We start from the raw sequence: 72,089 nt of genomic DNA, 5'->3' as shown, positions 1-72,089 counted from the left end.
AATACACATATTGATTTGAATCAGATTAAATCTTTACAAACCATGTATATATTGTTAGTCCACTTGACCCAGCAAGAGAAAATGAAAATTAATAAAAAACGTCCTGTTACCTGTTGTTGCCTGTTGTTGCCTTTGTATGGGGACTGAGAGAGAAAGAGAGGGAAAATGAGCTGGGAGAGAGAGGCAGAGCAGACAGTCACTGAGAGAAGGAGCTGTGAGTCAGTCTGGAGTATATTTGGGGCCGAAACTGAGGGCCCAATTCATAGAATTAAATATCGCTGAAAAACGGGCACAAGTGCGCAAATCGCGTGCAAGCGCCGGTTTGTTCATTCATGGAACACATAGAGCGTGGCTTAACGGAGACTTGCGCTGAATCCGTGCAGGTCGAACACATCAATGCGACACCACGAACGCCTTGCGCGTGACGGCCAGCGAAGGCACATACTGTCTAGCGCAGTCACCTAAAAGGGGGCAGAACACGTGGAATGGGGAACAACAAGTGTAAATGTGGGTGTTACGTGGGAAGTACCACAGTAAAATACTTGCAATGCCCACACGCACGCAACAACACATATTCGATGGAATTGACCAGGGCTCTCCTGCACGTTAATCGGGAAACAGGTCCGCCAAGCGAAAGCAGACGTGAGTGTCACCGTGCATCAAAAACATTGCATAAAAAGAGCATGCAAACACAAACGTGCGTATACAGCTACAATGAATGTCCCATTTTTCACAGCTGTGATCGCGGGACACCGCAGGAGGACGAGGGAAGCCAGGGCACGCATTGTTCTACCCAGGTCCAGCCTTTTTGGGATGCCTCATGAGCAAGTCTATGGGCCTCATTACGACCCAGGCGGTAAGTTACCGCCTGGGTCGTACCTTTACGACCATGGCGTAAACTATGTTTACGCCATGGTGGTTGGCGGACTTACCGCCCCATTCCGAGGTTGGTGGGGCGGTAAGTCCCCAATCCCCATTTACCCTTCCCCATTCCCATTTTTGCCCCATAGGGCATAATGGGAGTGGGGAAGGCGTTAATTACGCCACCGTAAATTACGGTGGCGTAATTAACAACAAGGTCCCTTAGCGCCATGGATTTTAACACCTGCTAAAAGCAGGTGTTAAATCCTCCATGGCGCTAAGGGACCTCGGAATCAGGCGGTAAGGGTCGGCGCTGTTTACGCCGCCGTAACCCCTTACCGCCTGGGTCGTAATGAGGCCCTATGGCAGGTATAGGTTCCCCCCATATCATATTAGACCTGGTCACGGAGTGGGAAGATGACCTCACATCACCCACCCTGTGCTCCCAAGCGCTGAGCCCCTTGGAAAAAGTGCTCAATGTACTGCATTTGTTGGCCACTGGGTCATTTCAGTGGACAACTGCCATTGTCGGGGGCATTTCACAGGCCACGCAGTCACGCTGCCTACACCAGGTGTTGCAATCATGACTGCATGCCCCTCAGTCTGCAGGCACATATACATGCCCAAAAGACTCACAGGAAGGCAGGCTGTGGTCCAGGACCTTTACGGGGTGGCACACTTCTCGAAAGTGCTTGGGGCCATCGATTGCACCCATGTGGCCCTATGTCCACCTAGGGCCACAGAGCACATCTAATGCAATCTCAAGCACTGGCATTCCATCAACGTGCAGGTTGTATGTAATGCCAAGGGAATCATCACCTCTGTATATGCCAACTAACTGGGGTCCAACCATGATAGTTTCATATTCAGAATGTCACCCCTACAGCGGACCCTGGAAGCTGAGAGGCATGGCAACACATGGCTCATTGTTACAAATGGCCCTGCAAATGCATGCATGTCTCACACAGACAAAACCACACCACTACTGACAACCCATCTCATCTCTACAGGGGACATTGCCTACCCTCTGAGCACCTACATGATGACGCCAATACGGAACCCCACCACACCCCCCCCAGGTAAGATACAACGCAGCCCATATTGCAACTACGGCATAGTGGAGCACACATTCCGAATGCTAAAGTCACACTTCCGCTCCCTTGACCACTCAGGTTGTGAGCTACTATATGTGCCACCAGTAGTGTGCAGGATCATTGTGGCATCATGCGTCCTGCACAACGCTGCAACACAGCGTGATGTACCGGTGGACATGGTGGTGCCACCACATCCCCAACCACATGCACAGCGGCTGCGCATGGGAGGGGAAAGGTCATGTGGCAAGGCTGCCCGTACCCAGCTTGTGGCACAATTTTTCACCTAAAATCCAACCCCTACGGAGTGCACACAGGCCTGGCACATTCCAGGTGACAATCGATGATGACAAAGGGACAGTCATCTGTCCCAACCTTAACACCCTGCGAATCTGTCCTCGGAAGGGCTACATTGTGTGCATCCCTTATTACTGAAAGTATCTCAATCTGGTATGCACAAAGGGAACACATGGAAGATGAAGAATGCCAGAAACGGCATGACAAAGTGCACATCTAAATGCCGGTATGTCACTTAAACCCTCCCACACTTCATGTCACTTGCTTGACACACCATGCCATGGCATGCAATGTCTAAACAGAGAAATAAATGGCCAACACACAACACTACTGTCACAAAACGTTCAACACTCAACCTTAAAACTCCACAAATAACTCACACATCAATATAATAATGTACACATGAACATCAATTGGCCAGTACAACAAAATAGAAACACAGGACCCAAGAGTTAACCTGCCTGACTGTGACCATACCCGAATGCACATGTGCATCAATGTGTCGTGACTTGCACATGCCACCCTTCTAAATCCCACCCTACCAGATGTGTGTGGCACCGCTAACCAAAGGGGGCCAGGGACGGGCATACAGTATGAAGGCTAACAACAATGGAGACAGTCAAGGCAATACAAGAAGATGGAAAATGAACAAAGGATGCATCACAATGTACAAACATAAAATGAGATGTGTATGTGCCATGATGCGCGTGAGGTCCACAATTTGGATGTGCTGGCAGTGCCTTGTCCAAGGCTGTTAATGTCTGGTGTGAATGACAGACATGATGGTGTATGTGTGTGAATGGCACTACACTGTGTGTAGTGCACGGTGATGATGGTTGTGACCTTTGAGAGTGGCAGTAATGTACTTTTGCATTGTGACAAACACACATATGTCCAGTATCCTGATGTATGTGTTCTATCTTTCCCTATCCACAGCGATGATGGAAGAAGAGGGCGGAGAAGGTGCTGCGGAGCCCGCCAGCAGGGATGCCTCCACTGGGCGTAGATGCAAGACCCAGTCATCCTCCCAGGCACTGTCATCTTCTGGAAGTGAGGCTACTAGTGCCACATCTGAGTCAAAGGCCGCAGCTGCTGAGGGTAGGTCCAAGTGGGTGAAGGTGGTGGAGGACTCCTCAGCAGTGGGAGGGACAGATGAGCCCGCACATGGGCAAGACACTGTGGAACAAAGTGGGGAGGCATCCAGGTTGACAGGGGAGCGAGGGGAGCATGAGGCCATATCAGCCCAGCCCATGGGGCACAGCGGGGTGTTGACATAGATGTGACTGCTGCAGTCCTGGGTCAGGGGCCGGAGGCCGGAGGCAGTGCAGGTTGCCCTGGAGGGGCCTGTGCCTAATCCTGTCCCTTGTACTGCGACTGCAGCAGTATGAACCTGCGGGCATGCCCCATGCTGTACCCGTCCACAGGTGGCGGTCACTTCCACCCAGATGGAAAGACCAATGCCTGTTGATGTTGCCATTCGTTACAGGGTGGAGTCTGTGCTAGCCAGTATCATGGGGCAGGTAGGCTCTGTTCATCATGATGTGCAGGCTTCCAATCGGGTGCTTGCATGTCATCACGAGGAGGTCTGCCGTCTCGTGAACTGGCTGGCACAGTTCCTGGTATCATAATGGGTGCGTGGGCTGGCCTCTTATCTGACCCACTCCTCGTCTGCCTCCTCTGTACGCCAGTCCTCCTCCCTGCCGTCTTCCGGCCAAGATACCACCAGGGCCCCCTGTGCACCTGTACTAATCCCGGTAGCCAGCCTGGTGGAGACCACATCCCTGCCAGGATCTTGAGTCGATGGAGGATCAGCAGAGGTAGTCACCACGGACATGTGGCAATGGTGGAGGAGCAGGCAACATGGAGTAGGGCACATGCACAACAAGTTGTCTCCATCCGGAGGCTGTGCCAGAGGCACAGGCACCAGACTTTTCAGCGGCTGCATGCTCAGCGTAGGAGGCGACAGGACTTGGGGCACTCACCATCAGATGAGCAGGTATCCGCCATCAGGCAGGAGGGAAACATGGACCTTACGACAAGGATGTCTTCCGTGTTGGGAGCGAATTGGCCAGCAGATCGGAACAGAGCGGCAGCGGGCACAGGGGGCACGACTCACCATCGCCAGGGCGGAGAACACCCTGCATCATGTGCAGAGGCGGGCCAAGTTCCTCAAGGAGTATCACAGGGAGTTTGAGAGGAGCACGTTGGAGTCCCTGCAGGACCTCGAGGGGACAGCACAGGCCCACCTAGGGGATATTGACGCAGAATTCGATGATGCCCTGGCCGAAACTCTTGGGGGAAATGGTGAGTCGAAGGACTAGCCCGCTTCCTTTGTATTCAGTTATTTAGGAGTAGGTTTCATTTGTTTATTCCATTTTTTTGGAGTTCATGGACTTTCCTCCACAGTTATTTCTTCATGTAGTTCTTGAGGATGTTCATGAATGTTTTGGGATCATGGACCCTGGATCTTTGTATGTGGTTGGATATTTCTTTTTTGGGAATTTTCTTTTCACCATGTAGGAATGGTTTTGTAATGATTTGTGTTTTCATTTTGAGATGCATCAATGCATATGGACCACATTTTTTGAGTTTGTCATTTTTTACATCCCATTGTGTTTTTGTTTTCACTTTCATTTTTATTTGGATTTGATTCATGATGATTACACTGGTTGTATTTTTCAGAGTGTGACTTTTATACATATTCTTTAATATATTTTTATACTGGTGGGTGTGGGAACATTGAGTCGGGGCCTGCCTGCAGGTTGCCGTCACTGGTGGGGGTGAGGAGACATGAGTCGGGGACTGCCTGTAAGTTGCCGTCACTGGTAGGGGTGGGGGACAGGAGTCGGGGCCTGCATGTGAGGTATGGTCACAGGTGATGTGGGGGTCCCATGTGGTGTGGGCTGCCTGTGGGGTATGGTCACAGGTGATGTGGGGGTCCGATGTGGTGTGGGCTGCCTGCGGGGTATGGTCACAGGTGATGTGGGGGGTCCCATGTGGTGTGGGTTGCCTGCAGGGTATGGTCACAGGTGATGGGGGGTCCCATGTGATGTGGGCTGCTTGTGGGGTATGGTCCCATGGGGGCTGCCTGTGGGGTAAGGTCCCAGTGGGCTGGCTGTGGGGTATGGTCCCATGACGGCTGGCTGTGGGGTATGGTGATGGGTGAGGGGGGTCCCATGTGGTGTGGGCTCCCTGCGGGGTATGGTGATGGGTGATGGGGGTACCATGTGGTGTGGGCTGCCTGTGGGAAATGATAACAGGTGATGTGGGGGGTCCCAAGTGGTGTGGGCTGCCTGCGGGGTATGGTCATAGGAGATGGGGGTCCCATATGGTGTGGGCTGCCTGCAGGGTATGGTCCCATGTGGACTGCCTCCAGGGTAAGGTCCAATGTGGGTTGCCTGCAGGGTATGGTCCCATGTGGGCTGCCTGCGGGGTATGTTGACAGGTGAGGGGCGTCCCATGTGGTGTGGACTGCCTGTGGGGTATGGTGACAGGTAATGGGGGGATCCCATGTGGTGTGGGCTGCCAGTGGGGTATGGTCACAGGTGATGTGGGGGGTCCCATGTGGTGTAGGCTGCCTATGGGGTATGATCACAGGTGATGGGGGATCCCATGTGGTGTGGGCTGCCTGCGGGGTATGGTCCCATGTGGGCTGCCTGCGGGTTATGGTCCACTGCTGTGGTCTGGCTGTCCCATGAGGAGGCATCTGCTTCCAGCGGAGTTGTGCGTGTATTGCGGGGTATGCGCGGGCCTTACCACGCGATTTGGCTGTTGTAAGCGGGGTACGTGATTTTTCTGGGTTGCGGACATGGTACGCACAGGCCTTTCCACGTGATTTGGCTGTTGCGTGCGGGGTACGCAGTTTCGCTGCAGTGCAGATGAGGTACACGCGGGTCTTTCCACACGATTTGGCTGTTGCGAGCAGTGTATGTAATTTCGAAAGGGTGTGGACGGGGTTTGCGTGGCCCTTCCCATGTGATATGGCTGTTGCGAATGGGGTACATGATTTCGATGGTGTGTGGACAGGGTACGCGTGGGCCTTTCCACACGATTTGGCCGTTGCAAGCAGGTGTACGTGATTTTGATGGGGTGCGGACGGGGTACACACGGCCCTTTCCACGTGATTTGTCTGTTGCAAGCAGGGTACGTGATTTTGATGGGTGCTGACGGGGTATTCGTGGCCCTTTCCACACGATTTGGCTGTTGCGAGAGGGTTATGCAATTTGGCTCAGGTTCGGACAGGGAAAGCGCAGGCCTTTCATCGCAATTTGGCTGTTGTGAGCAGGGTACGCGATTTTGCTGGGGTGCAGATGGGTTACGCGTGGACCTTTCCACGCAATTCGGATTTTGTGAGTGAGGTACGCGATTTCAATGGGGTGCTTATGGGGTATGCGCAGGCCTTTCCATGCCATTTGGCTGTTGCGAGAGGGTTACGCGATTTTGAAGAGGTGCGGACGAGGAAAGTGCGGGCCTTTCGATGCGATTTGGCTGTTGTGAGCAGGGTACGCGATTTCACTGGGGTGCAGATGGGCTACGCGCAGGCCTTTCCACATGATTTGGTTGTTGCAAGCGGGTACGCAATGATTTTTCCCACAATTATATTGGGGGGGCAGTGTGCTGTCCCACGATTGGCACGGGGCCTTGCGCCATAGTACCCATTTCAATGGCTGTTTACTGCACACGGGGGAGTGTTGGGGGTGTTACTGGCACTTTATGTGCATTGCGCCACGGCTACTGATGCCTCAGAAAATCCATGAATATGCGTGCCGCGCAATTGCTGGTGTGCGCCACGGCTGGCACACATGTGGTGCACGCTCCTTCTTGCCGTGAGGCGCTTGCACTACTTCTGTGCTGCTTTCTATGTATTGAGCCATGAATGTTAATGTCTCTGAGGGCGCCTCAGGAACAGTCACACCTAGCACGTCCACCCACATAAGGAGAAACCAGCAGGAGTTGAAGCAGAACTCACTGAGGGACTTAGGGGTAGCCACATTTTTTCACAGGTCTGCTGTATTTTCCATGAAGTAGTGCCAAAGCCTAAAGTGAGAGAGAGGGTATGTTCCTAAGTGGCATGCCTTAAAAAATGTCATGCTGTCACATGGGAGACCGATCTGAGCTGTGTCAGTAATTCCTTTTTTAATGTTGTCCCAGTTTTGAACCATCCCCTGCAAATAAACAAAACATTTTTGAAAAAAACACACAATTAATAAAATCCCAAAAGAAATTCCAGTTTATAGAGCACTTTATGCAGGATTTCTCCTACCTGTAAGCAACGGTACAATGGTTGTTATTATTAGTGTCTCCCATTTTAAAGATAACCATCTTCTGTTTGCTTTTGAGGGGAACAGAAACTCCTGCCACTACCTTTTTCTGTGGGCCAGTAGGAACCCCACGGTTTGGCACATTTGTATATTTATGGTTACATAGAGATATTAGGTAGAAGCTGGGTTCATCCCTTGTATTGTAGCTGTGCCATGAAAAATTGCTAATTGTTATCCTCTCTACAATAGTTGTTCCTTGAAAATACAAGGATCCTACCTGGCAGCAAAGCTGCACCCTAAATAATTGTTAATGGTCATGCCTTGTAGCAAAACAACCACCTGAAAATGTGATTTTGTTTCATCCCTTTTAGGAATGCATTTCCTTTTTTATAAGGGCCATCCCTTCTGTGACAAAATGTCTACTGCTCTGCAGAAGTGCAGGGATGAGTATAGGTGAAACTGCCTACTGTGAACCACACTTCTACTAATCAGGAGTTATGCTATGTTATGCTATGTTAAAGCACACACAGTCCAACGTTTATAACTCCTTTGATTTTTGTGGTAATGTGGGGCGAGTCAAGGATATACTCTCAGGCATAGTGTGAGGTGATAACAGAAGCAACACAAATGACAATAGTACAACAATTCCAAACTAAAGGAATGTGCTACTTGGTGCTTAAGCTGCAGTCAAGGCTATGTCGAGATGGTTTAAGGTGTTGGAATCCCACTGGCAGCTGGCATTGAGAAAAATCGAGTAGGCATTCAAGATGCCAAATTCCTGAATTCTAATGAATTCTAATGATTAGAGGACTAGTTAATTCGGCGGTGAGATGATGGCTTCTGCTGGGTTGAGTCAGAATTCTTGACAGGGAGTTCAATATCTTTCCGCAGACCTGATTGCTTCCTCGAAGGTCAAGCCAGCGGTTTGGGTTGGTCAAGACAGTCCTCAGCAATGGGTTGAGCAGGCATATTTGTGGTTAGAGATGAAGCAAGAGGTTCAAAGTTGTTTTAGATTGCCAAAAGAGTGGTCAAAGCTGCTTGAAGTTGGTTTGAAGTGACAAAACAGGAGTCCAGCTGCTTATGTTCTTCTTGCTTGGGTGCTTCAGTCCCAATCCTGTTACACTCTCAATCCAGGTAGCATGGCTGGCACCTACAGGTGTTCCTTCACCTCCAATGACATGGTCCTGGTTCCAGTGCAGCAATCAGTTGAGGCCTTTGTTCAGAGCAGCTAACAGCTAATATGCCATAGGACTGGTTAGGGAGCACAGCTTTCCTATGCCTTAGTTGCCTTCTGTCATCACCTCTATAGCAGATGATTCTGAAGCATACTGCGCTCCCAACAGTGGTCGAAAGGTGTATCTTTTTCTTCCTGGTGTCAAAAGAAGAAACAAGGAAAGGGTAGGAGGTGCCTTCCATATAAATGCAAATTGACACCAAGGATTGGTCCAAGCCTGCTGCAATGGGTCCAATTCCTGTTGTGGTATGACGTGACACTTCCTTCTGACATTATACCCAGAATGCCTGATATTGCAGTATATGGAGTGAACTGGAAGGTAGAGAGCCATGACAGAAAACCAACTTGGTGGGACCCATTCTTCCCTCCCTGGCTACCCTAACTCCAACTCTTGCCCATGACTGAATTCAAAGTCCCATGGATGTACAGCCCCCTAGTGTGACGATATCTTTTGTTATTTTCAGTACTGTCTTTGACACACTGTCTCCCAGGAGTTCTCCTACTGAGATGTCCTGGGCCTCGAATGGAGGTGTTACGCTTTATCCATGAAAATCAATAGAGGCATTATCCTGGCTGTTTTCTCACCGACAAACAGTGGAGACCACCAGCAAAACCATGAATTCACAATGCCCTGACATCACTGGGCCTAGACTCACAGGGTGGACACTTGCATGATACCAAATTGCTATGGCTTAGATAATTGTGTACTCTTATTGTGTACTCTTATTGTGTACTCTTATCAGTCACCATACCATAACCAGGTATGGCTACATTTAGTGAATTCCCTGCCACCAAGGAAGACAATTATTACATTTTAGATCAGAGCTACAGGACATTGTGCCTAGCAGCTGTCTGGAATAAATCTGTGACATTTGAACTTCCCCTATGATACAGAAGGGAAGGACCTCTAGATGTTGGATCTGGTGCAAGAGAGTTGCATGGATTGACTATGGCTTTGGCATGGAGCTTTAACAGGGGGTCTGGTTAGCAGGCCTCCCTTTCTGAAACAAAATTAGCCACCTCATTTTCTTTACTAATGAAAATAACACATCGAGGGATTTCACACCTGCACCAGATTATATTGTCCCACACCTTTTATGAAAGCTGCTTCATGAAAAAAAATGATCATCCCGTGTAGAGAAGTTGGACCTTGAAAAATTAAGTGTCAATCCATTTAGCAAAGCCGCTCAGTGAATATGAAGGGTCATATATGCTTCTTTTCATTCCAGTACCTGGCTGGATCAGTGTTAAATGGTGTGACATCTTACCTAAGAAAGCTGTCAACAGTGTACTGTATAGGGTGCTCTCTTGACACAATCCAAGTGTCATCGCTCGGGACTGAATAGATCAAAGTTACTGTTTGTTGAGTTCATTGTGGGCTACTTTTTAACAGGTATGTGTAGCTGAACTGGTAATCCTACCTTTGTCTGGTTATGGTGACTGGAAGTGTTGGGTTGGCTACTGGCGGGCTGGTGGGAATGATGTAACAATTGGAGACTCTATTGCGACAAGTGATTACCAATAGTCCTGATGATGTGAGGCCTACCCCTACCTCTGCTACAAAGCTGTCTCTTTTTGAACTTATGAGTGGTAGGAAAAATGATCTTGAAACGAATTGAGGAATTAGTGTGTCCTCCCAATGAGATGACCTCTGAATAAGAAGGAGTCTGCATGAAATGGTAGTGACACATGTTTAGATTAAAGGAAGACTATTTGTGTAATGTTCAAAATTGAATTAAAATGACACATCTGGTTATATTTGTAACATCTGATGTGAAGAATAGGTTAGAAAAGGGATAGGAAGCCTAAGGGAATATATATATATTAGAAAAATAGCATGATGTGATACTAAACCAGACTTTCTACCCCTCTAATCTATTAACTAGCAACTCAAACCTCCTGGACAAGTGTAGACATTTCAAACCATAAGGTAAGAAAGGAGGTGGGCATCCACGTATCCTTATCCAAATAATTGGAGACTGAATTGAAACCACAGCATTGGTGAGTCCAGGACAGCCGAGGCTGAGGACAATTAATCCACAGAAGGAGGTTTATCCTCTTTAAGGGAATGATGTAGACCCACAGTCAGGAGAATAATACATGTCAACTTTCAGGAAGCTGTAGCCCCTAGACAAATGTCCTTCCCCTCGAGATATTAGTATCGGGGAGTCAGGCGGTGGACTCTGTCACAATAAATGGAACCCAAAAGCAATCAACTAACGCAAGAGGTGCTGAAAAATTGCCTTGCTTCTTCAAGGGTGACATATATGATTCAACTATATGGAGAACTATTGGACAGACATAACAAGTGTTATAACAAGTGAATAGGTGCCATCTTATTTAATGGACTGCACCTAACACAATACATGGAGATGGCCTCAATTTAAAGTCAGGGGCACCAAATGAATGCAGGGTTTTATTCATTAACATTTGCACAGGTTACTTGCTTCTATCAGTGACAACACATGAGAAATGGCAAACAGTTTGCCGAACATCAAGAACATTTGAAACAAATTACTAAACCTACGAGCCTATGTGTAGAAAATAGTTAAAAAGTAAAATGCTCTGCAAACATTTAAAGTGGTGCCTTATCAAATTGGAACAGTGTACTGAAAGCTAAAAAAAAGCCTGCACCAATTTCAAATTATGAAAATATTTAATGTGGAAGAAATGAATAGCCTATGTATTCATGTGTCGTTTTACAGACTGAAACTTTGATATGTGATTAAAATGAAGCCTCACAGAGTGACAACTTATCTTTTTTATTGCACTTGTCTAGATTGCACAAGGATTCTTTATTAGGACATGTTGAGCACAAAAGTGTGAACACATTGAAATGTTGCTTAATGAGAATGGCTTGCACTTTGGCATTGCAATAAAAATAAATAAGCCCTTAATGCCTCGAAATATATATGAGATTTCAAGTTGGATATTAATGTTAACGGAACAAACAGATTTGAACATTTATCTGTCTGTCTTCCAATATTCCTGCCCCATGAGAAAAACCCATCATGTTCCTGGTACAAAATGCCCTGTGAACAGGACCTCTAAGTTAATAAGCAGCCTCTACTTTTGCAAGTCCATCTAAGGACCAGCTATTTTTATAAATATATGCTAAAATACCAGTTGAAGTTGAAATATGGTGTGCTGCCTGATAAACCTCGGGTCTGTCAATGTAGGACCAAGCTTAAAACTCATATTGTTTACATAAATGAAGGAATAAAGCATGACCACATAGATAGCCTCCTGCAAGGAGAGCAAAGATCCTGTCACGTGGGACTGCTTCCATTGTTTTCACTATCCCCAGAAATGAAACTAAGTCTTGACCTTTGCATATGAAATAAATGGACCATTTAAATCAAACACTTTTGATTATAACACTATGGCCATACCGATTACAAACAAATGGTGTGTTGTAAAGCTGAAAATCTCTACTTTCAGATGATACCAAATTCGATTTGACTATGCCTTTTTAAATAATTCTTAAAACTATAAATATTCAGAATGCTCTGAATAAATATATTTAGTTATGCTGCATATCCAGGCATGCATCTGATGGGATTACAGACATCTTTGTTTTGTTTATGTGTCATATTGCTGTGATGAGAAATAAAGGATGCCATGATTCAGAATGCAATGTTACTCTTTTTTTAATGTTATAGATGTATATATATATATACATATATATATATATATATATATATATATATATATATATATATATATATATATATATATATATATATATATATATATATATATCTATATATATATATATATATGAATATCCAATGGTGAATGGGGGTGTTATGAATATCCAATGGTGAATGGGGGTGTTAAGGCAGTATTGTTGACTGTCCAATAAGCCAATGGTTGAACTTCACCAATTAAAACGGTGACATAATCATGACAGAAACATGAGGATGTTACACATTAAAAAAAAACAAAAAAACAATAACACTCAGGGAATAGGGGACTCCCTCTCTGGAATTAAAAGCTGCAGGAAAGTGGTCAAGTACTGAATCTGAATATCATCTGGAATATGGGGTCTAGCCCATGAGGGATATTGAACAAACTTAACCAGAAGCAGATCTGCTTTACTCAAAAAGGGAGACTGCTGGCTTTGTGGAGTAAAGAATCAGTACATATGAAAAACTTTCAAAATGTAATAGATAGGTCCCCTAGAAATATTCCCCAACATCTCTGGGGTGCGGGGAATTGAGAGGTTGTTTCCACTAAGGTGTGCTCAATCTCCATTTTATTGTGGGATAGGGAAAACGTGTGTCCCACTATATTTAAAGCATAGTGAGATTTTACAGCATTTAGAAAATACATCATCTCTGCCCACAAGCATGGGTTGACAGATTATTATTCATAGATAAGCGGATATGGTATTTTTTGAGTGTGCATTACAACCTGCTTTCATGCTATGTAGAGCCAACGGAGGTCACTTTTAAATAAATACAAAAATGTTCATTCTGTGTTGTGCCCTTTGTGTAAAACACTGACCACTTCCCAGTGCTGACAGCGTAGCATGTTGTAAGGGAACGTCAAATAATACGAAATGCATTTTCACAGGTATAGGGCCTCATTACGAGTTTGGAGGTAGCCATGGTGCTATTAGCACCATGGTTGCCTCCAAACTGGGCTCCATTACCGGGTTCCTTCAATGAGGAATAACTGGGTCATTCCAACATTGGAGGACCCGATAATTCCTCCTTAATGGAACAATTCCCCATTCCCATTTGAGCCCCCATAGGGTTCAATGGGAATGGGGAGGGAGGTAAAAACGGGCACATTACAAATGGCCTGTTATTGCCTTCCTCTTCCCCTCGCGGGACCCAGAAAAGACGTCTGGTTTTACCAGACGTCTGGTCCGGGTCCCGCAAAGGGAACCTCGTAATCGGCGCTCACGTAATGAAGGGTGCTGGTCCCATACTGGCACCCTTCATTACGTGAGCGCCAGGGTCGTAATGAGGCCCATAGTCAATATTGAGCTATGATTCAAACACATTGGCCCTCATTCCAAGGTTGCTGGTAGTCATGGTGCTATTAGCGCCATGACTACCACCAATAACGGGACCATGGGTCTCATTAGGAGTTTGGAGGTAACCATGGCGATATTAGCACCATGGATGCCTCCAAATCCTTACCGACTCTGCCCTGGTGAATGGAGCTATTGCTGCCCCATTCCAAGGTTGGCGGGGGGGGTAATTACCCATTCACCAGGGCCCTTCCCCATTCCCATTTGAGCCCTATAGGGCTCAATGGGAATGGGGAAGGCGCTAATAACGGTACTGCAAATTGCGGAAGTAGCGTCATTGCACAGGAACGGGAAAGAGCACGGCGGCCATCTTTAAAAACACAATCCATTGCCATCCTCTGTAACTAGGACCCATATCACCCCCACACCTGTTCCAACATATACTTGCAGCATATTACAATGCCCAAGGCACTAAAAAAAGGTGCTGCGTGCTTGCGCAAGGAGCGCTTCTCAGAAGAGGAGCTTAACATGCTGGCAGATACGCTGGTAGAAAATGGGGATGTTGTCTTCTCCAATGACATGAGGCGACCTGCAGTGCAGTGGAAAAAAGAGATATGGGCAAGGTGGCGTGGAAAGTGAGTGACATTGGCACCAACCCGCACGCAGTGAAAGATGTCCGGAAGCGCTGGGACGACCTGCGCTTACGCGTCCGCAACATCATCTCTGCTAACCGTAGCCAGGGGATGGCAACAGGTGGTGGTGTGGCCTCCCCCATAAAGATGCATCGCTGGGAGGAGACCTGTGCGAGCACCATCGGGATGGAGGCAATCGAGGGAGTGGGGGACATGGAGCTTGGAGCCCTGTCAACAGCTGATGCAGGTAGGTGTTCCAATTAAACCACTGTAAAGAATAACACAATGATGTCCCCCTGAACTGACAGTACAATGATGCAAAGCAGGGTCCACCAGACACATATTTGCAAGACTGCCTACAGGCAGTGCACAGCACCATCTTGTCCACATGCATGATGCACCCCACATATGTTACATCCCAGACGCATCCCTGCATGACCCACCCAAGAGGCTAGCAACCCGTATGTCACTACTCCAACGCCAATTGCCTGCCATTCCATAGAAATGCAGCTACCCCAATGCATGCCTGATGCATGTAGACCCATCACGAATGGACTCCCTCTCTTGGCTCCCACAGGCACACAATCTGAGAGTGAAGATCAGGACCCCAGGGAGGATGCTGCGACACCAGCGAATAGGTCCAGGGGCATGGAGCCAGCAAACCGTCCCTCAACATCCAGGGGAAGAGGGCAACCTGGACTACTGCGCAAGCCCAACACAACGCAGGAAACGACAGCACAAATTTGCATTACAGACCCCACCACAGCACCCCCCCAGCCACATCCACACAGGAACCAGTGGCTGAAGGCACGGTATCCACTGCAAGCAGTACCGTTGGGGAGACAGCTGCCACGGCAGCTGTGTCCGATGATGAACAACACACTCCGACACCCACACCACCTACTGCTACAGGCCCCCAGTAGTCACCCCAACACTCCCCACCCAGCAATCAGTATGCCTTCAGCCATGAGCTGTCCACGGTGGAGTTCTGGCCAGGGAGCTTCAGCACCACAGGGAGCATGCATGAGGCCCCAACCATGCCGCATGCACCAACAACATCCACCAGTGTCTGGGACATGCAGGAGGGCATCAGGGCAATACAACAGCGCCAGGAGGAGCTGACAGGGCTGTTGACCCAGCACATCACTGAATGTGGCCAGGCAAGGGAGGAAATAAGGGAATGCGCAGCATCCCTCAAATCTGCAATCCAGTCCACTTCCAGAGACATATGTAGTGAATTGGCGGCTGTGCGGCAGGTCCTCACCCAAAAGGTGGCAGCATTGGAGGCCCTGTGCACCACACAGGTGGATGAACAATCAGGCACCTCCTCAAATGCCAGCTCCAGACAGACCAGCCCCCTTCGTAGGTCTGGCCGGAATTTGCGCAGGTCAGACAGGGGTCCACCCGATGCTGCCAGTGCAAAAGGGGTGTAGGTGCAGCCTGCCATCCCATACTCCTGAAGACTACTGGTGCATGCAAGTGCACACCATGTGTGGGGAAGTTGAGGGGGGAGGAGGAAGAGGGAGAGCGTGTGTGGGGAAGTTGAGGGGTGAGGGGGAGGGAGGAGAGGATGTGTGGGGAAGTTGAGGGGGAGAGTGTGTGTGGGGAAGTTGATGAGGGAGGGGCAGGGGAAGGGGGGAGAGGGTGTGTGGGGAAGTTGAGGGGGAAGGGGAGGGGGGTGCGGGTGTGTGGGGTGGAGGGCTTGTGCACTTGATATGTCATTTTTCTTCAATACACCTGTTGTGAAATCAGAATTCACATGAGCGGACACTCCTTATTGTGTACGTGTGCTTTATTGGTGAACAGTCTACAGTGTCCATGTCCCTGACACACCCAGTGCCCTGAGTCCCACCTCCATGTCACACTCCGCATCCATGTGTGCTAGAAACATTGGTTAATCAAAGTCTGACGCATGGCATGTCCCTCCTGTGCATCGCTGCCTCCCTGAAGTGCAGCCCCATCTCCACCCTCCTCATCCTCATCGTCAGGTGGTTACAGATCAGCATCAGGGGGCAGAGGCACATTCCGTCTGATGCACATATTTTGTAGCATGACACAAATGTCTGCTCAATCACCACACGAGTACGTGTATGCGCACAATTGTAGTCCTCTTCGTGCCTGTTCTGCGGGTTCCGGACTGGGATAAGGAGCCACCTCTTCAAGGGATAGCCTGCATCACCTGAACGTGTGCAACAATGGTTATGTGTAAGTGATCACATCATATGGGACCTGTATCAATGACACCATAGCATGCATTTATTCCCTGTGTGCACCCACATATCCATGCATGAATAGAACCTCATGATGTAACTGCAATGTGTGAATTAATCTGATTGACAGGTGTGCGTGGCATCGTCTAGTGGGCGCAGGGGTGTCCTATTCCTTGTGAGTGCTCATGCACTGTGGTAGTCCACGCCGGTTGTTCCCATGATCTGGGTGATGTGTAGTAAATTATATGCTTTCATCCTGTCACCGTTGATGGCAGACTCATGATAATCTCACTTTGCACAACAGATGTTGACATGCTGTTTTGGTGGACCTCTGTGTTGGTGTAGGGGTGTGTTCATGTATTTTGCCCTCATGTGACTCCTTTGTACGCAGTAATGGACAAATGTCCTTTTTGATGATGGTATTTAGTGCTGTGCATTTGCCATACTAATTGCTTGCCGCTGCATTGTGTTGCGGGGGCTATGGTCTGATTATGTGCAGTGTTCATGTTGATGGCTATGGAATGGTTGTACCACTGCATCATTATCATGATAGGGCAGCTTACATCTTGCATTTTGGGGTCAGGTGTCAGGTCCAGTCTGGCTTGCTTTGGGGTATGAGCATGTCCATCCTCTCAGGTACTCTCAGCCGGGTGAAGTATGCATCTCCCCCCCCCATCTCAGCCAGGTGAAGTATGCATCTCCCCCCCATCTAAGCCAGGTGAAGTATGCATCTCTCCCCCTCATCTCAGCAAGGTGAAGTATGCATCTCCCCCCCATCTCAGCCAGCTGAAGTATGCATCTCTCCCCCCCATCTCAGCCAGGTGAAGTATGCATCTCACCCCCCAATCACCTACCCACATCGCGATGTCATGAGCCTGACATGCAACTCACCGAGTAGCCAGGATCTGTGCCCTGCGTGTTGCTCCATGTAGCGTGGTATCGTGGAGTTCCGCATGACCATTGAATCATGGGTTGATCCGGGAAATCTGGGACAACAATGTGTGATGCTTTTGTTTGAGTCACATACCATTTGCACGTTGATAGAACTTTCGGTTGCGGTACACTGCCTCCATGGCATGTGGGATCACCAATTCAACATGGGTGCAGTCGATGGCACCAATGCAACCAGGGATGCCGGCCAGTGAATGGAAACCAACTTTGCTGTTGGAGATCTCCTGGGCAGTCCATGGTAGGAATATGTGGTCGCATGTGTGCTTCAGGAGGGCATCGAGCACTTGGTTCAGCGTCCGTTAGAATAATGGTTGTGATATGCCATGCATCTGCCCTACTGTGTGCTGGTAGGTGCCTGTGGCCAGGAAGTGGAGCACAGACACCACCTTCAGTAGAGTGGGGGATGGTGGCACGGATGTCTATGAGGCTGGCAATGTCATATTGTATCATGTCCACGATGGTGGTGATGGTGTCCCGGTCCAGACGGTACAGGGTGTGGATCTGCTCAGGGGTCAGGCTGAATGGATTGGCTCTGATTCGGCGGATTGGGGGCTGCCTGTGTGGTACAACTTCCTGCAATGGTGGTGCAGGCTGTGCCTGCCTCTTCCTCCTTCTCCTCCTGCGTCTCTTCTGTGCTGCCTGTTGTTGTCGTTGCTGGAGTTCCACTGCAATCATGACCTCCATCCCCAGCATTGCTAGTAGTATTGGGATAATTTTTTAGTGTGACTGGGTGTGGGAAGGGGTGGGTGTGCTCCTTTTGTGCTGGCCCAGTCTATATTGCCTCCACCTGTGATGATTGTGTGCACCTGTGGCAGTTGGGAGCACTGCACATGGCCATTTACGGGTGGTCAGCGATGCCGGTATTTGCTCCATGCCGGTAAGGTCTTTTTCTGTCTTCTGTAGGCCGTTATTAGCATGTCCGCATTACTCGTGTTCAGCTCCTGTTTACGCCATGCCGCTATTGCCGGCATGTGAGGTTGCGGGCTCGCGCCCATAGCGCTATTAGAGGCACCGTTATTTACGGTACCGCTAATAGAGGGTTGTTGGGTCATAATGTACTGGAGTGGTAAAGGATGCCGGTAATCCTTTACCGGCATCGTTTTTCCCTTACCTCCAAACTTGTAATGAGGCCCATTGTATCACAAAATCTGTCAAGGCATGCCCGGTCATTTCTTTTGCATATCCTATTAACAAATGATTGTTTTTCTTACTTTATTTATGTACTGGATACAAGCCCCTTAAAGAGGGAATCATGGATGAATCCTGTTAGCTCCTAAATAGTTTGCCTTGCAACCATATTAAGCATACCACATTAATCTACATGCAACTACCTATGTATAATAATACTCCCTGCATAGATTCTGCGTATTTTTGTTCTTGTAAATGGGCCTTCTACTATAAAATTGCTTTCTTTTTTTGTGGGCTAATGATTTCTAGAGTTTTAAATGTCCCATCTCGTTGCAGAAAATGATAGAACACTATAGGCCATAAATGCTAAAGTTTTCTACTATCGTTCTGCTTTCCCTCTCTCCTCTCCCCCTTTACTGTTCTCCTTGTGAGGCTATAATTACTACAGTTCTAGATCAATGGCGCCTAAAACAATTCTCATACAAGACTCATGTGGATAACTATCATTCATTTTCAGATTGTACCCTGGCTGATTAGATAATCACATGGAAGTTCAAGGGCTTGGACCACCCCACTGAAAGATAAAGGTTTCTTTCACACGTATGGAGATTAGGCATCTCCATAATTCTTTTACAGAAAAGTCATATGTTAGATGTTCAGTGAGCATAATAAAGGGGTTGGTAAAGTAGACTTCTCCCCAGCAAAAGGCAGGTGAGTCAGTGATGCAATTCTAAGTCAGAGTCAGTCGTAGAGACTTTGGCAGACTCGGTTTCCTGTTTGGCAATTCGAGCTGCAAGTTGCTGCCGTCCTCTTTTGCTTCCTTTGGCAGACTTTGGCAGACCAGTATACTAATAACAATCCCTGCCGCTGAGCGGCCGCGGAGTCGGTCGTAGAGTCTTTGGGTCTTCGAGTCCCTGGAGCACTGGAGCCCGGTGGCAACTATAATTTTCAGCAAAGGTTTGCAAAGGTCTGTAGTTTCAGATTCCTACACGGGTGCAGCAAAACATTTCTGGCATGAAGGAATTCTCATTGAGGATCGCAAACTCCAAAAGACCTGAACTGCAAAGGAGGAAGAGAAGGAGGAGGAAGTCGGGTCAAAGAAAGCTGATGGTTAAGGCAGGGAAAGGGGGGTTTCAAAACAGCTGACCGGTACATGATTTTTTTCATATGAAATGAACCCCGAACCCTGGCCTCACAGACTTTTGCAAAAAACACCCTCAACTGCATTCCTTCAAAGGAATAAAGCTCTAGGGGTCGTATTCCAATCAAAACGTAACCTCGATTGGACTCTGGGATTACTAAGGGTATCAATAATAGATTCACTCTAAAGGAGTGATTGTATTTTACTGTTTGGCATCCGCCACCTGAACCTCAAAGCCCCCCTTATTAATATTCATCTAACCTTCGTGTGGACCTCGTGAGGCACTCACAGGCTTTATATTATAAAGTACAAGAGTGACAACCCATCTTCGTCCAAAAAAAGGGGAGGTGTGACACATTGCTGTGTCATTTTCGGGTGCCCGGAAGCTCCAAAAAGCTGCACCCCACATCTCGAGCATTTGAATAAACTGTACTTGCAAAAAGGGGGAGGCGTGACACATTATTGGCGACTTCAGGTGCCTGGAAGCCTCAAAAAAGCTGCTCACTCCTGTTCTGGGCATTCAAATAAACTATCTGGTAATTTCATCGTGGGCGGCGGTATAAAAGAGGCAAAGTAAAATGAAGCTACACAGAATAGCTTCAATAGACTCACTAAGAGCCCCAGAATAGGATGGGTTGTATTCAGAGTCATCAATTATACCTGAAACCGTTCAGAGGCAGACAATCCAGTTTTGGCACCATATAACACCTCTGTAAGAACTGAGGCTCTGGTCCATGCTAAAGAGCCCCCCCTACACCTGGAGGGGGGACTGCTCAAGGAAATACAAGCCGACCTGATCCATTGTTGGAAACGTGGATTAGAGGTCCAATTATCACAAAAGAAATAAAATAAAATCAAAGAGCATTTCAGCAAGAAAAGGAATAAGAGTATGAATGACTTGGAGGGTGAGGGGGTTCAGGATTGGGCTCCATCACAAAGATTACAAGCCTCCCCTGTCAGAATGGAAGATCATCCTGTCTTTAATAGAGAAGACAGTTTTCCTTGCTGGGACCTTTCGCCTGCACATCAAGCGCTTTGCTCAAGTTCACCAGGAAAAAAAGGAGACTGTGAATAGAAGAATGTCACCACTGGCTGCTGAAGATAAGGCTAATTACTCTCAAACCAACGAAGGAACTCTGACGGCGTTATAATTTGTACTGAACTCATTGGTTTCAGTTTTTGAACTCCTCAAAATGGAAGTTCAATTGCAAGCAGGAATACTCTTAGGGCTCACCAAAGAAACAGCAAACTGTGAAGCCGCAATGGTGGGACTTGGTAATGCAGTTAATACAATCATCATTCCAACCATGAAAGATGTTAGACTTGAAGTGGCCAAACAAGGCCTGAATATCTCATTGATCCAAGGACTCCTGCATTTAAAAAAAGAAAGACGATGATGGCTCCTTACAGTTGCTCCAAGATTTTTGCATCACATGAAAGCTCTGCCACTTGCATCTGAAGAAGAGGGGGAGAGGAGAATAGAACCAAACCACCCATTTGATGACACACCACTCTCTGAATCCACATTGGAGGAATTCAGGAGACTGGCCAATGTGGTCGAGGGGGATGGGGAAAATAGCACAGTTTCTTCCCCATCCTCTGGGGAGGTAGTACTACCAGAAGGCAAAGAGACAGGCCCAGCTTGGATCGCAGCCATTCAACAGAACTACAAAGGAAGAAGAAGAACAAAGAAAAATGGAGGAGTGGGAAAAAAGAGATCGAGAACACTCCCCCCAAAAACCAAGAGTGACCTCAAGAAACCAAAAAATCAGCAGAACATAAAAGTTAAGAACTCAGAAGTGAACCAATTTCTGAAAAATATCTCATTGCCTATAAGAGACGAAGGAACATAAGGCAAACAGACATCCACTTCTGGAGACAAGGGCCTATAAGTGAGAATGGAGACTATTTCAAGGCCCTGTAAACCATTGAAAACAGGGATTGAGCAGAAAAGGTTAAGAAAGAAACAAAAAGGATCATTCCAACAAGAGATTGAGATCACAAATGTGAGTGTGGGTCTCCAGACAGACCCGCAGGAACAACCATTGAAGGAGGCAAAAAAGGCTGTGATTAGAAATATCTTGGTGGTGTCTAAAACAAAAGAGGAACTCTGGCAGGTTAAAACTACACTCACAAATCAATTGAGGGCCCCATTAAGAGGGATACCATGGCCCCAATATTTCTAAAGAAAAGTGACCTTGTAAAAAGCCAAAGTTTGACCTCTGGTAAAACACACTGCATCCCGGGTGGGGATAGCATAAAACTGGCCCCATTTTTTTTTAAATCAAGCATGACAACAGTGGCCATAGAGTTCAAAGGATGTAAGAACAGCAGGTGTCCACAAACTTGTGGAACACTTCCGTTCCCTGCACACCCTAATGTTGCAAAAACAACCAAATTCTCATGTACTGTTTTAAAATAGAAATTTCATATATAAAGATGAGCCTGTCATCAGTAAATTCTCTACCCAAAACAAGTTTTTTTTTTAAAAAAAAGAAGAACAGTTCAATTGTATATTTTGATACATTTTTGGCAAAATCATTAAACATAAACCAAATTTGTCATCTGTAATACACAATTCAGATAATGGCTATTAATTCATAGTCTAAGTAAACCAATCCATACACAACAATTCATATGTCAAAAGTAGACAATTTGCACTTTGTGTCGACTCATAGTCCAACTTTCACAGTGGCATGTGTTGTTCTGAGTGTAATTTAAGGTGCCAAATCCTTTAGCGTGCAATGCTCTTTATGGGTTTTGGAGAGAATATAACCCCTTCTTCAGAAGATGTCTACTCGACTTTTCTTTTTCAACATGTCTATATGAAACAATAAATAAATAAAGAGTATTACCGTATTGATAATCATAATGTAAAGTAATCCCTGTCTGTCATGACTGGGTAGTTCCTTATATATAATCACCTGTTTTTGCCTTTGTCTGTTCACAATTTAAGATTCATATGCCATCTTGGTTTGCATTTTCTTGTCAATCCTAAAAAAGGGATGAGAGAGACTATGGGCCTCATTACACGGAAGGCAGTAAGGGTCAACGGTCACCGGTAAGGGTACCGGTGACCATTAACCCTTACCGCCTTACTACGAGGTCCCTTTGCGGGACCCGACCTTAACGCCTGGTGTAGACCCGCAAAGGGATCTTGGTGCTAATTACGGTACCGCAAAAACAAACAACCAACTCGGTGGTCTCAGTTATTCAAGTAGAAAGAAGGTACCAGTAATTACCTGAAACATCAGGTGATCATGGCCGAAAGAGAAGTATAGGATCTAACCAATTAAGCGTGTTCTGTCATCCTGTGCGTAGCCATATCGGCTCATTCAAAAGCATAAACGCTCCTGTAGATGGAAAAAAAGATCCTCTAAGGATACCCTTTTATGATGTGCTTGTCGTTAGAAAGTCACAATGTAATTAGAATATAAATACAGCAACTGTTAATGCCGTTAGTAAAACCATTCTGTTAGTTTAATACTGGTAGCTGGTAGCTTACCTGTATGTGCAACTTGTATCCTTCTGTATTTAATGAAGTAGATAAATGCAAAATTTCGATAGAGCCAGTTTCTTTAAGCGCCGGAAAAATGTCTAACTCTGGCATCAACAACCATTTAGGGGCGTGCCTGCAATAATGTGCAAAAATAAAATCTCATGATTAAATCGGCCAATATGCCATTCTTCATGCTATTCTCTACATTAAGAATGCTGGGGGTCATTATAACTAGGGGCATCTAAAGCTTACCTGGGAAGAGATACTCTTGCTCAAACTCCATACACTGATGCTTGTAAAAATGGTATCGCCAAGATGGCCACCATTATATTCACGTGACGTGATGACGTCATCGCGTCAACGCGCGATGACGTCACACTGTTTATATTTTTCTCGTGACATCACTTTGCTTATTTTCGCCCCCATGTTTATCTCTGCTAGTCATGGCAAAGGGTAAAGACTTGGAAATTTTTAAAGGACTTCAAATTCAAATTTAAATTTAAAATTAATGCTAACTTTAACTTTAAATTTAAATGCCTCCACACACAGATAGTGAATGGACGTAACTATGTCCAGAAATAGTAAATAAATAAAGGAGCTATATTTGCCAATGATATTTGTTAACAGATGGCAACGTCTGTTTCTGGTATTGTGATTATATTGGAGTCCAGCATGCTCACAATCTATATAATGTCACTAAAGATGTACATACTGATTGTTTACAAAATATTACATGTCGTTACATATTTGAATACATAGAGGGTAATTCATAGAATTTAGCGCACAAGTGGCGCACGCGGCTGGCGCACAGTGTGCGCGTGCGAATCACTGCGCCAGCCACGTGCGCTAAAATCCATTTCCGCGCACAGCGTATTCATGGATTTTAGCTACCAAAACCAGCCGTGGCGCACAGTGGTGCAGCGACCCTGCAGCAGCGCCAGTTATGCCCCCAAGAACGCCCTTCGCGCAGGGAAAAGCCATCAAAATCCCCAATCCAGCGCAAAGGGCTGCGCTAACCCTGTACCAGCACGGCAAGCGGGAAATGTGTATTACTGGGGTTCGATGGAAGTTTCATACGCGATTGGCCCTGTGCGGGTGGGGTACATGTATTACTGGGGTTTGCGGGAAGTTTCACAGGCGATTGGCCCCGTGCGAGTAGGGTATGTGTATTACTGGGGTTTGCGGGAAGTTTCACACACAATTGGCCCTGTGCGAGTGGGTTACGTATATTACTGGGGTTCGCAGGAAGTTTCACACGCGATTGGCCCTGTGCGAGTGGGGTACGTGTATTATTGGGGTTCGCGGGAAGTTTCACATGCGATTGGCCCTGTGCGAGTGGGGTACGTGTATTACTGGGGTTTGCAGGAAGTTTCACATGCGATTGGCCCTGTGCGAGTGGGGTACGTGTATTACTGGGATTTGCGGGAAGTTTCACACACGATTGGCCCTGTGGATCCGGGTACATGTATTTCGGGGGTGAGCGGGAAGTTTCACATGCGATTGGCCCTGTGCAAGTGGGGTACGTGTATTACTGGGGTTCGCAGGAAGTATCTCCCTTCCTTGGAGGAGTTTTATTGCTTTCAACTAGAATAACATGTTTTTCTTAGATCTTGCAACTCCAGCCTATGTATTTTAAACTGTTTAATTTCTTATTTTGGGTCTTGAATTAAACAATCCTATGACAGAAGATATCCTATGTGTGTATTATCATCACTAACATAATTCCTTTACATTGCTAAGTAAACAGGCTTTCATTAACAATTTTGTTTTCAACAGGCCATTTTTTTCTCTTCAGTCATCACAGCCCATTTTTCCACATGTGTTAAAAACTGCTAGCATTTCTTTCGTTAATTTGGTTTGCAGCTCCTCAGATTGCCACTGTCTTTGCAGCTGTAGTCACTTTCCTTGCAGCAGGAATCTAAAGTATAGATACATTTATACTTGACCTGGCTCAGAGAATAAAAAAACTCTTTGAACTGCTGCGCCTGGATACATTTTGGCAAGAAATAAACGTGTGTTCCTGTGCGAGTGAAAAGGAAGTTTCTTGTTGATTTCTTTCAAATCTACTTTGACAGTACCTGTCATTCAGGAATTATGCCCGGTTTTTCTGAGGCACAAGGAATTATCCTGGGCCTGGCAGGTCTGTTTCCATCACAGTGGTTTCAGAATGCACAGATAGAAATAGTATAACCCAGGGTTGAAAGGGTGAAAAAAGGTTTCATTTTGAAGGGGAATGTTTGGCTTTTGCAGCAATGCAGTGCGGCCTGTTCACTTGATTCCATATATATGTCTCAGAACACACTGGCATACTTTTTCAGTGTGTCCCGTTGTTCCATCTTGCCTGTAGTGTACTAGGCGATCTTTTGTTGCTGCCAAAACACAGTTTTGAAGTCCTGGTGCGCACAGGAGCCAGCACCGCCAGGTTGCTGTTTCTTGCGCAAATGCAGCTTGGTGATGTGGTACAATGCCTTAGAGTAGGTCAATATATCCCACATTCCTGGGACACATATGACCCAATGAAACCCCATATCCTGGAGGCTAGTGATTTCAATGTCCAGTTTGAGCCCCTTAGAAAGCTGGAGAGTCTACGGGAGGAACAGTATCATGCCTCAGACATTCCGACCTTGTGGGCCGCTCCTCCCAAAAAGGCACACCATCATGCGATTAACACTATCTGCATGACTTATCGAGGGCATAATGCTTCCAATAACATCGATTATTACTATTGTGCTGGCAAAGGAGTGTGGAAGGGTTGCAGTCTTTGAGGTCTTAAAAAGCTCCAACAGTGACCATAGACCACTTGCCATTTCTTTTGTATTCAGCAATGGCAAAGCAACTACCACCATAAGGTATACCCAGGCTCAGTTAGTCGCTGTGCAGGGCATGCCCATAGGTCGATCAGATGTTGAAAAGTTATGGAATAGGATTAGAAGCCGGCTTTATATGAAGCTAAACAAAGGGGGGTCTGGAAGAGTACCATCAGTAACCCCATACACGTGTTTCAGCCTTGTTGGGCATCATCAGTGAGGTGAAACTGTTGCCTCTCTAAGAACAGTGAGCAAGGGGTCCACGTCTGGATCGCCCTGTTAACGTAGGGTGAAACCTAAAGTTAATTTATGCAAAACAAAGGGGGTCTGGGAATCTCTCTACCAGCACGAACACAGCCCAAGGACCTGTTCTTGGGCGAATAACCCCTGGGAGAGACTCTACCAAGTCTTTAGCTCACTGTCCCTTTCACAGAGAAGAAATTTCCCTGCATATCAGCCTTTGTTCTGCCCAGGGGCAGTCCAGCACCAAAATGCTAGGCAATTCTCCTCTGAACAAGAGTACCATCAGTAACCCCATACACGTGTTTCAACCTTGTTGGGCATTATCAGTGAGGTGAAACTGTTGCCTCTCTAAGAACAGTAAGCAGGGGCCCACGTCTGGATCGCCCTGTTAACTTAGGGTGAAACCCAAAGTTAATTTGTGCAAAACAAAGGGGGGTCTGGGAATCTCTCTACCAGCACGAACACAGCCCAATGACCTGTTCTTGGGTGAATAACCCCTGGGAGAGACTCTACTAAGTCTTTAGCTCACTGTCCCTTTCACAGAGACGAAATTTCCCCGCATATCAGCCTTTGTCCTGCCCAGGGGCAGTCCAGCGCCGAAATACACGTGTATGGGGTTAATGATGTACTCTTGTTCAGAGGAGAATTGCCTAGCAGACCCCCCTTTGTTTTGCATAAATTAACTTTAGGTTTCACCCTAAATTAACAGGACGTGGACCCCTTGCTGACTGTTCTTAGAGAGGCAACAGTTTCACCTTACTGATGATGCACAACAAGGCTGAAACACGTGTATGGGGTTACTGATGGTACTCTTGTTCAGAGGAGAATTGCCTAGCATTTTGGTGCTGGACTGCCCCTGGGCAGAACAAAGGCTGATATGCAGGGAAATTTCTTCTCTGTGAAAGGGACAGTGAGCTAAAGACTTGGTAGAGTCTCTCCCAGGGGTTATTCGCCCAAGAACAGGTCCTTGGGCTGTGTTCGTGCTGGTAGAGAGATTCCCAGACCCCCTTTGTTTTGCATAAATTAACTTTAGGTTTCACCCTACGTTAACAGGGCGAATCAGACGTGGACCCCTTGCTCACTGTTCTTAGAGAGGCAACAGTTTCACCTCACTGATGATGCCCAACAAGGCTGAAACACGTGTATGGGGTTACTGATGGTACTCTTGTTCAGAGGAGAATTGCCTAGCATTTCGGCGCTGGACTGCCCCTGGGCAGAACAAAGGCTGGTATGCGGGGAAATTTCTTCTCTGTGAAAGGAACAGTGAGCAAAAGACTTGGTAGAGTCTCTCCCAGGGGTTATTCACCCAAGAACAGGTCATTGGGCTGTGTTCGTGCTGGTAGAGAGATTCCCAGACCCCCCTTTGTTTTGCATAAATTAACTTTAGGTTTCACCCTAAGTTAACAGGGCGATCCAGACGTGGACCCCTTGCTCACTGTTCTTAGAGAAGAAACAGTTTCACCTCACTGATGATGCCCAACAAGGCTGAAACACGTGTATGCGGTTACTGATGGTACTCTTGTTCAGAGGAGAATTGCCTAGCATTTCGGCGCTGGACTGCCCCTGGGCAGAACAAAGGCTGATATGCGGGGAAATTTCTTCTCTGTGAAAGGGACAGTGAGCTAAAGACTTGGTAGAGTCTCTCCCAGGGGTTATTCACCCAAGAACAGGTCATTGGGCTGTGTTCGTGCTGGTAGAGAGATTCCCAGACCCCCCTTTGTTTTTTATATGAAGCTATCCTGGGTAATCTAGAAAAAAATGTGTGCCACCGGGGTTTTGGGTTTTGACATCCTAGGTGAATTCAATGACCCTTCTGTTAATATATTACTCTTTGTCACTACCTCTAAGTCAGTGGTTTCAAAAAAGGCAATTAAGACTATTAGTTGGTATGATGAGGAATGCAGGGACACTAAATGTTAGCTTCTAGCCTGCTTGGATGCAGGTGCCGCTGTTGACAAAAAGCTGCTTCTCACCAGTAGGCGTAATTATAGAATTCTCTCAGAGAAGAAAGATGCATTTGTACGTTCTAAGTGGGATTGTTTAGCACAAGTGCAAGAAGAAGGTGACTACACCTCCATCTGGAAACTAGTTACAGGAGTAGAAGTTTACAGGGATATGTCACTGTAATGTTGCATCCTAGCAAATGCCTGGTTCAACCACTATTCAGTACTTTATGATGGGTGCATGGGTAATGAGATAGATACATTCTATATGGCATCTGGTAGGCTCTAAAAATTAAATGGGGTGAGGGGCTTTGAATTGGGAGCTGGTTCTATTCTGAAAGCATTAGAATCCCAAAAATGTGGCAAGGCCACAGGTCCAAATAGGTTGCCAACTGATCTTTGCAAGGACATATTGGCCTCTGGGCACCCATCTTGGCAAGACTCCTTAATCTGGTAAATTAATCTCAATACTGCCCTTCATCATGGCAGCAGGCCATCATTGTACGCATATATAAAAAAGGGGGCAGAGATTCACCAGGCAACTACAGCTCTATTTACCTTTTAGATAATGCACGGAAGATTTTCGCAAAGGCTATTCTTTTCAACCTGCAAAACTGGGCCGATGATAGTACGATTATTAGTGATCTCCACGTTAGATTTCAAAGAAGAAAATGCACTGTTGTTCAAAGCTTTCCCTTTTTCTTATTGGTCCATAATACACAGTGCTGAGAAAGATGAGGTTGTACACTGTATTTGTGGACCTTAATACAGCTTTTTATGCAGTCTCTGGTGACATTCTCTGACAAAGTTTGTTAAAAAGGCAAGCCCCAGCGCACTTGATTTCTATTATACAAGCCTTTTGTCTGATAACAATGCAGTGTTTAGGTACAGTCTTAATGGAAGCATGACAGCCCCTGTTAAGGTGATCACAGGTGTGAGGCAGAGCTGCATGCTCTCCCAACTTGTGTTCTGTATGTATATATAAAAGATCAATAGCTTACTGCTACAAAGCCTGTACTCTCCGAAAATGGGCTGTGGCAAACAAACCACTTTATTATATGCAGACGACATTTTGTTGGCTGCAACTCCACAGGGGCTTAAGGCAACCCTTGCTGTGTTTCTGAAGAAATGTGAGGATCTCAATTTGAAACTTAACACTGGAAAAACAAAGGTTTTGTTTTTTTTAACCAAAATCAATAAAGTGTAATGTACTGGCTATTAATGTGGCTGACTGTAGATTGCAACAGGTGTCATTTTATGATTACCTAGGAACTAGATCATTTAGATGAGAAGGTAGACACAATTCCCGCCTCCTCACCACCATCATACTGGAACAGCAGGAGAAGAGCTGCATGCCGGGCCCCCTGTGTTATTCCTATACCTCATCGAGTGTATGAGAAACGTTATGCACTTAGACAACCATATCAATTGTACCCACATGTTCAGAGAGTGGGTTTATGTCTGCACACACCATTAGACATAATGGAATTCTGAGTGGCATCTGTCAAGAGCAGAGTGATGTCAGGAAGAAGATATACGAGAATATGTTGAAATGATATGAACATACTTAAGAATAACAATGTGACTGAAGCAATAAGATAAACATGTTCGAAATGATAAAGTATTCATGTATGCAAGTATGAAGATAAAGTAACTGCTAGATCAATAAGTGTAAATACGCAGCAACGCAAGGTAGAAAAGTTACATAGAAGCTTGCTATAGAGGAATATATAAAATGGCAAGGACGTCCATGGTTTGAAAATGGACGCCACCTTGTGAGAAGATCTATTCTAACTACCTCAGAAACAGATCAGGAATGAATAATCAGGAGATAGTGGAAAGTGACTTTGTGCACAAATGAAGAGGAGTCTATATTGGCCTATGATCAAGGATGCTATTTCAAGAAATAACTGCAGGGTGCAAAGGGAGGCAGATGGATAACATTATGAGTGTGAGAAACATTTCTATTAGATTAACGGAGAAGAAAACATATGTGATAGACAAGAATTGGACAATTAACAGTGTATAAGGCTTATACAAGATGGAGTGATCAAGTCTCTAGAGCCCAAGGGAGCAATGACACCCAGATGAATTTAAACAAATAGCAATAAATAGAAAGTTGAAATTGACACATGTGTGGTCTCCTCACACCTGATGAAGAAGACGAAAACAAGGGCTATTCATTAAGCTGCGGTTAAAGATAAATGATGTGCTCACACTCCCTCGAAAGGGGTTCGAATTCCTGACGTGCTGCTAGCGAGCCGAAAGTCAAAGGTTGGGTAGTGTACCAACCAATCGGTGGGTCTATGGTGCAATCTGCTATGCATAGACCAATCCACTGCCATTTTGGCCGCTATAATCAGTATTATACATATTTAGAAGTATTTTGAGGTGTGTTTTACAGATAAGAGACTGCCAATAAAGAACTAACTTGTATACTTTCTTTATGTAAACTTGTTCCCCTAACCAATACCTCCTGCCCGTAGGGTTTACATTTTGCCACATATGAGGACATCATACATGACACATATTGGGGTATAATAACTTGGCGTAATCAAGCCGATGTTTGTCAGTGTACCCTGCTTTATTAAAATAAGAATAAAATAGTACTTTGCCATATTCTTTGATTCTGTCCAGTTATTTGGTATGGGATCATTTATTGGTGATTCCATCTAGCACAAGAGATGCTTCAAGGGCTAGAGCACAATTTGGTAGCAGAGGATGGTTTATGGTCTCATCGACCGATGCCCATACCCATGGCCCGCAGACTGTTTATAGCTCACGCCATTAGCCAGAAGACTATAGAGCTTCCTGTGGAGATTGGTGCACAGAAATCACGTGAAAGAAGATACAGTTGGGAGGTGCCTCTTTGACGAAATTCCTGTCCGGTCCCGCAGGTGCACCATGGACAGAAGTCAAACTGGTCGAGTGAGAGAGAATCGATGCCAAGGGACTCGAGCTGAGATACGGATGTAAGTAGAACATTGAAGGTGGCAAAAATAGGGGAGGACTCTGTTGTAATTATATAAATAATTAACAGGATTTTGGGGATTATAAAGAAGAGAAGTACATACCTTCATTGCCGGTTCCAAAGGGACAGAAGGGGTATTAAGGATACCTGAGGCAAGAACAATAAGAGGACTGCGTATCAGACATTAAAATGGATTATATGTGAGATGAGATACATTTACTAAAGATAGTAAAGGAAGGCATACACAGGGGAAATTATTGAAGTGCACATGTGTGGTGTTATACATATGTCAGTGTGAAGCTTTTATTGGGCCTCATTACAACCCAGGCGGTAAATTCCCTACTTTACCACCATGGTGTAAACTCAGTTTACACCATGGTGGATGGTGGATTTACCGCCCCATTCCAAGGTGAGTGGGGCGGTAAATCCCATTCCCCATTTATCCTTCCCCATTCCCATTTTTGCCCCATAGGACATAATGGGAGTGGGGAAGGCGCTAAATACGGCACCGTAAATTACGGTGCCGTAATTAGCACCAAGGCGGGTTAGCGCCTTGCATTTTAACGCCTGCTAAAAGCAGGCGTTAAAATGGTAATCAGGCGTTAAGGGTTAACGGCGCCCACGGCGCCGTTAAACCCTTAACGCCTGGGTTGTAATGAGGCCCATTGTGTTTAAACTAAGAGATATAAAACAACAGTTACAAATTATGGTAATTTCTTAGATGTTTTGATAAAAAGGTTGCCTTCAATCAGAAGGGTACAAATTAAAGGAAACTAATAAATAAAGAAGAGTTTCTTAAAATATCATTGATAGAACAACGATATATTAAAAATGTATAGAAAGTGTAAACGAAGGATCCAAAAGAACATTGTTGCATAGAATTTTAAAAGCGGATACAATATTTTGATTATTGGATAATTAAGCTGCAATTGATGGTGCCTGCTCAAATTGATCAGTGTGGTATATTTGACAAAATAAAGAAAAATGAATAAAAGTTCTGGTAAGTATAGACAGTCGAGATCAACTTGTTGCCAGGGGAGACACTGCACTTCTACACCTATGAGGACATTCGCGAAATACACAGCGAAGATAAGGAAGTATCATTCCGAATAGTTTAAAGGCACGACTAATAAAACACTTATGCAGTGGCCTCAGTAGAGTTCACTGTCAAAAGCAGTATTGCAACACATGAAGACATATTTGCATGCTACATATACAGGAAAGAAGCTGCAGAAAAGGTTGTCTATTTTAGAGTTATGAAAAATGTATCAGAGTGAGAAAGAAGATCCAGCGGAGAAGGAGTGGATGCTTAATCAGTAGAAAGTGGAGGATAAAATGCCTTCGGCTCTCCTTTCCCCTCCTGAAAACAAAAGCGTAGATAAAAAGGAGAAGGGATTTTACCGCTTAAAGAAATTGAAAGCAGAGGCGAGGTACCGTAATCTGACATATGAGCTCCCGCCTATAGCAGTGAGGATAATGTGGAAAAACAGAGAACGCAAGTATAGATTGACACGTGATGAAAGTAAACAACGTGAGGAGCGGAAGGACAGATGGAGATAGAGGAAGAAGCGAGGAAACAGGAGGAGATAAAGGACAAAGCTAAGGGAATAGTGATAGTACAGGATGACAGGACAAATATTACTCAAGCTGGACGATGAGGCAAGGAAGGAAAAAGAAAGGCTAGAAGAAAACAGATGAGAGGAGATAGAGGTACAAAGAATGAAGGAACGAAGGTTGCAAAGAGGCAAGAGGAAGATAAATTAAGGGAGATGAGAAAAGGGAAGAAGTAATGAACAGAAGTTGGGGACTAAAAGATGATGAGATCTATGTTATAAAAGCATAGTGCTGATCAAAAGCACAAGAGCAACTTGAAAGAGAGAGAGGGTCACAACAGCCCCACACAGAACTACAAGGGGCACCAAGAGTATCAACATGGGCTGATGAAAGGGATGCTGAAGGTATAGAGAAATGACTTGGAGATTTATATAATCAAATAATGGATAAAGAAGGATTTAAAATCCATCCAAAGGAATGTAGAAGGTTTTTTTTTTCAAGGGAAATGGGAGGAAGGTCAGATCACATCATAACAGACGAACACAGAATGCTGTCCTTAAGTAGAGTAGATCTTGATGATGCAGAAAAGGATAATAGTCATACAATCTGGGGCATAATTATGTCAGGTGAAGAAAGGGAAGAAAACGAGAGAGCATGAAGGGAGAGTGCGTGCAGATTTTCAAATGAATCAATTATAAAGAAAGGGGTAAAATGCTCAGATTCACAAGACTCCAAAGAGAGAGCACCAGCATTGACACTGTATACTGGGCGACTACAGGAACAATCTCGCAGTACAGAGAATGTAGCCCTGCCTTACATGAGTAGGTTGAGGGAATTACCAGGACGAAGACAAATGGGCGAGACTAGCCCTGTCTGGAAAACAAGGAGTGTAGCACAGGTGTGATTATGGAGCATGATTTTACCAATTTCTCTTATTAGAGAAAGGTGGAGATGGCAATATAAACCATGGCCACAAATGGTTAAAGATAATTTAAGGTGCAAATTATTGAGTTTAACTTCTGGGGTAGGAAAACGGATTTATAACTTGGAGATAATGACATCAGGAATGACTTTACCCATAGGGGACATAAAAGGTCTTCTGGCAGCTATGATTGTAGAGGGAGCTGTCGACATTTGGAAGCAAGTAGGATATGCATGTGTGACTGCACAGAACACGACACACGATCTAGCAGCATTTATAAATTGCAGAACAGATGTATGGCGGACGCTAAGAGTGCAATATCCCGATACATCAATGGTGCAATTATGACTAGGAAGATGGGGGTGGTGAAGACCCTGTTGCTTGTATTCAAGATATTCACATTTTGTGTTAGGTGGGAATGGAAGCAAAACCATGTTCGGAAATACATTTGATGATTGTGCACCAATGCTGATTAATGCAGGAGAAAAATAAAAGAAAGCTCAGAGTAGAAAGCAGCAGGAATCAAAGTTGGTTCAGAAGAAGCTGTCAAAAAAAGCCATAGAAGGAGCGGTATTGATGAATATTGAAGGTGGGGTGACACAGGAGGTGCAACCAGGACAGCAAGGTAACGTAATGTATTTCCCAGATCAGAGTGGGTATAATTATTGGCCAGGAGGAAGAGAGAAGGGGCCTGGAGGAGGAGGAAGAGGTGGATTTCAAAACCCTCATGGAAGGGGAGTATTTAATAGTAGAAAGCTGCAGCATTGTTGGAATTGTGGGAGAATAGGGCACATAGCTAGAACATATAGAAGCAGAGGAGGCATGTAGCAAATCTGGCAAGCTCAAAGAGACAAAGAGGGAGGATGGGCTGTTTTACACAATATAATACAGAACAACAGGAGTACTATACCCAAGATCAACTGCAGGCTCAGACATATGCGCCAAAACCACAGCAAATGCAGCAAGCATTTGCAATACAAATGCAAATGCCACAAGGCCTGTTACAGCAAGTGCCTATGCAAACACTACAGATACAACCTCAGCAAGTGCAGACACAACAGACTATGGTACCACAATCAAATATGAACACAGCAGTTCAGCCAGCACCTGCACCTAAATTGGGGAGTGTGACTGTGGTAGAAGGAAATCCTTTCACAGGTACAGGGATAAATGTATACCTGCAATAGGACAGCCCACAGAAAGCCCTAATGTGTTCAGAAATGTGGCACTAGACCCCCAAGAGGAACCAAGTGTCAAGGTGACAATAGGAGGCAAAACATTTTATTTATTTTTTAAACTTACATTTTTTATTGAAGGTCGCAGATATACATGTCACAGCAAACCATTGTTGGGTCTTCAAATTCAACCCAACTCACCTCCCCCGCAACAGTAACAAATGGTTTCATGCCATGTTCTCTTCAAGGACCCGAGTCTCCACTTCAACAATGGTAACTTTAATCTTGAATAGGTTCCAGTCTATATGCCCTTCTGGTGGGGTATCATCCAAGCTCCCCCATCATCTCATGTGCTGGGAGCCCATCCCTTTCAAGCTCTATCCCCACTTAGAATTGACAGGTTTCCACCAGCTATTTCACTCCCTCTATACCATCCTGCCAACCACATATGAAGGTGACCTCCACTAGACCCTCTAGTGCACTTCCCATCTCCATTTGAGTATTACGAGGTCCCACTTCTCCATAAATGAGCCTATCTAATTGTTTACCATAGCCGTCAATTTGTCCATCAGGTACATGTCTCTTAATTTCTGTAACCAATCGTTTCTACTGGGGAGTCTACCACTCTTCCATTTCTGTGCCAATGCCATGCTGGCTGGCCTGAACATCGCTTCCCCCATCCTCGGGTATCTATATATGTCAGAATCTCTCTGGGGTGCCCCAGTAGCATCTGAATGGGTCTAATGGAAGGACCTCATCTATAACCTCTGACATGTAACCCAATAGGTTCCTCCAGTATCCTTGTAATTGCAGGCAATGCCAGAACATATGTGCTCCAGAACCTACCAATCCACACCCCATAGGGCACAATGGGGAAGACCCAGGGAACATTCAAGATATCCTCAGGATGTCCATTTGCCACAGTTGTAAGACATTGAAGTTGTGGTCCATGGCTGCTGTGAAGAGGTTCCCATGAAACAAAATTTAATATATCTTCCCCCAGACCTCCTCTGAGATTACCTCTCCCTCTAACTGGTTCCAGTTTTTAAAGGTTTGCCTATCCTTCTTGTCGGTAGTGATCAGCACCTAGTGTAGACACTATTCCCTTCCTCGTCTCTGAGGTGTCTGCTGCCTTTTCAAATGGTGTGAGTTGGTGTTTAAGTTTTTCACCCTATCTGTGTTTGGTGTGGATTCCCTTCAGTCTTAAATATTCAAATATGGAGATCTTATCCCCACCGACCACTTCTGCTAGCGCTCGATATTCCAGGAATGCCTCTGTCCTAAAAAACTGTTCCACCCTCTCCAGACTCCTCTCAGACCATGCTTGTGTGTTGAGGGATCCCGTGCTCCCCAACCCAATACCCGAACCCCACACAAGGTCATCGGAAAAGGTCACGAGGACAGGCTCTCCATACTTTTCCCCTCTCTCCACAGAGACCATATCACCCCCTGACAAAGATGATCCTTTAGCCCATTCAGTATTTCCCTATATCGCACCAAGGGTAAGTCCCTCACTTCGACCAGGTGAGTGCCGCTATCTTCTAGGTACATCCAATATGCCCCCGTGATCATCCCTCATTTGTTCTAGTATCATTGGACAGCCAAGGCTGTAATTGGACAGGCTTGTAGTAAAGAGTGAAGTCTGGAATGCCTAAACCCTTCTCCTGGCTTGGGAGGGAGAAGGTAGGTCTTTAAATCCTTGCAGTCTTGTACTGCCTGACAAACCTCTACACACTGTTTTGGAGGTCCCTAAAAAGCTCTCCAGAATCATCGTGGCTATGGGTGTGAACAGGTACAGGAGGTGCATGAGAATGTTCATATTCATCGCTGTCATTCGCCCATACCAAGATAGCATCAGGGAGCCCCACTGGCTACAGTCGTTTTTTATGGCCTCCAGAAGAGGTTCAAAGTTGACTGCTGCAAGTGTCAACAAGTTTCTGGTGAGCCGGACCCCCAAGTACGAGATCACTGATTGCTCTAGACTAACCCCGAGCATCCAGCTTTTTTGGTCTAGGCCTGGGTCTGTGTGGCAGATCGACATTATTACCAGTTTTGATTTGTTAATTCACAGCCCAGAAAATGCTCAAAATGTATCAATGAGGGAGAATAATGCGGGGAGCAACAAGAGTGCATCCACTAGATACCCCAATATGTCATCAGTGAATAGGGAAAGTTTAAACTGGACTCCTCCTCATTGAATACCCTTTATTCCCTGGTGTTTTCTGATTGCTATCACCAGGAACTCCATCGTGAGCATATACAATAAAGGGGATAAGGGGCACCCCTGTCTCGCGCCTCTTCTGGTTAGCTGGAAGGATGCAGCTAGTTCCCCATTAACCTGGATCTGTGCGCTCAGCGCCCTGTCTAGTGCTCCAACCGTTTTCTGGATATTTTCCCCTACTCACATTTTCTCCAGGAGGATAGCCATGTACTTTCACTCCACCCGTTCAAAGGCTTTCTCTGAGTCCAGTGAGAGGAGGCATGCATTGAGGTCAACCTCCTGAGCATAGTGCATTAGGTTGATTGTCTTCCGAATATTATCTGAGCCCTGGCACCCTTTGATAAAGCCGACCTGGTCATTGTGGACCATGAATGGCATTACTCCCTCCAGTGTCTTTCCTAGCACTTTTGCCAGAATGTTCACATCTTTATTGAATAGGGAGCTTGGTCGGTATGATGAGCACTGTGTCGGGTTGTTACCCTCTTTTGGGATCACCACTATGATGGCCCCCATCGTTGACTCAGGCGGAATCCCCACTTCCAGAACTGCTTTGAAGACTCTCGTCAGGTACGGGCTAGTGTGAATCGGTATATCTTGAAGAATGTAACTGAGAACACATCTTCGCCCATGGTCGTGCCCCCTCTCTTCGACTTGATCACCTGGACAAACTCTTCCTCATTATTGGAGCATCCAACTCGGATGTGGTTTCCGTGGGTAGTCCTGGTATGGGTAGTTGCGCAATAAATTCAACTATGGGTGATTAGTCACTGTCAAATTCTGACCTATATCACAATTCATAGTATCATCTAAAGGTCACCCCTATGCTAGTGGTATCGTAGTGTGTCGTCTCCCATCGGCTTTCATGGCCTTAACCATCTTACTTTTTCTGGGATTCCCTTAGTTTCCAGGCTAGGATTGTATCCACCTTATCGCCCTTGTCGTAGTATATTTGTTTGAGAAACAGCAGTTCTGCTCACCGGTAGATCTTTTAGCTGTGCTTTATACTTCTCCAATTATGGCACCTGGTCTAGGGAGATAGAAACTCCTAGTGCCCTACTGGGCTGGAGCTCTGAGATTTTTCCACTAAGGAGATCTTCCTGTTTCTTCCCCTTCTTTTTCCTTTGGGCTCCTATCCATATTAAGACTGTGCAGATTGTGGCTTTGAATGCATCCCACAGGGTGTGTGGACCCACCTCCCTGTTACCGTTGAGTTTGAAATATTCCATGATTTCCACGAGCAGTGCGCGGAAAATCTCCCTTTCTTTCAGAAGGGAGTCATTCAATTTACACCTCCCTAGTTGCAGATGCCCCAAGTCTTCTCCCATAGTTATGTGCACTAGGTTGTGGTCCTACCACGGTACTGGGTCCTCCCGGGAGCCCCCAACATGGCCAAATATAGAGCTGTCGACCAAGATGTAATCAATCCTTGAAAAGGATTTGTGGGCTTGTGAATCGAACATAAAGGGGGTCTCCTGAAGCTAGGGGGGTCAGTGAGTCCACCAACCCCAAGTCCAAGTACATTTTATGGAAGTTCCGAGCAGTGATCTCATCCAGTTGAGGTGGTCTCCATGTGTCCATTATTTTTCTGTCTTTAGAGGGGTCCAAAACCATAATTAAGTCTCCCCCTACCATAAGGGAGCCCTCCACAAAAACTTTTCCCAAAAGGATATCTGATCTTCGTTTGGGCAGAAGATCACTCTCTGTGTCAGAGGGTTTCCCCTAATACATCCATTAACAAACAGATAGTGGTCTTCCGGATCCCTCATGGTAGCTTCCACCTCAAATACCAGATTATTAGACATGATGATGGCCACCCCTCTCTTTTTCAATGTGAATGAGGCCCGGTGGAATTCCCCTATCCTACCCCCATGAAGGGCTGGTTCCTTCCCCCAATCCCAATGTGTTTCTTGGAGAAAGAGAAGGTCAAGCTTAGCCTGGGAGAATTCTCGGACCCGGAGAGATCTTTTCATTGGGGAATTAACTCCTCTAGCATTCAGAGAGCCCACCACCAGTGCTGACAATGTACTAGCCATTTTGATTTACAAACCATTATCCTCTTGTATACACATTCAAACTCCCCCCCTCTTCCCTAGGTCTTTCTACTACTGCTTGAGGGCTTGAGCATGACCCTTTCAAGTGCATGAAACCACCAAAACTATGAACCCCAACACCCCTGGGCCCCATAACTGAGCCCCACCTCCTGTACCCTGGGATCGCCATCTCCCTCCCCCCAACTCCCCATGTCCAACTGGATCCCAGGTCCTCCCACACCCCCTCTCCCACACTCCCACAACTCCCTTCGCCAACTCCCCTGTTATTTTTCCCCCTCGCCTTCCCCCTACATCCAGTCAGGTTCCCTAATAATTTCTGGAACCCAACCGAACCACCAATTTGCCCGGTCACCCCGGCCCAATCCTCTAAAGTGCTCCATGGTTGAGCCCCCATCCTCCTAGGTCACTTTGGAAGGTCATCCACTTCCTTGCCCCTTCCACTTGAGTCATCTCACCACTAACAGAAGGATCATTCCCCTCCTGGCTCCCCCTTCGGCATCTTCCCCAGAAGGTTGTCTCAATCCACTCTGCATTTCCATGTGTTCCTGAATTGCTCTTTTGATATCTCCCTTGGAGATCAAATTAGACTGCTGGCCCATGTATTCAAAAGTCGGTGAGAAGGGGAAATTCCAGCAATATCATATCCCCATTTCTCTTAGCCATTGTGTCAGTGGGGCACACATATGCCTTCCGGGCAGGGTGAATGAGGAGAGGTCCTGAAGGATCGAAATCACTTGTTGTAGGTAATGAAGGAGGACTTCCTGGCTTCTTCCAAGATCTTCACTTTTTCTGTGTAGTAGTGGAATCGTACAAGGATGGCATACAGTCCTGCAGCTCTACCTTCTGCCCTCTGCGCTCTGTCTATGGTGGGTTTGTTTGTTGCCCCATCACCGAACAGCAAGCAAACTACCTCTTTGACGGCTCGACAAATGTCGCGCTCCATTTCTCCCTCCATCTCTGGAAAAGACCAAAAAACCTGAGGGTGTTTCTCCACTCCCTATTCTCAAAGTCATTCATTTTGAGGGCTTTCCCTCTCATGTGCAGATAGTTTGGTGTCAATCTGTGGTTTCAGTATGTCCACTGAAGATTGGTTGGATACCAAACCTTGAATTCTGTCCTCAATCTTGTCCACTCTCTAGTTAATCTTGTCCACTCTATGATCCATCTTATCCAGTCCTTTCCCTATTTCGGCATGCATTTCTCTAATTTCTTGCATAAGTGCTGCAATGTGCTGTTCTCTGGGGGGCGGGAAGCTGTGTGTGGATCCCCCTGGGCTCTTGGGTTGCTAACAGATTATGGGTTGCTGCCAGATTCCTCCGACAAGGGGATTGCCCCTCTGGCCAATGCAGATGTACATGTGGGTGTCTTCCCCATATGGTGTGCTCCTGCCATCACTGGCATGCCGCCACTGTTAAGGGCCTCAGGCAGGGGCGCCAGGGTCTGCTCCCAGGCTCAGGTGTGATGGCTCTTTCTGTGCTGTCTTTTGGTTGCAGTAGGAAGGTCAAGTGACGCTTGTCTCTCTTTTCCTCTGGGACCACTCTCTTCTGTGGTCCACAGTGTTGCCCTCCCAGTCTTCCAAGGTGGGACCACGTCCTCACTTCCGCCTGCAGGGGGATGTGAATGGGCAGGGGGTGATCTCTGGCTTGTTCCAGACCCTATGCTGGTTGTTAGGGAGAATACTCAAGAATGTGCTAATTTCCCTTACCTTTTGAGACCCCCAGCAACTTTGCTGGATTTCTAGGATTTTAATTTTTACCTGGAAAGATTGTGAGCCTTTTTTCCCCACTCTTTCATGTATTTTGATGTGTGTTTTACTTTTGTGTTCTTTGGTTATGGAGTTTTAAAACAACTCCAAGGGCATCATCTTTTTCTTGTGCGTCACACAGCACCTTCAGTGCAGTGGCACAGAGGTGTCTTTCAGACTCCCCAAGGTTTAAATACCTTCTCTAGGACTGACTACTGTCTCCCAGAGCATGTAAAGTTAAATTGACTTTACTAGTCTTTTTAAATGTACAGACCCAGCACACACTATCTTCCTATAGAGTGCTGGAGGGGTTGCCTAGATTCCCCTGAGTCTAAACACTCTTCTAACAGTCAAATGTTACCCTTATCTACTTGAAATGGCTGGTAGCAGTGGTTTTAAACAAACTACCATGATTTTTCCCGACCGTGAACACCGGTAGTTAAAAATCGTGTCAGCCATGTTTTTCAATATGATGGCCAAGACCTATCTGTAAAAACATACTGAAGTTGACTTTTTTCACTGTTTCCTTTAGAAAAGGTCCTTCTTGAGTTTAACTGTGCGTGCCAAACCAGGTTTGGTCCCTTTGTTGGTTTTTGGCAGGCTTCAGGGCTGAAGCCCTCCTCTCGCACCTGAGTGTCTGGGGTGGATAGGATGTGAGGGAGGTGCCCAAAACTCCCTGTGCTTAGTCTCCTAGGAGACCGGAATGCACTCTGGCGTGATTGGCCGGCTGGCTGTCCAGTAAGGACAGCCATTCTGTTGTTTGAGTGACAGCCAGGCTGGAATGAATGGGGGAAAACTGTTTAAAATCAGGCCTCTGGGACTTGGAAAGAAGAGTCGACCACTGGAATGAAAGACCCGAAGACGAGCTGAAGCAAGATGACTGCTGCAACTCCTGGTCCACTGGTCAAGGCCTGCTGCAAGTCCGAATAGCCTGAAACTTCATAGACAGAGAAGCCCTTCAAGGTTAACTTCTTCCCTTGAGTTTGGTGGGAACAACCAACTCGTAAGCCACCTGGACACCATCCCCATACTGGTCACATTTTCTTCAGAGTGCTGTTGAAAACTGGATAGCCCGTGGGAAGGATATCAGTTTGTGGTCTTTAAGGCACACCCACCTTAAACCAATGTTTTGCCAAGCTTGTGGCCTCTTCCCTGGGCAGTGCAGGAACCTCCTGACGTCATCCTTCTTGTCCCCATGACTGAAGCTCAGGAACATCTGCAGGAACTGGCAGGAACAACTGGTTCAGCTGCAGTTCTTCTTCATTTAAAGGTACTGTCCAAACGCGGTCAGGAAATCCTTTATGCCGTGGTGAAGGTTTGTGAAACTTTCACAACTTCGAAGGCTTGTCCATCCCTAAACCGACATCTAACTTTTCCTCTGACCAACTACTTCTAAAAACCGTTGCAAAGACTTAACCATTCACTACCACAACTGTGCTATCCTATCCAAGACTCTGAACTTTTGACTTTGGCCTAGGCCTATTGAATTGAATTGTTGGTTGTAGTGAACTGAAACAATTTGCCCCACCTCTGAAAGCATTTGTGTTTTTGATTCTTATAACCTTTGTCTTTTTGCCCCTTTTTAAAGTAACTGAAGTGCCATTTTGCTCCCACTTCAGGGGAGCTGAACTTGTTCAGAAACTGATTGGTTTTGTATTGTAGTGTATTAGATTGTGATATTGAGCTGCTCTTGCTAGTGGAATGTTTTCCAAATGACTGTGTAAATACATTTATATTCTTTTACCAAGAAATCCTGAGTAAGTGTTTGTTTGAATCACTGTGATTGCTAGTCCTTTGTGTAACCTCTTGTACTGCTCACTTTACTCTTGAAATAGGTCTGGCTGCTCAGCCACTGGTACCACATTACTGTGTAGTACAGGCTTGTACCAATCATGAAATTATACTGACGCTTGTAGTCTTAATTGTGTGTAGTGTTCCCATAGGGTACTGCATGTTATTCTGCCTAACACTGGTGTACTTCCAGAGTCAGCGGACTGATCTCTGGTGAGGCAGGATCACCCGGGTGATAAATCGGTCTGGACTGTCTTTTTCCTTGTCCTGGGTGGGTGGGGGTGGGGCCAACAGCATGCAGCACTGTGCGGCGCCTCAAGCTGGGGAGATCCTGGGCTCCCAACTACCACACTCCTGCGCTGCACAAACTGTCCCTCTTTAGCAGCTTCCCAGAGGGTCTCTCCCGCTTTGTCCAATGCCTCTGGATCCCATAGAGGAGGATTCCATCAGGCCTGGCTGGATCCCTTCAGTCTTGCATGGTCTCCGGCTGGAGCAGGGTGATGGCCCGGACGTCCATATGACAACAAGTCCATATGATGTGGGTCTATTAAAACGGTTAGGATCAGTTAAAATCAACTTTAAACCAGAAGCTTTTTTGACACAAGCAAAACAATACCCTGTGTCCAGAGAAGCAGATGAAGATATATTTGAGACCATTTCCGCTTTGATGAAGCAATGCATATTGGTGCCATCCGACTCGCCATGTAACGGCTGTGAACCCAGTGAGAAAATCAACAGGGAGACATATACAGGACCTTCGCCCTCTAATGAATATAGTTGGATCTTAGTTTTCTTTATTTCCAAATCCTGCAACAATATTTTGCAATATCCCATCCAAGGCCAAGCATTTCTCAGTTATAGATTTAAAAAAATGTGTTCTTTCAATTCCCCTTCACGCAGATTCACAAGATTTGATTCCTTTTTATATAGAAATATCTGCCTGGAACATACAAGATTGCCCCAGGGGTACTGTGAGTGCCCCTCGATCTTTAGCAGAGTCCTTCAGATTGACTTGGGGAATGGCCATCTCAAAAGTGCAATAGTTCAAGAAGTGGATCACATTTTGGTTTGCAGTGGGACAGAAGAAAGATGCAGACAATATTCAGTTAAGGTCATGACTATACTCTCAGAGAAAGGGTACATGGTGGACAAGGAGAAGTTACAATATTTCCAAAAAGAGGTCTTGTACATAGGAATAGTTATCCCTCATGAGGGGAGGAAAGTGACACCTGAGAGAGCAGAAGCACTAATAAAGACTGTAGAAGCTAATGTAGTGAGGGAAATGCAACAGTTTCTAGGTCTATGTAATTATTGTAAAGCCTGGGCTTTTTTATTAAAGTACTTATAATCGACCACTATTACAAGGACTTGGAAAAGTGGACAAGAGTAAAATAGCATGGACAGATGAGATGACTGAAGGATTTAAATAATTTAAAAGGCAATCGGTAAACCTCCTGTATTTGGAATTCCAGATTATCATGAGGAGTTTTATTCATTTTCTCATTGAAATGGAGAAGTCATGATAGCAGTCCTTACACAGAAAATGACGTAAGGACATGGGCATAAACAAATGGCTTATTAGAGTGGGATTTTAGATCCAGTTATTTAAGGACAGTATGCCTGTGAGCAGCCTTTAGCTGCTGCTGCATTTGTGTTCAAAATATCTTCAAGTATAACAATGGGGTGTTCAGTAACACTATTTGTAGAGCATGCATTATTTGCGATTTTAGCAAAGCCTAAAAGTAATATTGACTTCACAGAGAGCATCAGGATATGAGGTTATTATATCAAATCCTGCGGTTAAAATGTTAGATGCAAGACAGTGAACCCAGCAACGTTCGTAGCAGAACCAGTAGGGGAGGATGATTATGTACATGATTGTACAACGTACATTGAAAATTAAAACGAAATTCCCCAAGTTAGAGAAAATGCTATTGGGAGGGGGAAGGCGTTTTTATTGATGGTTCTTCAAAAATTGACCAAACGACTGGTCATAGGCATACTGGATCAGCAGTAGTGAAGCTGTACAGAGAAGGTGAATTTGAAGTAGTGACAAGCACGATATTGCCTTTACATTACTCAGCACAGGTTGCAGAATTAGTGGTGCTTATCATCACGCTCCATAGATTTGAAGATGAGGAAGTGACAGTGTACTCTGACTCCGCCTATTTCATGTGAACTGTGCATGCAGGTTTGTCACCCTGAAAAAGGAGGAGCTTCCTCTGTGCAGACAGCGCTCCAGTGCAACATGCAGCCCTATTGAATAAATGTATTGAACTATTAGTATTCCAATTGACACTAGCAGTCATACAATGTGCAGCCCACACTAAAAGAGAAGACATAATTTCCTGCGGAAACCAAGCCGCAGATTTTGATGAATTTAGGCAGGTCCATGCACACATCCTGACACCATAGGAAATGCCAAGTTTCTTGTACATGAGGTCTTCCCAAGATGGGTTGTGTTTGAGGTTTTGTGGTCTGACATTGGACCACATTTTGTGAATGAGGTTTTTGAACAAATAGTTCTCCTATTAGGCATTAAGCATATGTTTTCCTCTGCGTGACATCCAGAGGTGAATGGTTTTTGCGAACGATTGAACAGACTATTGAAGGAGAGGAGAGCAAAGTCAAATTTACTTTGAAGAAGGTATGGCTAAATTGCCTAACCATTGCCCTATACGCCCTTAGAAAGCAACTTGACCCAGCTCACCATCTACCTACTTATGAGTTGGTGTCTGCACACCGCATGATAACTCCCCTTGCTCCTCCAACTACGGTAAAAACTGATACCCACAGTGTAGCCAGGGTTTTAGGAGACTGGATGCATGATTACCTAACAACAATGACTGCAAGTGTTTCTTTCATGTCTCAAAATGTCAAAAACCAGAGGGAGGAGTCAAAGAAAAGTGACAAAGACAATCAATCCATTGAAGAAGAAGATTTGTTGAAACAACCCAGCATTTGCCCAGGGGATCAGGGGCTGGCGTACAAATGTATACACACTTAGAGCACAACCCGCTTTGAAGGTCCATATGAGGTGGAAGAAGTTACCCCAACAGCTGCAAAATTAAAGGGAAGGTGAGTGTGGCTACATCTACACAGCATCAAATAATATAAAGGTGAAACTCTGACCCCTCCCGAAGATACAGAATTTGAAGCAAGAGAAGAAGTTATGGGTATGCAGACTGGTTTGATGGCTAGGAGTAAAGACAAGGAAATAAAGAGCATGAAAGTATTTTGAACTAAGGGTCAAGATCTGTATGGGGTTGAAGAAGAGTAAAAAAGTCCTGCAGTTATCCAGACATTTTCTTTGTGGACAGATCCATGGATAATTCCATTGAACAATCAAAGTTAAAAAGAAGAAAAGCACACCATGTCTCTTTATGTTACCTATTGCAATCCCATTACATGCATTTCTGTTTGCTGTTTTTACCTACATATTACAGTCGTGTCCAGCTTTAGTGAAAAGACATGTGAATATAGTGACATGTTTTGGGAATCCTAATAACAATGATATCATTTTCAAAATAATTGTAGCAATCATCTTGCAGTTCTTGGTCTAAAAGTGTGTTTCATAAAGAATTGCAGAGTTACATATTCAGAATTAAAGACAAAATAAGGAGGCTTCAAGAAGTAAGAGATTCATTGCCATCAAGGAAATCAATGGGCTTTAATGCAATACGAGATGTGATATCTTTTTTATATTATGATTTGTATGGCATTCAGACAGATTATGAAAAATGATGCAGACATGATGGGGAACAATGAGACAGTGGTTTTTATTCATAATGGAACCACAAACCGTATTTTTTATAATATCACCAGACATCTTTTCCAATTTGAAAGGGATATTGGGGAAAACAATAAAGATATAAGTACATATCTTCAGAATTCAGCTCATTTAAAAACAATAAAACCTATGGTATGAGCACATGAACAAGGTGAAAAGACAAATGTCCGATGAAAGAAGCTATGTTTGTTTCCTAATGCCTTATGCTTTGGCAACTTCTAAAATATTCATAGCTACAGACATATCAGTGAAAAAAGCACATTGCCTGACACATATTGCACTTTTCCTGACAAGAGGACGGTTCCAAGGCAGAACAGCATTCATAATCTGGATGAATAAAGTGGAATCTCAAAGAGAATGAAATTATGTGAAAAATGTATAGACAAGAGAGAGGTCAGAAACAAAGCATCAAATTATAAAATATGACCAGCCTGGAACAAATGGAGCAATAATCAAGATTGAAGAAAACATGCTGCAATACAAATATAAGACTGGGAAGCAAATACGATAATGCTGGTAAAGAGCTCTTCGCCTCCAACTCCCTATGGGTCAGTCGCTTCTCCAAGCAACAAGTTGTTGGTAGATCTCTTTCTTCGGCGGGGGCCTCCCTCTGGAACGGCCTTCCTGCCACCCTGAAACTTGAGGAGAACCATGTCCGGTTCTGGAAGCATCCCAAAACCTTTCTCTTTGCTTCTGCTTTCTCTCCTCCTCACCCCTGCTGATTTCCTGGCTGCAACTGACCTTGCACTGGCTACCTGCCCACCCTCTGATCTCGGGCCCAGGTCCCCTCCCCCGCCAGTTGCACACCTGCACTGCCTTCCTTGCAACACTACACTTGGGACTGTTTTTTCTGTAGCCCTACAGTCCCTTACCAGCACTTGACACTTGATGCCAGCACTTACCCTTTACCCTTGCCCTTGTCAGCTGCTGGCCATACTTTACTTATTGTTATTTATTCTATTATCCTTTTACTGCACTGTGCCCCCCTTTCCCTCTTACACTCTCCCCTTCCCCCTTCCTATGCACTTACGCGATCTGACTGACACCTGGCCTAGTAGGATCATTGTCTGTCTTCCTTTTGTTCCCCCTCCCTTGCCTCGTCGCGCCTTGAAACACTTGTGTAGGCGCGTTATAAATATCATTTCATATCATAACTATGAATCAAAGGAACATGGTTACTCCTGAAGGATGGGCTGATGGACTGGTTGTGTGCAAAGCAGAAGCATTAACCGGACAGTGGGAAGTAGTGTGGCAAATGCACAAAAGGAATGCAAATATCAATGGCTGAAGAGTGCAAGATTTGTGACATTGGTTGATGATGAGGGAGGGCCATTGTAGATACTACCTCTGAAGAATGCATCCTTGAGTTTCAGAAATAATGGTACAGTGAAAGTTGGAGAGAATCGCCAGTGTGGCCGAATGTTCTATGTACCAGGCATGAAGGAAGGAACAGCAGTCCTGGTGTATCATTATTAAGCTTGTGGATCAAGAGCATACATAAAGTTGCTACCAAAATGGGCAGGAGATGTTCATTCGTGCTGATAAGCATAACAGCCTCGGTGTACCAAAAAGTAACCTGAAAATTACAGTCTTTCCAGATATTGACACACATCTGAGGAATTAAAGATCCTTCCAGCAAAGCAGAGGAGAAGCAATTAGTCATCAGCAAAATCAACAGAAGCATATTATGACATTTCAGAAGAGCATGAATTGTTCAGCAGAACAGCAGTGATATTCACTGCAATACTACTCCCAGGAATTCAGACTGCAGTGAATGCTGAATGGTGACAGATAACCAGATGGGAGCTGCTGCAAACAATCAATACGACAAAATAAGGGTGTAATGTGGTCAGAAGCGAATTGAGGGCAATCAGACGTGAAGGCCACCAGAACAGGTATGCCATGGACTTAATCAGAGCAAACGTAGGAAGCGTGGCTGCAAAGATAGGTCCTTCCTGTTACACATTTATACCTGCCGATGATGAAGATAATGGGATTCTGGCAGAAGCAATAACAATTTTGTCAACCCCGCACACACAGATGAGGGATGAAGTTGATGAATCCGAAGATGATGGCTGGTTTTTGTCCCTGTTTTCATAGATTCCAACTTGGCTGGTGGATTACATCAAATAACTTGAAGCAGTACTAGTGTTTGTACTGCTAGGATTCTGTCTTATAAGAAGCATCTTGGGACAATTTGCGAATACAGCCAAGAAAGCTCTTGGGATGAAGATCATAATTGACAGCTGGTGAGCAGATGAAAAATGAAAAAGGTACTCATGAGAATATAAAGACAAGGAATGAATATACCTCCAGGAATGAAGTTCTATAACAGCAAGGATCATAAAAATATATGGGGGGCAGTGGATATTCTGTCCACTATCAGGAGTCTGTTGTAACATGACCTGGAGCGTGGATAAACATATGAAGACTGCAGGTCACCTGAGGGGGGAGACAAAGATCTGGATCCCAAAGAAACAATCATATCCAGAAGTGATGAAGGAGAATGAAAAGGAGAATGAAGAGAGAAATTTGGTCGAGGACTTGACCAGAGGGGGGAATGTACAGGAGCAGGTAGATGTACTCTTACCGCTGTCATATTGGATTAGTAGAAGAAGAGCTGCATGTGGGAACCTCCTGTGTTGCCCCGATACCATATCAAGTGTATGAGAAATGTTATGCACTCAGACAACCATATCGAATGGACAGACACGTTCAGAGAGTGGATGTCTGTCTGCATGCACCAGTAGACATCATGGAACGCTGAGTGGCATCTGACAAGAGCATAGTGATGTCATGAAGAAGATTTGAGTGAATTTGTTGACATGATGTGAAAATACTTAAGAATGATGATGTACCTGAAGCGATAAGAGAAACACGAACAAATTGATAAAGTAATCATGTATGCAAAGAGAAGATGTAACTTATGGATCAATAACTGTAAATATGCAGTAACTCATACCTTGAAGCTTGCTATAGAGGAACTGTAATGCAGCAAGGACGGCCATGATTGGAAAATGGACAACGGCTCGTGTGAAGTTCTATTCTAACTACCTCAGAAGCAGATCAGGGCTGAAGACTCAGGAGATGCTGGAAAATAGTTTTGTGTAAAAACAAAGAGGAGTTTTTGTTGACCTAGGATCCCGGATGCTATTTTAAGAAATAACTGCAGAGTACAAAGGTAGGCAGATGGATAACACTATGAGCATGAGACACATTTCTCATAGATTAACGAAGAAGAAAACAAATGCGAGAGCCAAGTATTGGATAATTAACTGTGAACTGTGAATAAGGCCCATACAAGATGGAGTGAGCAAACCTATAGGGGCCAAGGGAGCAATGACACCTAGCTAAATTGAATCAAATAGCAGGTCAAAATTGACAATGTTGTGGCTTCCTCATATGTGATGTAGAGGACAAAAAGAAAGGCTATTCATTACCCTGTGGATGAAGATAAATGATGTCCTCACACTCCCTCAAATGTGCTGGAACAGAGATCAATGGAAAAGTCAACTACAGATGGGAAACGTTGGTTTAAGGTCAAACTGGTGAGAGATGATGGTCTAATTGGAAACGTGGGGAGTAAACTGATATGACTCAAGCACCTGGGTTTTGATTTCCTTAAGTACTTCTAGCAAGCTGAAAGTCCAAGTGTGGGTAGGATGTCAACCAATCAGTGGCTCTGTGGGGCAACCCGCTATACAATTTTGCATAGACAATCCACTGCAATTTTGGCTGCTATAATCAGTATTATACGTATTTAGAGGTAGTTTGAGGTGTGTCTTACAGATAAGCGACAGCCAATGAAGTACTAACCTGGATACGTTCCATATGTAGACGTGTTCCCCTAAACAATCCCTCCCACAGATAAGTTTTAGAATTAGACACGTAGTAGGACATCATAGATGACGCATATTGGGGTATAAGACGAATGCGGAATCAAGTGTGTGTGTGTTCAAAACGACAGCTGATGTTTGTCAATGTACCCTGTTTTATTAAAATAAGAATAAAGTAGTACTTTGCCATATTCTTTGATTCTGTCTGGTTATTTGGCCTGGGATTTTTTACTGGTAATTCCATCTAGCACAAGAGATGCTTCAAGGTGCTAGAGCACAATTCCACGGGAATGGTTTGTGGACTACCCAATTCAATAAAGTTTGAATTAACTTAGAAAAAAATAGTGGAGCTACTAAATCTTTCTTTAATAGACCAGAGCAGTGTCACCAGCCATTGAGTTATTACAGAAGCAATCCATCCAAGCTGCTCTCTTTGGTGCTAAACTTTGGGGTTATGCTAACTTGCAGAAACTAGTGGACGTGGAAAATACCTTTTAAATGAACTTTTTACTGCTACCAGAGTGTTCCCCAAATGCATTAGTGCACCTTGAGCTGGATGTATGCCCAATTGATGAAAGAGTGTCCTTACATCCAGTTTTATAGTGGAGCAGGCTCTGGAGCACTGAGGGTCTTGGTAAATATTGTGATGCCCTCAAACCTCAACTTGAACTTGAGGGGGGAAAAAATATATCCTGGGTTGTGCATCTAACACATTTTTTGTTGACTCTGAATGAGACTAATTTGTGGGAGGTTCCAGTGAATGCAAACCAGGAAGCCTGCAAGAGAATAATAAAAACTGCTCTTACCTGGAATAACAGAGAAAGGGAAGCCTCTGCACATAGGTTGGGACTATGCCCAGAGTACCTCATGATTAAGGTGGATTTTGGGTTTAAAGGTTACCTTGACGCCATCAAACTGCCCAGTGCCAGAGCTCTATATTTCTGTTTCATGATGTGCACACTCAGACTGGCTTCCTTCACAAAATCCTGGTGCCCAAATGGTTCAGGGGCATGTCCCCTATGTGGCTCTGGTGCTGAAAAAGGTACTAATTTTATGTTTATATGTAATGATCTTAAATTTTTAAGGCAATGTTATTTGAAACCATTGCTAAGGGCAGCAGATCTTTGTGCAACTTTAGAACCACCGGCCTATTGTGAAGAGAATACAGAAACAGTCATTGGGCCTCATTATGACCTTGCCGGGGAGGAAACAAGGGTGCCAGTAAGCTTATTGGCACAGTTGTTTCCGGACCGGCATATTTCAGGTCTACCTGCCGGAGCTGCCATGCCTAACAGGTCTGACCCTGCCAGGCATAGCGGCCATTTTAGGCGGACCGGTCACAGAAGCTTCCATGTCCCCACTTCCATAGGACTCTATGGGAATGGGGACTTACATTTTACCAGCAGCTGACTTTCGGGGCCGCCAGGGTTGTAATCTCCCACTGGCACCAGGAAGTCAGGTGCTGGTAAATATTCACAGGTCTGGCGGGAACCCACCGGTGGCACCGCCAGGGTTACCCTCAGACCCATGATGAGGCCCATTGTTTTTGCATAGCCCATTTTATTCATTGGGCTTGGCTGCGCAGGATAAACTTGATGAAACATCCTGGTAGCATAATTACATAGTCGATCAAGCTTATGCAGATAGTGCAGGCTGTCTAGATATGTGTTCTATTTATGGGGCGGCTGTAAAGTATTTGTCTATCCCTTGTCAACTACATATGACTTTCATGTGTCTTTAGGGCTGCAAGTTTGTTTTCTCTTCCATGTATTTTGTTATCTGCTTTATGTTATCAATGTTGTGGTTCTTATGATGTTTTATGAAAATCTAGATCTGATTATTGCATTGTATTTTTCTATATTGGGTTTATCATTTTAATTCGAGTATTGTTTTTATGAACTTTATTTTCCTTTTACACTGAATAAAATAATGGATTGATTGATTGATTGATTGATTGATTGATATATGCAGGGTCGCAAAAACTGAAAGAAGGTTTTTCAGGGCCTTTCTATCAGCACTAATCGCTCATAAAGAAAGAGGCACCGAATCCCACAACTGAGAGGCAGCCGAAGAAAAGGCTCTTCCCCCAATAGTGGTTCTAGAAAAGCGAGGAACTGTCAGCAATAAAGAATTAGCCGAATGTAAGTTCCTGGAGGGAGTATACTTAACAAATTTCTCCTGAAAATAGAAAGCACCTACCCCATAGTATGCTGGATGTACAATACACAGGGATTTGAACTTAATTTGTGCATCCGCAGGAAGCCAATGGAGGCTCCGGAGCAGAGTAAAAACTGATGAAAGTCTTGGGAGACCGGTGGCCAAGTGTGCTTCAGAATTCTGTAATAACTGCAGGTGCTGGATCAAGATTTTAGGCTGGGAAAGCAATGTTGAATTGCAGTAGTATAGGATTCCTTTGATGGTTGTCGAGATCACAACACTACACACATGTGCTGGGATATACTGATTGATTTTCTCAAGATCTTCAATTTACGATGCCCTGAACTACACTCAACGGCAACCTGTGGGTATGCCTAGCGGGAGGATGCCACCTTAAACCACAAGTCCTTCGCGATCAACACCTAGACTGGCAAAGGGCCAAGTGAAGAAGGCCTGTAGTCAACAGTACACATTGCCCAGGCCTCTGCTGACCACCCGAGGACCATGACCCTAGTCTTTCTGGCATTGAGTCTGAGCCAGCTGGAATTCATCCACCTGCCTATGTCCTCTTGAAAGTTTCTCAGTCTCAAAGCAGGGAGTTCCAGTTCCTGGTCGATTCTGCAGATAAGCTACATGTCATCCACATAGGTGTAAAACTGACACCCATGTGAACGAATAAGTCTGGCAAGCGGAATAACATAGATATTAAAAAGTAAGGGGGAGAAAGCATACCACTAGCTAACTCCACAGGTCAACCGAGATGGTGTAGAAACAAGCGGGGGAAGAGAGACCACCTGTTTCCAATTGTCAAGAAAGGCCCCAAACTAGGACAGAGCCAACCTGCCAATCCCAATCTCCCCAAGACGATGACACAGAATAGAGTGGTCAATTGTGTTGAATGCCACTGGGAGGTCAAGCAGGATCAATAGACCACTTTACACTGTTGGCTGAATTTAACACCAACTTTGGATGTTATGGGACCTAGAGGTAGTGTTTCACAGCCCCACTCTTTTGTAGACTTTGTTTGTTAACTGACAGGCATGAGTGCCTGAACCCTCTGTCAATTGAATGGATAGCTACATATTTAGGCATTGTTACCTATTCAGATCACATCACCATACATGTTTCCATATGTGCAGCGTATTGATTTTGATATTCCAAGTAATGATCCTGTGCTACCTGTTTTCCCTTCTTATTTGACTTTTATACATACCAATGGCCGATGAGTTCAAGCAGCCGAAGACATCAGTCGACACCTGGACTTCAGTACATTTCGAAGTCATGCATGTCTCACATTCATTTCTTCTGCCTCTCATGGCTGCATCTTGGTTGTGAGGCTACAAGGAGTGAATAGTCTGGGGTGTTTAAAGACACCATTCCCCTTTATTATCAACCATATTTCTTCAAAATAAGTTGTTGTCATCGAGTAGCATCCAGATGTGCAGCTCTATAAACACCAAGAACTGTTGGATACAAAGACTGAATAAATCATAAAAGCTCAGAATTGCTTTACGAAGATTCTATTTCATGTTTTAGCCCATCTGCGCAGTTACAGAAGGGGACAACAGCAGTGGAAATCACTATATGCCCTGTCCCCACGTACCCTCTGTTGAAAAATGCCAGCAACCCTAGAATGACAGCATCTCCATTGCATACTGGCGTGAATGCAAACGGTGAGATTTGTTACTGTTTTTAACAACTTTCTTTAAGACATACAATGTGGTTAGCCCCATGAACCGAGCAATCCAAGAGGAGCACTTAAGATGGAGAAGAGGGCCTTGTATTAAAAATGTTCCTGAATATGTAAGATTTTATACAATTTGGAAGAAGCCAGCAGTACCTCAATTCACATAGCTTTTTGCCGATATTAATTTGACTTATGTGAGGAAAAATGTGTAAATAAGTTGCACTCGAAGCATAAAAATGTAGGCCACAGAACATGTTCCAATGGGGTTTTCTCATTATAAAACACTTCTGTGAAGGCCCGTAATCCCAAAGTCTAAAACCTTGCAAGTCAGTGCCGGATTAAAACCCGTGGAGGCCCATGCGCAGTCAAAATCTTTGGCCTCCCTCACAAATTATCTCCTTTTTTTGTGCAGCCAGAGTGACCCAGAATACCCAGGACAGACACGTGCAGCTAGCGGGGGAGGGGGGGTGGGGGGAGAGGGAGATTGTTAGGCAGAAACCTGTGCAGTTCCCTTAGGGACCACTGCAAAAGGCTTAAGACTACAGGTGTTGGCAGTAAACCCAATTGGTAGCAGTCTGTACCACCCAGATTTACCTGGTAGCTGTGGCTGAGCAGCCAGACTTCTCTCAAGAAGAGTTAGACAGTATATAGAGTATACAAGATAGGTACCAAAATACAGTAGCACAAGCAAACACTGACCAGAGCTTTGGTATCAAGTATATAATTATTTATTTAAAGACACACTTAGAAACACTCTAGCACTATTATTGTAAGCAAGTTCAAAAACACAGTCACTATTAATATATATGCATCCCTTATTCCTTATTAGACAAGTCTTAGTTAACACCACTTATTTCCAGACAGAGGTGAGCGCTTAACTAAAGATGGCACTCCAATAAGTTAAGAAAAAGGGATGGGAAAAGGCAGAAAGTAGAAACAGCACACAACACAATACTTTAGAAGCACTCAGCAAGGCAGGAAAGTCAAAGTCTACTTGTGAGCAAAATGTTCAGAGGCCAGGCTCCCTCTTGGAGAGAGTAGAACACCAATGAGCCCAAGATCACAAAGTTTAAAAGGCTTGGAGAGTATTGCAGAGAGTTTAAAAAGGAATCAGTTCAGCTCAGAAAAGTTCAGTTAGCCAGCCTAGGGCCAGGCCAAGTGGTAAGTTGAGGATTTACGAGACACCCCATACAGACCGTTGGGAGGGAGGCCAGGCGGACACAGTACCTTGAAAGTGGAGAGAATCCTCCAGCGGGGGCAGTTGTTCCTGGCAGCGGGTGCAAGTTGCGGCGTCGTCCAGAGGAAAAGATGGTCTCGATGTGGAGGAAAGCTGAAGGTCGTTGCACTGCCAGGGAAGAAACCAGCCGCGGAGTTCTCCGGTTAAAAGGTACTACCCTTTTATTCGCGGTAGTGGAAAACCGTGGCATCCCAGTTGCCGGGGTGCTTGGCACAGGCAAGGCGGCCACGAGATGGTCTGTCAAGGCGAAAGGGTGGGCAAACTGGTTATCCCCACCAGTCAAAGGAAGAAGACTCTTCGGGATGAAGATCTCCTCTGTCGTTGGAAGAAGTGGTGAGTCGATTCAGCAGGGCTCCACCGGTGGTGTCATCGTTGTAGGTTGGCTCAGCTTCTCCCTCCTCGGATTCTTTGGTCCTGTGGTGACGTCTGAAGTGCCAGTCCCCAAAGCCCTGCTTTTATGCAGAAAACCCCCATTCATCAGTCCTAGCTGTCACTCAAACATGCTAAGTGGTGAGCCGGGTGGCTCACCACTGAGCCAATCACACAAGAGTGCGACTTGAGTTGCAGAGGCAACTCAGTCCAGGGTGCCTAAACCCCCTCCAACACCCCCTGTGGTTCCCAGACAGAGTGGCACCACTTTTGGAGGCTTCTGTGGAGAAGCCCGCCAAAAAGTGGAACAAAGGGCTCGACTTGGGTTGGAGTAACAGAAGCAAACACAAACGCCATTTTGGAACCGAGTTCTGGCAAAAAATACCAACCGGTGAATTAATATTAAATAAATAAACCGGCAGTATATTTGAGGCTATGTTAAAAATGATTATCCTCGAACAATGGTAAAATCCCATAGGAATATATTTGCGGTTGAATATAGAAAGTAGTATCCACTGCCACCAGCCAAAACTTGCTCAGGGTGGACTGGACAGTGCCCCCTCGAACAGCAGACCCAGGGGCAATTGAATTGCCCCTACCAGTACACCCACAATATGATGGTTTGTACTGGTTCTGTTCACAATTTAGGACTAGTAAAGCCAATGGTGACTTTACATGCCCTGGGAGACAGTAGTCAGTCCCAGGGTACGGAGTCTATGTTTGGGGGTCACTATGACACCCCTGTGTTACGGCACAGAGGGTGCTGTGTAACACACATACCAAAAACACATGAAGCCCTATGGAGTAAAAGACCCCATAGCCCATAGAACACATTACAAAGTCAAACGATGTCTCCAATCATGTCTAACAGTGGGGGAAAAAGAGTCGCACTCTTAGCAGGTGGAAAAATAAATAAATAAATAAAACCCCAAAAATCCAGCAAAGCTGCTGGGGGCCTTACTAGGTTTGGGAAATTAGCCTTAACAGAGAATTCTCCCTAACAGAGATCTTGTGAGCCAGTCAATGATCCACGCTCCCTGCTTGGGGCCCATGATACCATCAAAGGTCAGTGCACCTGCAGGGGACTACAGTGAGCCTAACCGAGCAACCCTCGGGTGGGGGGCAGGGCCCTTCCACATACCAGTGCTGCTGACGGCACACTCCAGGCCCCAAGATCAATGACTACATCACCCTGCAAGAGCCACAGGGCCCATCGCAAGTCCCCACCACATGGGGCATTCAGAGCATCAACTATAATCAGTGCTCTATGCACGGGGCCACAGAATGAGACTGGTGACCCTATTACTATTTTAGGGTACACTAGGACCCCATCACTGACACTGGCACCCTGCAGGGTGGAGGGCCATGGATGTGTACCCCATGTGGGTGCCAAGACCACTGCATTGACTTTTGCAGCCCGTGGGATACACCAAGACTACAAAGTCCCATAGACACCTGCAGGTCTTAGCTGGAGGGGACACCAGCTATATTTCCCTCTTGGTCCTCAACCACTAAGCAGATGTCCTACAATGACTGTTTGCCCTTCTAGTAATACATTGTTCCTGCTGCGTTTTCTCCTCTGCAGCCTTTTCATCCAGTCGGTCCACCCGGCTCACTTTTGCTCATCCTCGGTGGGCCTCTGATGACTTGACTTGCTGGTGGCGGTGCTCCAGCCTGCCAGCCTGTGAGCACCAGCCAGGGTGTGTCTTAGACTCACCGAGTCTGCGCTTGGGCCCTGACTAGCATGCATGGACCTGCAAGCAGAAAGTGAAACTGTAAAAACAGGAAATACTGCAAGTCGGGCTCGGCAGGGAGGGTCAACACGCGGACGCGAGGAGACAGAGACCAATGATTTTCAAAAAATAACTGCTGACACAGTGCAGCCTGCCAATTAAATACAAAATCCTATTAAAATCCAAATTAAATACAAAATCCAATTAAGCATGGGCAGGCCTCTAAAAGGTGTGGGGCCCATAGGCCGGTGCCTACTTGGCATAATGGATAATCCACCACTGTTGCAAGTAGTACTGCACGCACACATTCACAAAAAAGCAACCCCTTTCCTTCTTGTCAATTATGCAAAAGTAACCCTTCCAGCGGGTGAATCTGGGTGGGGAACAGGTAGCCAATGAAAGCCTTGGTTAACACCTACAAAAGTATTAACTTTGTAGGTGGTAACCAAGGCTTTGATTTGCTACCAAGGCTATGGCTATTTATACACATTTCCAATCTGCCCAATTTACTCAAACAAAATTGATTCTGTGTTGCATGAGAATGTGAAAATGCGTCAATTGCTGTCAGAGTGGCAGCAGGTTAGCCGGCAATCCCTACGGAAATAGGAATTTCAAAAGTATTTTACATGTATATCTGTAACACTTTTCCTTTTCACACAGTACCCACTAGAACAGTATGTACACAGAAGCCCAGATGTTCATTTCCATGCGAATGTTTTGGGTGAATGCAACTAATTACAAGTACTGTGTATGGCATGCCAAGGCTTTGCTTGTGGGACAGAGTCACAAGGGTTTGAACTGAGCTAATGAAGAGATCCCGTGTGATTCTGGGATTTGGGGCTGCTACGTTTAACCTGATGCACAAAGCCAAACACTGGAGCAATCTCTTGAGAAGCCTGTGACTAAACATTTACCACCACCTTTTCATGTGTGCATCTCAGAAATGTTTCAGGCATCTACAGGTGTGTTCAAGATTTGGGCTCCATGAATCGAGCACACGAGAGCAAGTGCAAATCTGGTGCAAATGCCATGCTCCCATGCACCATTCGTACAGCAAGCACCCAGGCCAGTGACAAGAGGAGACTACACTACAACAAGCTCCTGCTTCAGGAATCAGGCCCACGGTGTGCAAGGGTCTTTGTGAATGCCACGTAACACCAACCTGGATCATGAGATTGGAGGTGGGCAAAATTACCACCGGCGAAACGGAATTGGGGAAATTCGCCAACAATTCCTTCCACTGGCTGAGTGGTTTTCCACCTTTTCCGCCTCACATTTGGCAGGATTTTTTTCGCTGCAGAAATTTCATTTCCCCCAAAATGTAATTATTTTGAGGTCCGAAACACACCAAAAACGAAATGGGCAAAACAATCCTTTTCCTGCCCAAAATGTCGTTTTGGGCAGGAAAAGGCCCTCACTATCCAATTCCTCTTCGCAGGCGAAATTGGCAAATTTTTCCTGGAATCCTCCAATTACCCAAGGGATTGCGAATGCACATTTTTATCCACCGTAATCATGACCACATAGGAGTAAATTTGCATGGCATACATCATAAACATAACGTTGTGAATCAGTCCCTCCACCTCAATGCTTTTAACTGTGTGCAAACTCCGGACACAAGTGAGATTGGTGTGGACCTATTCGCTCTATCGTTTTAACGAAATCGACAAAATCATTACCATCAGGTTCATTTCCAACAGCAGCAGATACAAAAACACAATTATGTTTGTTGTCGGCGCTATACTGATGGAGCCTTTTAACATGGGGTAAATAAAAAACGACAGCAGATTTAAAAGCGAGGAGCAAGTTATAGCTACCTTTTGCTATATTCCACTTCTATGTGTAAAGATCATTAAAGATACATATTCATTGCAAGCTTTCAAAAGAAGTCAACAATTTAAAGGAGCCACGGATCTAATCTGGAGGTTCAGTACAGGAGTTGCCAATTTGTAATCTGAACCAGAGATGCGTCATTGAAAAGCCCCGTTTTCTCACGTCCATCAGAAGCTGCATTTTCAAAATGCTTGGGCAAGATACGCTTCCGTCTAGAAAGTGTTAGCGCTTGGGGTAAGCAGCACTTTCACAGGTGCAAGCTGTCTTGTTGTCATGAGAATTGCGCCTTGGGATAGCTGGCAGCATTAGCAGCTGATCAACAGCTGATTGCCGCTGCCTGACGGATAAGCCATCAAATGGATGGTAATTAGCACCGTTTGGGGGATTGAGGCAGGGAATGGAGAAGGAAGGACCCTCCTCGCTGACTGTGACTATTGATAGACGGGTGTGACGATGATGACATGACAGGCCCCTGCCTCTCCAAGCCAAATCCCCACAGACTCTGCTGCAGGGCCAGAGTGGTACTTATCTGGCGCTGCGCGCTCTTCTCTCACGCAAAGTCTTGGAAAGCTCGGCCCTCCAGTGATAAGACGATTTAAGTGGACATAAACCTACTGTCGAGTCAGTTTAATTCCTGTAATTACAGCACGATGCATTTCCAAAACGGTTAGGTATGTGTCTGACTTTTCACGTTCTTAAAAATTAAGTGAATGTGTTGCTAAAATTCTCGAAGAAATACCACCTCCCACTAATGTCACACATTGCACTGTACACATTTCGACATGCGATGTTCTCTGATATAGGTACTGTATTATTTCTAAGCAAATGGGTAGTTACTGTACATGGTTCGGTTTCTTTATTGAGCGTGTTGTTTATCACTGCTTTGTTTAAATTTGAATAAATAATATTAAGTTACAACCAAAAGTGGGAAAACCATTTAACAACTGCAACCGAAGTTGCACTTCTTTATAGTTATTAAGAATTAGGCGGAATTGCACAGATACAAAGGATTTTAAAACCCATGCCTCAGAATTACAACACAAACTTGCAGACAGAGGATACCCCAAAAAACTACTTAAAGACACAAAGAAAAGAGCGCTTTACACTCCTAGAGAAGTACTACTGGTCCCCAAAACTCGCAATTCCAACAATGAAGGCTCGCTGGCATGCATTACCACCTTTAATGCCAACACATCTCAACTCAAAGGGATCATCAAGAAACTGTGGCCCATCGTTCAGCTGAGCCTGCCAGATGAACCGTTACCCAAGATGGCCCTAAAGAGATCCAAAAATCTCAAAGACCTCTTAACTCACGCCAGAAATAAACACAAGGAGTCAAGATCCACCCTATGGAATATGCGAGATATCCGTGGGCACCACCCCTGTGGCAACTGTTCAGTGTGCAAACAAACAAGAACATTGAAATCCTTCCCGATAGATGGGAAAGAATGGGAAATCCACCACTTTTCCAATTGTAAGACACCTAATGTCATCTACCTCATCGAGTGCCCCTGCCACTTGAGGTACATAGGTCAAACATCCAGGCCTGTGAACAAAAGGATAGGGGAGCATAAGTCAAGAATACGATGGAAAACGCATAATGCACCCCTTGTATCACATTTTCTAGATTACCAACACAATTGTGACTCCTTTAAATGGTGGGTGGTGGACAAGGTCTCTGACTGTTCCAATACCACCAATGCTTTGAATTTCAAAGAAGCATGGTGGATTTTCAAACTACAAACCATCACAAAGGGTCTCAATGAACTCACCCCATTTGAGTCCCTGTAAACCCACCTCATGCTTTTCTATAACACAGATCCCTTAGGAGCAGCCCTGGCAGTATTCCTCCTCGTGTCTTACCAAGGGTCCCACCCCTTCGTGCGGCCCTTTCCCTTCTTTTCCCCCCTTCACAGACATATGCCATTTGGCACCGGGGTCGACACCTTACAGCACCTCCATCCATCATGAATCCTTAATTATTCCATTTAGGAGATGCATACCAGTGGTGCACAGGTTCACACTGGTCCTCCCCTCTTACATTTAACCTGAGCGAGTTCTGGACCACACTCTGTAATAGCCAGCCCCAGTACGGGCCCAGGACTTTCTCTAATCACGCACTCTTGCGCGTCTTTTCTGCTCTCTGCAACAGCTCGTTCATAACCGGGCCCCTGCATTCCGTTCATTACACGCTTATGTGCATCCTGTCTCCTTGGAAACCCGACTCAGTGCTGATGGTGCATGCATGAGGAACGTCCACTTCTCCTCCATGCATGCGCACCAGTTATATCCCTACACAGCTCTCTCCACCAAGAACGCGAGCGCCATTCCTCTTCGCACTCAGTGCGAGCGGTTCGGTAGAGAGATTAAGGTAAGCCTCCATGCCCTAGGGCCCGGTTCATTAAACCTACCAACTTGCTATGGGCTGGGCAGCTTATTCATTTGTACTCTTGATCCCCAGACTCCATATCCGAGCCTCGTAACTACAGTCTTGAATTTTCGAAAACCTTGCGCTCACTACAGGAGCCCGGCAACATCATCTCCATGCTGATGCCCCTATCAGGTATTCGATTATCTGCTTTATTCCTCAATGCACAGACCTTCTGCCTCCCCCCATCCACACCAACACATGTGTCCTTCTGACTTCCAGTTCACTGCAATATGTTCCTCTCTTCCACCCGGACAGCTACAACTTAACCAGAGGGTCCAACAACACGAGGCTGCACCTCGTTCCTCTGAAGCAAGGTTAGTGGCGGGGACTGGAGGGACAGCCCTCGGGGTCGCCTCTCACGGACGCTCTATAGATATTTCAGTAATGATCCATCCCCTGGACCATCCAACAATATATATTTATATTGTTTTTATCCATAGGGAGTCCTGCTTTACCTGGCCCCAGAAGAAGGCTGTTACCTCCTCACAGCCGAAACGTCTATTTTGTCATCGTGCACTGAGCCTACATCTACCTGACCGATGACTTGAACTCTTCATACCACCTTCATGTTGATGTCGCCATATAGCAGACCCTTTTTTTAGGTTCCTTTTAAGCACAGTGCTGTGTTATTGTTGTATAAAACCAGATGAATAATCCAACAGGTTGACCAATATGATGTAATATTTGGCAATTTAATGACACAACACAGCACCAGTATAGTTGTGTGCTGATAACACACTATACCCACTTTACAAATGTACTGTTTTTTGAATTGTTGGTACACTTCTAGATCACTTATTTTTATTGCACTTTATGGACAAAACAGGCTGAATGGAGTGATTACTTGTCACCACTAAACATGGCTTGTTATTCAAATTTGTACTTAATATTTGAAATATGTGTACTTTTTCCAAAATGCATTCACCCATGTACTAATGTGAAATTTCTCCTCTCTCTTTACCCGTGAGATTTCAAAACCTTTTTTACGTTTGCAGCGAACCTTGCAGGACTTGCTCCCTTCCACTTCTCCCCGCACATTTCCTTGTTTTACTTCCCTCCTCCACCATCATGGAACACACACTGAGCTTCTCTGAGGAGCAAATTATTGATATGATCCAGGGCCCTACACTCTTCAACATGGAAGGGGCTCAAGCCAATCTGGACTCCACTGCCACACGGGAAGACTTTCTTAACCTCAAAAAACGATGCTTTAGAACAGAGGTCCATGGACACTTCTTGCGGGAATATATACGAGAAAATATGGTACCCTTAGGCCTATAAATACGCAATGAACCAGCTTTATTTTTAGATGACAAGATATATATGGAAGACTTCAGCAAAATTGCTACGAAATGTAGCAGAGACTTCATGGCACTGACCATAACCACAGCTAAAAGGATCCATACCAAGATGCTGGAGGAATTAAAAAACGAGGAAACAAAGTTCCTTAACGACGATACCATTACCAACACAAGGGAAAAACTTAAAGAAATCGATGCCACCCTTGAGACCTTCTCAACACTAACACTAGAAAGAAAACACAAAAAATTGGCGAAGGACATCAAAAATTTCAAGTTAGAAAATGTATATCCCTACCTTGCACGAGACTATAAAGAAATCAAAGAAAAGGAAAGAATGGCTCGACAGGGAGGTATGAACAGAAGCCGACGGAAGGGTGTATCCTTTTAAGGCTCAGATAACTCAAGCTCGGGTTCATCAACAGGAGACCAAAGCAATCCGAGAGGCATGAACCCCAACTATGGCCAATTTCAACCACCACCCATGATGCCTTTTTTAGGGCAAGGGTGCCCCAGAGGATGATTCTGGGGACCCCCTCCACAACCACAGATGCCATTTTTCAACTACCCCCAATGGGGACAACCGGGCAGGAGACAAAGGGGCAACAGAAGACGCCAGTTCTAATCCCGGTCTTCAATCTTTCAGGCATACCTCTTTCCAAAGAAGAAACCTCTCTTCTGGAGAAAGGCCTATCCTTCGTACCCACAAATACTACCGATTGGTTCCAATTGGATGATGAAATCTCTACCTTTCTTCGCTCCATCAGAAGAAAAATCTTTTTCAAGGACAAAGACAGTCCTTTGGTAGTAGAAGATACAGGACTAAGACCTAAATGTGATTTCGACCCCAAAGATAGTGACATCCCCTCTTCATTCGTGGCTTTTGAAAAATGTCTCAGACAAGAGATAAAAAAACTCAAAACCACCAAATCTCAGCAGAGAAACAACCTTACCACTGGAGAACACAAAGCTCTCAAAACCTTATCTAACAATTCGAACATCGTCATTAAAATGGCCGATAAGGGAGGAGGGATTGTGATACAAAGTAAAGACCAATACACTGAGATGGTTATGACCTTACTAAATGAAGACAACAATTACAAGAAATTTAAAAAGGACCCCACCAACATGTTGAAAGGCAAAATTCAAGAAATTACGAAATTTGCAGCGGAAAGAGAATGGATCACAGATAAAGAAGGTTCATTCCTCAATACAACGGATGGCAGGATTCCGGCGTTTTACGCCCTGCCAAAAATTCACAAGAACATGACACTTCCGTCAGGGAGACCCATCGTCTCAGGGTGTGGCTCTATCTTAGAGCCCCTATACAAATGTATTGATTTCTTTCTGAAACCCTTATGCCAGAACACACTGACATATCTCAAGGATACCAATGCAGCCATCAACATTTTTGAAAACCAGCCTTTTGACCCCAACAAGGAAGCAATTGTCCCTATAGACATAAAAAGCCTGTATACCAGCATCCCACATGAACAAGATGTGGAGTGCATCAGAAAACATCTAGCCATACACATGACCCAGAGAAGGGTACCAGAGAATTTCATATCTGAGCTGTTGGACTTTGCCCTTACAAACAATTACTTTTCATTCAATGACACTTTTTACCAACAAACCTGCGGCACGGCTATGGGTGCAGCATACGCACCTAGCCTAGCCATAATCTTCATGGCAGAATATGAAAAAACCTTCATACTGAACGAGGCAAATCCATTCCTTAATAACATCCGCCTCTGGTATCGTTACATTGACGATGTCATCTTCATCTGGCATGGAAACAAACAAGAACTGGATAATTTTGTAAAGTGAACCAACAATCAAACTCAAGAAATCCAATTCACCATGAGCCACAATAACAAGAAAGTCAACTTCTTAGACCTACACATACTGGCATCGGATGGCAAATTGACATGCTCCATCTTCAAAAAAGAAACGGATCGCAACACTACTCTACACTGCAGGAGTAACCATCCAAAGAGCCTTTGAGATAACCTACCCTACGGGCAATTCTTAAGAATTAGGCGGAATTGCACAGATACAAAGGATTTTGAAACCCATGCCTCAGAATTACAACACAAACTTGCAGACAGAGGATACCCCAAAAAACTACTTAAAGACACAAAGAAAAGAGCGCTTTACACTCCCAGAGAAGTACTTCTGGTCCCCAAAAGTCGCAATTCCAACAATGAAGGCTCGCTGGCATGCATTACCACCTTTAATGCCAACACATCTCAACTCAAAGGGATCATCAAGAAACTGTGGCCCATCGTTCAGCTGAGCCTGCCAGATGAGCCGTTACCCAAGATGGCCCTAAAGAGATCCAAAAATCTCAAAGACCTCTTAACTCATGCCAGAAATAAACACAAGGAGTCAAGATCCACCCTATGGAATATGTGAGATATCCGTGGGCACCACCCCTGTGGCAACTATTCAGTGTGCAAACAAACAAGAAAATTGAAATCCTTCCCGATAGATGGGAAAGAATGGGAAATCCGCCACTTTTCCAATTGTAAGACACCTAATGTCATCTACCTCATCGAGTGCCCCTGCCACTTGAGGTACATAGGTCAAACATCCAGGCCTGTGAATAAAAGGATAGGGGAGCACAAGTCAAGAATACGATGTAAAACGCATAATGCACCCCTTGTAACACATTTTCTAGAGTACCAACACAACTGTGACTCCTTTAAATGGTGGGTGGTGGACAAGGTCTCGGACTGTTCCAATACCATCAATGCTTTCAATTTTAAAGAAGCGTGGTGGATTTTCAAACTAAAAACCATCTCAAAGGGTCTCAATGAACTCACCCCATTTGAGTCCCCGTAACCCCACCTCATGCTTTTCTATACCACAGATCCCTTAGGAGCAGCCCAGGGCAGTATTCCTCCTCCTGCCTTACCAAGGGGCCCACCCCTTCGTGTGGCCCTTTCCCTTCTTTTCCCCCTTCACAGAAATAGCCATTTGGCCCAGGACTTTCTCTAATCACGCACTCTTGTGCGTCTTTTCTGCTCTCTGCAACAGCCGTTCATAACCGGGCCCCTGATTTAAGTTCATTACACGCTTATGCGCGTCCCGTCTCCTTGGAAACCCAACCCAGTGCTGACGGCGCATGCACGAGGAACGTCCACTTCTCCTCCATGCATGCGCACCAGTTATATCCCTACACAGCTCTCTCCACCAAGAACGCGAGCGCCATTCCTCTTCGCACTCAGCGCGAGCGGTTCGGTAGAGAGATTATGGTAAGCCTCCATGCCCTAGGGCCCGGTTCATTAAACCTACCAACTTGCTATGGGCTGGGCAGCTTATTCATTTGTCCTCTTGCTCCCCAGACTCCATATCCGAGCCTCGTAACTACAGGCTTCAATTTCGAAAACCTCGCGCTCACTACGGGAGCCCGGCAACATCATATCCATGCTGCTGCCCCTATCAGGTATTCCATTATCTGCTTTATTCCTCAATGCACAGGCCTTACTGCCTCCTCCCATCCACACCAACACACGTGTCCTTCTGACTTCCAGATCACTGCAATATGTTCCTCTTTTCCACCTGGACAGCTACAACTTAACCAGAGGGTCCAACAACACGAGGCTGTAGCTCGTTCCTCTGAAGCAAGGTAAGTGGTGGGGACTGGAGGGACAGCCCTCGGGGTCGCCTCTCACGGACTCTCTATAAATATTTCAGTAATGATCCATCCCCTGGACCATCCAAAAATATATATTTATATTGTTTTTATCCATAGGGAGTCCTGCTGACCCTGGCCCCAGAAGAAGGCTGTTACCTCTTCACAGCCGAAACGTCTATTTTGTCATCGTGCACTGAGCCTACATCTTCCTGACCAATGACTTGAACTCTTCATACCACCTTCATGTTGACGTCGCCATATAGCAGACCCTATTTTTAGGTTCCTTTTAAGCACAGTGCTGTGTTATTGTTGTATAAGACCAGATGAATAATCCAACAGGTTGACCAATATGATGTAATATTTGGCAATTTAATGACACAACACAGCACCAGTATAGTTGTGTGCTGATAACACACTATACCCACTTTACAAATGTACTGTTTTTTTGAATTGTTGGTACACTTCTAGATCACTTCTGTTTATTGCACAGTATGGACAAAACATGCTTAACGGAGTGATTACCTGTCACCACCAGACATGGCTTGTTATTCAAATGTGTACTTAATATTTGAAATACGTGTACTTTTGTTCTAGTGAACACACCAAGTGGGTGACAAGGTTGATTCCACTATTCATGTTCAAAAAACTCTTGACATGTTCTATTTTTCTTATGTACATTGAGTTACCAATGTTTGAAACCTGTGACCTAATTAATAAAGGTCAGTTAAATTGTGTTCTCTTTCCAGGCTTTGGATCTGTACTTTCCTCCAACGATACATACTTATATAGATGTATTTTAACTTTAATATGGAGATGTGTTGAAACTGTTACTACAACAACTTATTGTAGTGAAAATGCTCAAGGACAGGACCACCCCCCTGTACTAAATATTTACCTAGCCTTATGTTCTGCCCAACTACAGGCCATCCCTTATGTTACAAATTTTGAGAAAATTAAGGCACAAAAAAGGAAAAATAAACAATTTTGACAAGGACAGTTTTACTCTACACTAGAGCATTCAGGCTAGACTACCAGATTGAGACACAGTAAGCTCCAGGGTTGACTCGCAAATTCAACCCTTCCCGGGCGGTACAAGTCCAATCACCCGAAAGAGGACTAAGGGTTTAGGATTTCACAAGACAAAATTATGAAAGATGTTGGTGCTAGCACAAGAAGGCAGGGTTTCAAGAATGATTTTTGACAATATGACAAGTTATCAGGATAAGTATAGGATGACTTAGAGAGTGGAACTAAGAACAAGGCAAGGCAAGGTATACTACGGATTCTATGGTTCCTATTGATACTCACAGTCCAATTTTTAGTTTTGATTTTGGACAGTCAGTGGTCTGCTCACCACATGGGTCTGGTCTAACAAAGGACAGCTAGACAAAATCAGCGGGACAGGATCAGCTGGGCTGGGAATGGATACCAAAGGATAGTTCTTCTGGACTGGCAATTCTGGTTTCTGGATACTATAGGTCAGCAGGGTAATAGGATGGCAGCAGCATGAAGTGAGTGGCAGCAAGCCAATCTGGATTGGGATGCCAAAAGTACCACAGTTTCTCCTGGTTACTGGGATATTAGTGGGTTTTAATATTGTAGGGTAGGACTTGCTGGAGCAGGATCAGCAATGCCTGGGTTTTGCAGTGGGCCCTGGAATAGGATCAGCAATGCTTGGCCTTGTTGTTGGAGTCTGGAGTCTGAGAGATGAAACAGGAACAGGAAATCAGTCTGTCCAGGGTCTTGTCAGGGAACCTTATTTATAATGCAAAATGACATCATCAAGGTAGATGCTGGGCAGGGTTAACTATGCTCCCCCCTAAACTACTTGGATTGGGCAGGGGAGCTAGTCTCCGCCTCGCTCTCAGTTGGTTGGATTTCTAAGGGAATGATGTCAAATTTATGAGGTGAGGTTTACAATGTCTAAACACTACCACACTTTTTGCTAATTCTTGCTACAGAAATAAGTCTTTAACGTTTCTTTAGAACAAAGTCTTGGGCACCAAAAGGCAGTCCCTTTGTTACTAGATCCTGGGCCTCATTACGAGAATGGAGGTAATGAAAAAAGGAAGGTGGAATGGTAATATCGGCATCATTAACGGGTCTGGGGCATTCTGACCCGACAATCTGCCAATACCGGCACCGCCCGTACCGTGCCCCCTCATACCGGCATGGGCACATACACGCACCCCTTTGGGAGTAAATACCAGCATGCCGGTAATAGGAGAACATCACAACCCAAGCCGGCAATCAGGCCTGCACGATGGCGGCCATACAGGCATCGCGGACCATCCATAAACAGCAATCAGCAATCAAGCCAACTGCCACAGGTGCATACAATCACCACAGGTGGACTCAATGGAGTCTGGCCCAGTATACAAGGAATACACCCACACACCACACCCCTTCCTACACCAAAATGCTACCACTAGCTGTTGCGATCATGGTGCTGGAGGACATGCCTATACTGCTACAACGACAGCAACAACAGCAACAATTACAACAACTACAGCAGCAACAACAGGCAGCACAGAGGAGACGCAGGACTAGAAGGAGGGTGAGACAGGCCCAGCAATTACCACCAGTGCAGCCAGTAGTACCTCGTAGGCAGCCACCAATCCCTCGCATCAGACCCAGCCCATTCAATCTAACCCCTGACCAGATCCACACCCTGTACCGGTTGGATCGGGACACCATCACCACCATAGTGGACATGATAGGCAACAACATTGCTAGCCTCATAGAAATACGCACTGCCATCCCCCTGCTACTAAAGGTGGTGTCTGTGCTCCACTTCCTGGCCACAGGCACCTACCAGCACACATTGGGCCAGCTGCATGGCATTTCACAACCACTATTTTCACGCATGCTGACCCAAGTGCTCTCCTAAAGCACGCTAGCACCCACATATCCCTACCACGGACTGCCCAGGAGATAGCCGACACCAAAGTAGGCTTCCATGCACTGGCAGGCATGCCCAGTTGTGTTGGTGCCCTGGACTGCACCCATGTAGAATTGGTAGTCCCCCGTGCCGTAGAGGTGGTGTACCGCAATCGCAAGCAATACCACTCCATCAATGTGCAGATGGTTTGTGACTCCAGCAAGATCATCACACTTTGCTGCGCCCGATTTCCCGGATCAACACATGATGCCATGGTGCTGCGTCACTCCACGTTACCCTGTCACATGGAGCGACATGCTGGACCACGTGCCTGGCTGCTTGGTGAGTTGCCTGACTGGCCCATGGCAGTGCATCGGGCTAGTGATGTGTTGGGATGCATACTCCACCTGGGTGGGAATGGGTGGATGCATAGTCCACCTGGGTGGGAATGGGGGGAGGTGCATACTCCACCTGGGTGGAAATGGGGGGATGCATAGTCCACCTGGGTGGGAATGGGGGATGCATGCTCCACCTGAGTGGGAATGGGGGGATGCGTAGTCCACCTGGGTGGGTATGGGGGGGATGCATACAACCTGCTGAGTGGAAATTGGGGAGATGCATACTCCACCTGGGTGGGAATGGTGGGGGATGCATACTCCACCTGGTTGGGAATGGACGGTGAGTGGAGAATGCACGCAAAGCTAATGACTCCTGACCTGAACCCCCCAAATCCAACATGACACATCATTGGCACACATCTAACCATTAACGTATATAAATGACCACATGTAAGACGCACAACCTGGCCACCATGTGAATGTCAAGCAATGCAGGACTAAACAGGATCGCATCTGTGCCAATGTGGCTAGTGTGACCATGCACAGTGTAGTATACACAGCAAAAATGGGAGGTGAAACATTGTCGTACAACCACAGTACATTCACCTCGGCATGCATTATTTCACCCTGCATCATCTATTCAACGCCATCCAGACTACCACACCTCATAGCAGTATAGAATGCATCTAGATAATATTTGTGCATACATACAGGGACATGTGCATGTCGACACCAAACAGCTGCGGGCATGACTATGAATCCTGAAGGTGGCAGCTCAGAGTGACACATACCTATTTGTATTTGCCTGCAGGTGATGGAGGATATCCCTTGAAGCCGTGGTTACTTACCCTTGTGCGGAACCCGCAGAACAGCCATGAGAGGAGTACAATCGGGTTCACACCCGTACCCGTGTTGTGATTGAGCAGACATTTGGCCTGTTGAAGGCGCGATTCCGCTGCCTAAGCAGGTCTGGTGGAGCACTAGGCCTGAGAAGGTGGCACATATAGTCATGGTCTGTGTCATGCGGCACAACATGTGCGTCTGGAGAAAAGTACCACTGCCAACTGACATTGACATGCATGTACTGGGTGAGGATGATGAGGATGGAGATGTAGGTGAAGCAGCACCCCTGCCAGTACGTGATGCACAGGATGGCCATGCAGTACGCCAATCACTGATTCACGAATACTTCTGAACCACAGGGACTTTGATATAGATATGTGTCAGTGACACACTGGGTCCATGTGGACATGCACACAGGGAATGTTGGAAGTTGGGCACTGAACACCGTCATACATTAAATGGATACACACGAAATGAACAATGTCCAGGCATTGAGTGTTTTTTCACACAACGGGTGTATTGATTCAAGCTGCAAAAATGTGACAACCCCCCCAAACCCCCAGTGAACTCCCAACCCCCCCAGTAAACTCCCAAACCCCCAGTGAACTCCCAAACCCCCCAGTAAACTCCCAAACCCCCCAGTAAACTCCCAAACCCCCCCAGTAAACTCCCAACCCCCCCAGTGAACTCCCACTATTTGTGGGACTTCTTGCTGTCCGGGGGCAGCATTTCAGTGTGCCTCATACTCCTTCTCGTAGGACGCACAGGGCGGGGGGGTCCAGAGGAAGTGGGGACAGAGTAAGCAGGTGTGGTGGCTGGTGAGGAGTCAGTGGTGATTTCCATGCCTGCTGCAAGTCATGGCCGCTGCATGTGCAGCAGGATGGATGTCAGGACCTGTGTGATGGCCCCCAGACAGTCCCTTATCAGCACTGCCGAGGCATTGACTGCGGCTGTGTTGGCCGTTATGGCGGCTGTGGTCCCCGCTATGGCTGTGGCTATCCTTCGCCTGGCTTCCTCGCCATCCGTGATGTATTGGTGCAGTAGGTCCAACATCGACTCCTGTCTGGCCTCCACCCTCGCCAGCCGTACCTCAAGGCTGTTGGTGTGTGCAGCAGTGGTTGAGGGTGCTGGCACGGGGCCTGCATTATCAGTGCTGTCCTCGTGGATGGGGCTCAGGTTGGAATCATGCAGGCAGGGATTGGCACTGCTGTTAGTGGGTGACGGCTGAGTTTGGGGCGGGGGGGTGGAAACGGGACTTGGGGAGTGTGGACATCCCACATGCATGACTCCTTCCTGGTCCACATA

This window comes from Ambystoma mexicanum, chromosome 6p (genome assembly GCF_040938575.1).
Source record: "Ambystoma mexicanum isolate Mex_15411 chromosome 6p, UKY_AmexF1_1, whole genome shotgun sequence".
NCBI lineage: Eukaryota > Metazoa > Chordata > Amphibia > Caudata > Ambystomatidae > Ambystoma > Ambystoma mexicanum.
Note: the sequence above shows the minus strand (reverse complement) of the source record.